Source organism: Euprymna scolopes, chromosome 15, assembly GCF_053919585.1.
Source record: "Euprymna scolopes isolate OS-2025 chromosome 15, ASM5391958v1, whole genome shotgun sequence".
In the NCBI taxonomy this organism is placed as follows: Eukaryota; Metazoa; Mollusca; class Cephalopoda; order Sepiida; family Sepiolidae; genus Euprymna; species Euprymna scolopes.
Window position 1 is genome coordinate 34,166,603 of NC_136496.1, and position 72,089 is coordinate 34,238,691.

The following is a 72,089-nucleotide window of genomic DNA, read 5'->3' on the forward strand; positions in this document are numbered from 1 at the left end:
GTTTATCAATATGGAATTAAAATCCATAATAATTTTTTGTATTAGAGAGGCTTAGGAACTTTTTGATGTAGGCAGCTACGTATAAACCCATGTGACTGGATAAAAGAGAAAGATTTAGAGAAAGTCATTCATTGCTACTTGCGTAAATAGAAATCCTTTGTAAGGTATTTATCCATTGGCATAAATTACCTTAGCATGCATATTTCCTGATAAATAATTTTTACATTAAGTTTATTTTTACATTGAGTTAAGAGGGCAGATGTTTCCCACTAAACTGATTTGATTTTTCTAACATACTGTATTTATAATGAAAATTGCAATGCTCCTGCACTTGTTTACAGTACCCATATGTGAGAAGGCAAAAATTAGTCCCTGTAGAATTTGTTGTATTATGTGGCCTGTATTAGTAAAGGGTTAGCGATAACATAGAGAGAAGAGAGAGACACATGTGTGAACGTAACAGAAGCTTTATTAATACTAAGAAGGAGTAGTAGTTTTTGCTACTACGATATACCACGTGATTGTGTGGTAGGAGGTTGCAGGCAATGGTGATGGTGGGAGTAATCCCAATCGAGGGGAGATAACTCGTGTTACTTGATGTATATAACAGAATTCATATGACTTTGGAACGAAGCATGCAGTGAACATTGTGCCATTTGTTTGCATGGGCGAAACAGTGTTCTTTTAGATGTAGCGTCTATTTAAAAACTTGAAATAATTTCAATTGAGTCATTTCCTTTTTGGACATATATAGTGAATCTGCTTGGACATCTCAAAATAAAAATGAGTTTAAGCCTCCCAAAATTCATACTAGAATTTTCCGCATAGCTAAACTACTTGGTAAAACCAAGACCATCTTAAAAGACAAGATGGCCGGTGGGCAAAAATAATTTAATCTGCTGACGCCATCACGGATAGTCCTTACCGGTGATACCGGTAGTCACCGGTAGGCACTCGTAACGTCTTGGAGTCAGTGTAATATTTCTTTTTTTATTAAAATGCCTTCACGGTGCATCGTTCCAAATTGCTGAGGAAATTATCATAAAGGACCAAAAAGTGACAGTATTTTCATTTCCGAAAGATAAAGAATTATAATGCAGTAAAAAAAAAAAAGATTTTACACCATCTCCATTCAGCAAAGTAAGTTTTAATGTGCTCCTCCCCCCTGTATTTAACACGATGTAACTATAATTCAATGTAACATGTTTATTCAGCTCGAAAAACATAGTGTTTACCGATGTATTCGAAAATTCAAGATGGTGTCTGATTCTCTCTTTAACATGGTAAGTTTGGGATAAGGTGTTATATATAAAAAACTATACAACATACTATTAAAAACCCGCCGAATATATGTCAACCTATGTCACGGTAACATATATTGAGCGAGTTTTTAACAGTATTTTATCCGGTTTTGTATTTATAACACCTTTTCCCAAACTTACCGTGTTAAAGAGAGAATCAGACGCCATCTGGAATTTTCGAATACATCGGTAAACACTGTTTTTCGAGCTGAATAAACATGTTACATTGAATAAAAACACGAAAAATATATCCAGTTTGGTAGAAAAGTAACTTATCTTGCCTTTGATAACATTTATTTGTTATATATTTGTTTTTTGACAACTTTTTCGAATCTATGTGTACAGTAATACAAACCCACGTATTTTAACAAACTGAAAATATGGATATAAAAAAATGATTTTGCATGTTATTTTTGTTATGTGGTGAAATAATCTTAAATAAGAAACATGATTTTTTCTTTAGGTTAATTATTTTTTTACTGTGCAATATTTCATGAATTTATTAAAAATATTGTTTTTGATTTTGAAAAAATATTGTGGTTCATTTTGATTAAAAAATATTCATTTTGATTAAAAAATATTCATTTTGATTAAAAAAAAATATTGTTCATTTTGATTAAAAAATATTCATTTTGATTAAAAAAAAAAGTTTAATTTTAATATTTGTTTATTGTCTTAACTCATATCAAATGTTTTGCTTGTGTTCTGCTTCAAATATTCATAATCTTACATGCATAATTTTCATTTAATTATATTAAATAAACTTCAAGTTTATTTCAAATCAAATCGTGTTCCTTCACTTTTTAAAATGTAATTTATAAGTAATTAAAGAACGCATTCTAATCTTTAAAATCTATAATACAACGAAATATTCAATTGCTTATAATACTTAAACAAATAACTTGTGTTTTTTTTAATTATTTTTTTATTATTAATATTAGATGAGTTTCAGTATAAATCATTGTGTTCTTTCTTTATTTCTTTATTTTAATCCAATTTTGAAGTTTTGTAACGCTGTCTGTAAAAATTACTGTTCATTATTGACAGTCTAAGAGTTCAACATATCTTGCTTGTTGGGACCTCGGCGATGACGTCATTTTTTCAGCTGGCCGGCCATCTTTATAACGAAGGCCACGGTAAAACTCAGTTGTAAGTTACACTCTTCTGGAGCTTGAAGGTTGACATATGTGTGAGAAAATTGATCAAGTTGTTTTTCTTTTGTATAGAAAATTATTTTTTTTATGAAACCATTACAAGGTTGATTTTGATCTTGGTAGTTTAAATTCAGTTGTCTCCCCTTATTTATTAAATATGGTGGATCTAGATACAATGTTATCGCTTACGTATAAAATTTGATTTTCTTAGTTAAAAAAAAATTACTTGATCACTGTACGTAATTTTTTGGAATATGACAGTACATTATAAAGATTTTTGGTTATTTCTTTTTTAGTAATTAGGTTGAACTCTCAACTTGCACCCAGTTTTGCATGAGCAGATGGTCAACCTAATTATAAATTTGAGATGGCCTTCATCACAATATGGGTATTTAGTTCTCTTCCACTGCAAGAACTGTATCACCAGGGTCGAAAGTGGGACTCAGAAGTCAGCACTCCTGACAAGGGGCACTCCGACCTACAAAAAGTGCTTGGGCAGCCCTGTCGGCGTTTACCGGTAAGGGCTCCCCAGGCGATTAACAATAAACTAACACCTTCTCAAATAGAGATGGAAAGCTCTGGGAGAGTGGACCTCCTAGAACTGCACAGAACCAGCATTGCACTGCAATCAACAGGAACCAGGACCATCACAATCTGCAAAATATTCAAATTTTACAATTTATTTTTTAAAGTCTTACTTATATACTACAAATGTCATGTATGTGCATTGTTTAGTCATACAATGGAAGGTAAAGCTTACAGTCATTTTAAAAAATAGGCATAAAGAAATCATCTTTCTAAAAAATAAATAAAAACTCAGCCTTTGAGAAACACCCGGAATATCCAAGGAATGAATCAGGATCACTATGAATTCCTATTCCCAGCTCTTGAACCCCCTCTCAAATTTTTCTTCTTTTGTTTTTTTTTTTTTTTTTTTTTTTAACAAATGAGTCACCAATTATCAAGATCAAAATCCACTTAGGAATAAAGATAAAAAAGAAGGATGGCTTGTCAGATCAAAAGTAGGTATTTGACTGCCGATGCAATCCTCTCTTTATATAAGAACCAAGTGCATCCTAAAATGGAGTACTGTTGCCACATCTGGGGAGGAACTGCTTGAGGTGCCCTACCCTGCGTTCAAAACTCGCTTTGAAACCTAGTAGGTGATCCCCTTTTCTCTTCCCTGCAATCTCTTTCCCACAGAAGAGACATTGCCAACCTGTCTCTGCTCTATTGTTATTTTTATAACAAGTGCTCGTCTGAGCTCCAATACATGGTTCCCTCTTGCCAATCTTTTATAAAAAAATACTCAACTAATTACAACCACTATTAATAATTTCCCCCACTCTCTGTGTCTAAATCTAAATGCAGATTCCATGAACAAAGCTTCTTCCCTAGAACTGCTTGCCTGTGGAACACTGTTTTTCATCCGACTACAATATGGCAACTTTCAAGTCTAATGTAAACAAGTTCTAATTGAGCTTTCTCCTTAAAATTTAATTTCTATATATTTAAAAATTTCAAAATAAAGTAAAATAAAACATTGTATCTCCTTTTATGGATGTCGAATAATGTTATGCTTATTTTGATCCAAATAAAATATTCTTATCCGAACACAGTGGGTAATGTAGTTTAAGAATGCCTATAGGGTCTGTCTCTAAAAGAACTAAGGAATTAGTAAACAATCAGACAGACAGGTACTATAACTTTATGGACAAACAGTAACTTTTTATAAATTTCAACGGTGAAAGTGCACTGGGGGACCACCCGAAGATTTACCTTTAAAAAGTTGATTACGAGGAGGTTGAAAATGAGAAAATGCCTTTCGGAATAAACACCCCCAACCTCCCCATGTTAAGAACGGCTTTCGGAATAAACACCCTTTGCAGATTGAACAACCGTGCATTGATCGTCTTCGGGTGGTCCCCCAGTGCACGTTCACCATTTCAACTTTATTCACGCAAGCTAAATAATCAAATAACTAAAAAAAATTGAAATAAATTTAAAAAAAAAAAAAAAAAAAAAAAAAAAAAATGTTAATAAATCATTATATTTAAAATGAATTTTCTTTTTTTTTTTTTTTTTAAATTTTTACTACGAAAATAACAAGTTAGAATTTACCTCCCCTGATGTAACTCTCCAGTTACAAAATTCAACACGATTATCCCCCTTTTCCGCCATAGCCCTTGGATAGAAAGCAAGGTAAGATATATGTCGGCTTACAAATCGTTGATCATCTACGATTTTTATCATTTTTTACTCATTAAATTTATTAATGTTATATTATTATCATTTCGTACGTATGTTTTATTGTATTTTGTTGCAAAGATTTGTTTTTTAATCTCTTATTTTTTTCATGATTTGTGTACATACTTGTCCTAGCATTTACCCATATCGACACGTGTTATTTTCTATCTTATACATCTTTTTTTTTTTTTTCAGTATTAAAAAAATATTTAACTGCATTTTTCTTCAATTTTTTTTTTTTTTTTTTTACTGTTATGATATAGAAATGAAAATAGGCTGTTCAAACATCGTTTCCACGATATTACTAAAATTAAAACCTATTATCCATATCGCCATTCTTTCCTGTACTTTTTCCTTTGTTATTTTTTTTTCAAAGTCGCTTAGTTAAGAATTGATAATATTAATTCCGACTGAATAACGTGGTAACGTAAATCTATGAAGTTATGTGTATTCAATATAAATGAAGCAAGGAGGAATTTCTCAAGTATTCGATATTATATATTTAAGTATCGATGATAGTATATTGACTATGCTGAAATAATAACGTTATTTAGAATAAAACCCGCTTTTTCCACGAGGGAGGGGACTTTAAAAATATTTAGTACTTTCACCTAACAATTTGGTAAAGAAAATAAGTAAAAATACTAAAAACTTTTCCAGATAGGTAGAAGAGTAACTTATCTTTCCTTTGATAACATTTATTGATTTTCGTATCTGTATTGTAAAACACAATGGGCTTTTTTTTTTTCTTTTTTGTTATAACTAAAAACTAGCAGAATGAATTTTCGTAAATTTTTATATATCAACATGACTATTCAGTAATGGGTACTTGTACGGTTAAGTCAAGACATTTAAAAAATATCGAAAAAAGTTTAAATTGTACGTATCTGTTATGGAATGAAGTTCTCAAAAATGTCGGTGCTAGTGCAGCGAGTGATCCGCGCTATTTTTTAAATTTAATTTCCAAGTTTAATTAAAGGTTTTAAAAAAAAAAAATTTTTTTTATTCAGTTGTAACGTTGAAGTATAGAATAGGTACAAAACACCCGCCCCTCCCCATGTTAAGAATGGCTTTTTGAATAATGTAATTCTTTACGTCCGGATCGCTCTCTGCACCAAAATTTCACTTAATTTCATCAAGTAGTTTTTATTTTACAGCGAAAAAACAATTCATAATACCGAGCAAAAGGTTCGCTTTTTAGGAAGAAAAGCTGGGTTTGTATTACTGTACACATAGATTCGAGAAAGTTGTCAAAAAACAAATATAACAAATAAATGTTATCAAAGGCAAGATAAATTACTTTTCTACCAAACTGGATATAATTTTCGTGTTTTTATTCAATGTAACATGTTTATTCAGCTCGAAAAGCATACAGTGTTTACCGATTGGAAAATTCAAAATGGCGGCCGACTCTAACACGGTAAGTGCGGAAAAAGGTGTAATAAATAATAAACTAGACAAAATACTATTAAAAAACCATCGAATATATGTCAAGTTATGTCACGGTAACATATTGAGCGAATTTCTAACAGTATTTTGTCTAGTTTATTAATTCACTGTCCGCCATGTTTGTACGCGCGTGCGATAAACAAATCTATTTTTCTGCGACCGACACTGTCCATCCTCAATTTTTAATACTTACGGTGGGTATGCCGAGTACGAATATCAGTTAAATTTGGGCAAATATCCTCCCCCCCAGTAGGTGCTTATTGTGAAAGCCGTTCTTAACATGGAGAGGTATTCTGAAAGCCGTTCTTAACATTACTCAAGAAAATGAAAAAAGTAATTTTGTTTTACACGCATGCACATGACTAATTTCTCGGTTGTGAAAAAAGAAAAAGTCGATTTGTTTCCGCTAGGTGGCAGTGTCGGTCGCAGAGAAGTAGATTTGTTTATCGCACGCGCTTACAAACATGGCGGCCAGCGAATTACTGTGCAAATACAGGTCTTTATATCTCGAACTGTTTGTCTGCAAAATTTAAATGAGATTTTCTTAGTCGTCATTTTAAAGAAAATTGTCTGGGTGGACCTAACGGAAACATCCTACCCGAGCATTTTTTTTTTTTTTTTTTAATATTAAGTTTTAAGTCATGTTCCCTAACTTACCGTGTTCAACAGTCTCTCACCATTTGCAATTTTCAAATACATCGGTAAACATTGTATGTTTTTTGAGTCAAAACAAACAAATTATCCAGTTAGGTAAAATAACTTATCTTGCCTTTGATAACATATTTTTTTTTGACAACTTTTTCGAATAAACCTGTTTTTATTACTAATATTCAATTGTTTTTAAATACAGAATAGTTAACGATCGATAAAAATCTCGCTTTCGTTTCACATAAACGAAACTGGTTCTTGGGCGCATTTTTATCCCCCCCCCCCCAAAAAAAAAATCTATATTGTGACGAACAGAAAATATTTATTTTTTTTTGCTTTGTTTTTCTTAAAGAAAACAATTTAGTGAAATTTTAGTTTTACCCATGCCCTCTACGCCTTTTCCCATCTCACTAGTTTGGAGTTATCCCCCTTTTTCTTCCAGACTGTTTTCAAAATGGCCTCGCGAGATCGTGGTTCCTAGTTTAGCTATAATTTATTTTTCTTTCGAAATGCTTGATGAGTTTATTTATTTATTTTTTTTGTGTACAATATTTTTCTCCTTCACGAAATGTGGGTGCTTGTTAAGCTATAGTCGACATATCGAATTTTTAAATATGCCGTTTTAAGCAAAAATATTATCTACCTTATTGTCATATCGAAAAAAGTAATATCCAAAAATTACGATAATTCATCAAAGGCAGTCTTGCAGTTAAGTCCCGGCAAAGTTCGACAACTCTAGAAGGATCACATCAGTATTTTACACCGTCAAATCACGAATATTACGAATTATTAGTTTTTAAATAAAAATAAGAATTAAATTTTATAATATAAAAATATCTAATGTGAAAACATATTTGGTGCTTGCGTACTTACTGATCCGCTAGCAGTATCAGAATTTTTGTAGGAATTTTTGACACCCCTAACACGAAACTGCGAATACAATATAAAAATCTCGTAATTTCTCTGTTAAAAGTGGGTTATTTATTTTCTTTATGGATTATACTTCCAAAATAAACTATTACAGTTGTTTTAAAAGTAATAAAAATATTTTTTTTTTAAAACAGTAATGAATTTTCCGAACTCAATATTTTTCAATTTTTAAACTCAATATTTTTAAATTTTAAAAATCTATCAAAATTTTTCTATTGATTCTATTTTTACGATATTTTCAGGGTCAATGTGAAATTTTATGTTCTTTCCAATAAACCGAATATAATATTTTAGACAAACGTTTTTTTTAAATTCACGCCCCCCCATTTTCACGCCCCCCCATTTTCACGCCCCCCCCCATTTTGAAATGTCTATTAAAAAGTAAATAATTAATTTATGTTTAATAGGTTTATATATCACAAATTGAAGAGAAAAGGTCAATAAATAATATATTCAAATTTAAAACAAAAAAAAAAAATCAGTTTTTTAGAAATTTACCTGTAAAGTCCGAAGTTTAAAACCTTATTTTATAAGAACACATTTTTTCTTTTTGTCTTTTTTTTTTTTTTTTTTAATGAAACCTTGGTCCTTGCTCCTTTAATTGAAAAAAAAATTAGGGCTTGAATTACATTTTTCGAGGAGTTATAAGCTTAGAAAGATAGGGGGTCGAATAATTTACGCCTCTCATTTTGAAATGTCTATTAAAAAGTAAATAATTAATTTATGTTTAATAGGTTTATATATCACAAATTGAAGAGAAAAGGTCAATAAATATATTCAAATTTAAAACAAAAAAAAAAATCAGTTTTTTAGAAATTTACCTGTAAAGTCCGAAGTTTAAAACCTTTTTAAAAAAAAAAAAACACATTGTTTTGTTTTGTTTTTTTTTTTAAATAAAACCTTGGTCCTTACTCCTTTAATTGAAAAAAAAAATTAGGGCTTGAATTACATTTTTCGAGGAGTTATAAGCTTGGAAAGATGGGGTGGAATTATTCACTATTTTCACGAAATTTCTGACACTGCTACTGATCCGCTAGCAGTGTCAGAAATTTCGTGAAAATAGTGAATAATTCCACCCCATCTTTCCAAGCTTATAACTCCTCGAAAAATGTAATTCAAGCCCTAATTTTTTTTTTCAATTAAAGGAGTAAGGACCAAGGTTTTATTTAAAAAAAAAAACAAAACAAAACAATGTGTTTTTTTTTTTTTTTAAAAAGGTTTTAAACTTCGGACTTTACAGGTAAATTTCTAAAAAACTGATTTTTTTTTTGTTTTAAATTTGAATATATTATTTATTGACCTTTTCTCTTCAATTTGTGATATATAAACCTATTAAACATAAATTAATTATTTACTTTTTAATAGACATTTCAAAATGAGAGGCGTAAATTATTCGACCCCCTATCTTTCTAAGCTTATAACTCCTCGAAAAATGTAATTCAAGCCCTAATTTTTTTTTCAATTAAAGGAGCAAGGACCAAGGTTTCATTAAAAAAAAAAAAAAAAAGACAAAAAGAAAAAATGTGTTCTTATAAAATAAGGTTTTAAACTTCGGACTTTACAGGTAAATTTCTAAAAAACTGATTTTTTTTTTTTGTTTTAAATTTGAATATATTATTTATTGACCTTTTCTCTTCAATTTGTGATATATAAACCTATTAAACATAAATTAATTATTTACTTTTTAATAGACATTTCAAAATGGGGGGGGGCGTGAAAATGGGGGGGCGTGAATTTAAAAAAAACGTTTGTCTAAAATATTATATTCGGTTTATTGGAAAGAACATAAAATTTCACATTGACCCTGAAAATATCGTAAAAATAGAATCAATAGAAAAATTTTGATAGATTTTTAAAATTTAAAAATTTAAAAATATTGAGTTTAAAAATTGAAAAATATTGAGTTCGGAAAATTCATTACTGTTTTAAAAAAAAAATAAAAATATTTTTATTACTTTTAAAACAACTGTAATAGTTTATTTTGGAAGTATAATCCATAAAGAAAATAAATAACCCACTTTTAACGGAGAAATTACGAGATTTTTATATTGTATTCGCAGTTTCGTGTTAGGGGTGTCAAAAATTCCTACAAAAATTCTGATACTGCTACTGATCCGCGCTATTAAATCGTATTTCCAAGTTTAATTAGTCTTATGTGGTCTTATTCGATTGTAAGGTTAAAGTATAGAATAGGTACAAAACAGTAAACACCCTCCCCATGTTAAAAATGGCTTTTTAAATAACGTTATTTCAGCACAGATCAATAAGTGCACTTGCACTGGTACCAAATATTTTAATATTGGATTAAACTAAGAAAATATACATTTTTATCTATTTATTTAAAAGAAAAATGAAACAATTTTTAGAAAGTGTATTGTCTTAACAGAAAAATGAACAAAACATCTGAAGGTAATGAACCACGTAACAAAATATAAATTTATATATACAAAATCAAACAATTTTTAATATTTAAACATTTCTTAAAGTGTATTGTCTTCTGCTTTTAATAATTCATGAAAATGCGCGTCCTTTCTCACGCCGTCTTCACAACTCTTCCATTTAGATGGGAATGGAACAAATTTTTATATTTTTTTTATTAATTATATATTTTATATTTATTTTATTTTAAAACTAATAATTCGTAATATTTGTGATGTGACTGTAAAATACTGACGTGACCCTCTAGTGTTGTCGAACTTTGCCGGGACTTAACTGCAAGACTGCCTCATGAAGTAGGTCAAATTTTTTTTTTATAAACATAAGTCCATTCTACAGTAATTGGGCGAGCGGCATATTTTTTGATTGCCGCCAGGTGGCGCGTTTCGGTCAAAGAACTCTAATATTGCTTTAATTCGAAAAATTAAAACTGTCCGAAAAAAAAAAAATTATTAAAATCGGTACTTGTGCACTTATTGAACCGTGCTGAAATAAACGTATTTCAAGAGCCATTCTTAACATGGGGAGAGAAGGGTGTTTTCTAACTATTCTATACTTTCAGTTCACAAATCAAAAAAGATATCGTAAAACTTTAATTTAACTTGGACGCTTGAATAATTGTGTTATTGAAATACTTGATTTTTATACAAAGTTTTGCTCCTTCCCCCCGCCAAATGTAAACACAGAATTTTCTGTGAAATGCTTAACAGTATTCGACTCGGTAAATGTCGGCGCGTTACTTACGGAAAAAGTTAATTAAACTGCAGAAAAAACAAAACAAAAAAGGTACTAGTGCACTTATTGATCCGTGCTGAAATAATGTTATTTAAAAAGCCATTCTTAACATGGGGGAGGGTGTTTTGTACCTATTCTGTACTTTTAACCTTACAATTCAGTAAAAAAAGAAAAAATACTTTAATTAAACTTGGAAATACGATTAAAAAAATAGCGCGGATCAGTACGTGCATTAGCATCAAACAAACAAACAAAAAAACCCGTTTTTGTAAACTGCTCATGAAACCTTGATTTTTTTTAAAAATCTTTTTTTGATCAATTAAAGATTTAAAAAAAAAACCACGTAACACAAATGTACCTTTTTTTTTTTTTTTTTTTTTAATACTCATTTCGCGTTTGTATTACTGTACAGATTCGAAAAAGTTGTCAAAAAGCAAAACAAATATATAACAAATGTTATCAAAGGCAAAATAAGCTACTTTTCTACCAAACTGGATATATTTTTTTGTGTTTTTATTCAATGTAACATGTTTATTCAGCTTGAAAAACGTGTTTACCGATGTATTGGAAAATTCAAAATGACACCCGACTCTCTTTAACACGGTAAGTTTGGGAAAAGGTGTAATAAATAATAAACTAGACAAAACACTATTAAAAAACCACCGAATATATGTCAAGTTATGTCACGGTAACATATATTGAGCGAATTTCTAACAGTATTTTGTCTAGTTTATTATTTATAACACTTTTTCCCAAACTTACCGTGTTAAAGAGAAAGTCGGGCGCCATTTTGAATTTTCCAATACATCGGTAAACACTGTATGCTTTTCAAGCTGAATAAACATGTTACATTGAATAAAAACACGAAAATTATATCCAGTTTGGTAGAAAAGTAACTTATCTTGCCTTTGATAACATTTATTTTTTATATATTTGTTTTTTTACGACTTTTTCGAATCTGTACAGTAATACAAACCTCTCATTTCAAATGTCTTTTAAAGATTCCTCCGCGATGTGATAAATCACTTTACTGCGCACGCACATCATATAAAAAAAAAACACTAACGTAGCGTTAACGAAGGCGGTGAAATAGTGCAAAATAGTCCCAGAGTCCAGGGTTTAATGGCATTTAAACGGTAAATTTGCGACGGGTATGAGTATCAGATTCGTTGTCAGCGACCTCGAATACTCCTACAAAAACAAAACAAAAAAAAAAATTAGAGTGGTCGGTGTTCTAGGTGTATCAGAATTTTTGTAGGAATTTTTGACACCCCTAACACGAAACTGCGAATAAAATATAAAAAAAAAACTCGTAATTTCTCTTTTAAAAGTGGGTTGTTTATTTTCTTTATATATAAACTATAAATAAACTATTAAAGTTGTTTTAAAAGTAATAGAAATATTTTTTTTATTTAAAAAAAACTAATGAATTTTACGAACTCAATATTTTTCAATTTTTAAACTTTAAAAATCTATCAATTTTTCTATTGATTCTATTTTTACGATATTTTCAGGGTCAATGTGAAATTTTATGCTCTTTCCAATAAACCGAATATAATATTTTTTTTTTTTTAATTCACCCCCCCCCATTTTCAAGTGTCTATTAAAAAGTAAATAATTAATTTACTCACCAAAGTCTTATATATCACAAATTGAAGAGAAAAGGTCAATAAATAATATATTCAAATTTACTACAAAAAAAATAGTGTTTTTTAGAAATTTACCTGTAAAGTTCGAAGTTTTAAACTTTTTTTTTTTTTTTTTTTAAACCATGTTATGTTTTTTCTTTTTTTTTATGAAACTTTGGTCCTTGCTCCTTTAATTGAAAAAAAAAAAAATTAGGGCTTGAATTACATTTTTCGAGTAGTTATAAGCTTGGAAAGACGGTGCGAATAATTCACGCCTCCCATTTTGAAATGTCTGTTAAAAAGTAAATAATTTACTCACCAAAGTCTTATATATCACAAATTGAACAGAAAAGGTCAATAAATAATATATTCAAATTTACTACAAAAAAAAGTAGTGTCTTTTAGAAATTTACTTGTAAAGTCCGAAGTTTAAAACCTTTTTAAAAAAAACAACTTTTTTTTTTTTTTTTTTTGTGAAACCTTAGTCCTTGCCCCTTTTAATTGGAGAAAAAAAAAATTAGGGCTTGAATTACGTTTTTCAAGGAATTATAAGCTTGGAAAGATGGAATGGAATTATTCACTATTTTTCACGAAATTTCTTACATACCTATCGGTGTTCTGTTGTAGCGTAAAGTAATATTTACTCAAAATAACACAATTCGAATTCTAAAAGTTTGTCTATAGTAATAACTGCTTGAAAAATTATTTGAACTGCTTTTCTTTAATTTTTTGAATTGCTTGTTTTTCGTATAACTTCCCTTTGGTAGCAACCTTGATTTCAGTAAAGCAACTTGCCCTGACGGCATTCCAATTGTAGTGTTGAAAAAGCTTCAACCAGAACTTTACAAAACTGTTTAAGCGTTGCAGTAAGGAGAAGTGCTTTCCAAGACCCTTGAAAACCTCATCAGTATTCCCTGTATTTAAGAATTAAGGTGATAAGTCCTCTCCCTCTCAGTACAGACCAATAAGTCTCCTGTGTGTCATGAGTAAGTTGCTGGAATCCATATTAAATAGACTAGTAGTCAACCACCTCAGCAGAAATAACCTTCTTAGTGACATGCAATGTGGTTTCCGTTCTGCTAGATGTACAGCAGATGTGCTAACGGTTATATCTCATAGGATTAGTGAATCTCTTGACAAAAGCTTTCTTTCCAGGACAATTGCTCTTGACATATCAAAGGCCTTCGATAAAGTATGGCATAAGGGCCTACTTCACAAGATTTCCAGCTACGATATAACTGGAAATGCTTCCTCAATTATTAAATCATTTCTCTCTGATAGGCTCATAAGAGTAGTGGTTGATGGGCAGAAATCAGAGGCCCACAGTATTAATGTTGGTGTCCCTCAAGGGTCCATCCTGGGCCCAACTCTCTTCCTGATCTACATCAATGATCTCCCAAAACACATACTTAAATCATTCGTTGACATCTATGCTGATGACCGGACTATTTATGACAACACATCAAAGGCCGTAAATGACAAAATTCTCTCTGATTCTCTCTCCTCTGATCTTGAGCGTGTGGTACAGTGAGGGGGGGGGGAAAGGTGACTGGTTACTTTTAATGCATCTAAAATGCAGCTCCTGTCTTTACATCAATGCTCTGATCCCCATCCTGCATCAATTGAAATGAATGGCTCTCGTCTAGAGGAGGCTCCATGTTTTGATAAGGGTTTGACCGTTACTCCTAATCTGAAATGGAACACGTACATCAAGTCTGTAGCCAAGATCGCTGAAAAAAATGGTAGGATCCTTCTACCGCTCCAGAAGATATCTCACTACTGATGCAATTCTCTATCTGTATAAATGCCAAGTATGTCCAAGGATGGAGTACTGTTGCCACATCTGGACAGGAGCTGCTAAAAACAGTCTATCCTGCCTTGACAGTACAAAATAGACTTTGTGGCTTAGTGGGGAATGCCCTTTTCTCTTCCTTGCAACCTCTTTTCCACAGAAGAGACGTTTCCATGGCAAGTGCTCGTCTGAGCTCCAATCTCTTGTCCCCCCTCACCAATCTTTCACGATAAACACCCGTCTAGCTGAAACCACTGTCATTAATTTTCCCCACTCTTTATCTGTGCCTAAATCAAAACATAGATTCCATGAACAAAGTTTCTTTCCTAGAAGTGCACGCCTGTGGAACTTTGTTCCGTTTGCCCGTTTCCCACCTGACTACAACTTGGATGTCTTCAAGTTCAACATAAACAAATTCCTGATGAACCGCCCCCTTAAGTAAGACATTTTATCAAATCTCCAATACTAACAATAACTATGATACTATCCTGTTGATTACTGTACACGTAATAACTCTTATCCCCGAGTGGCTTCTGGGCCTTGATAAGTGATGACCCCCATGTAAAAAAAAAAAAAAAAAAAAAAAAAAAAAAAGTGGTGAAAAAGGAGATAAGCCTGTCTCCTGTATTCGTAATCTTCAAGGTGTTCACATCTGGGGAAAATACAATTTCCCCATATATTCCATAAAAATTTCAACTATATATAATCTTCCACTCAATGAATTTTCATAATTTAGTAGATAGTATTTTCAGAAAAGTTCCTAGATTCCATCCGGCACTTTCCCAAACCTAAGAACATCACCGGTGCCAGGGCCTGGTTTGGATTGGTCAACCAAGCAGCGTATGCATTCTCCTTGGCCAAGCGGATGCAACCCTTCCGTCATCTGCTGAAGCCATCAAATAAGTTCCAGTGGACAACAGAACTCGATATCTTCGAAGAATCCAAAACCAAGATTGTTGAAGAGATCAAGGAAGGAGTCTGCCTCTTTCAACCATCCCGCCCTACCTGTCTTATCACTGATTGGTCTGTCACTGGCATCGGGTACTTGATGATGCAAAAGTACTGCGGCGGCACCTGTAGAACTCCACTATGCTGTAAGGAAGGGTGGAAGCTCTGCTTGGTAGGAAGCAGATTCACACATGCTGCAGAGTCACGTTATGCACCCATCGAGGGAGAGGCCCTTGCAGTTGTCCATGCTCTGCATCAAACTCGTTATTACATGCAGGGATGTCAGGATCTGACGGTGGCTACCGACCACAAGCCACTAGTTGGGCTCCTCAATGACCGTTCCCTCACTGAGATTAACAATCGCCGCCTGCTCAACCTAAAAGAGAAGACTCTTGCCTATAGGTTCAGATAATCCACATTTCTGGAAAACGTAACCTTGGTGCTGACGCGGCATCATGCTACCCACCCTGTAGCACCCCAATCACTAACTACAAACCAGAAGAGCCAGTGGATAACTGAGAAGATGCCTCCACTTTAGCATTAATGTCCAGCACACTGTACGCCGTAACTAATGTTGTCACATGGACCATGCTGCAGGAAGCTACATCCTCTGACCCGGACCTCCAGGAGCTACAGCAGTTCATCTGTGAAGGCTTTCCATCAGACTGCAGACAGATGAAAGCCGCATTGCGCCCTTACCATCGCATCTCTAGTAGCTTGTACAACATAGACAGTATGGTATTGACAGGCAACCATGTCATCGTTCCTACAGCACTGCGCTCACAGATTCTGGAGGCTTTGCATGCAGCCCACCAAGGAGTCGGTGTCATGTGCGCCCGGGCAACAGACTCCGTCTATTGGCCAAACATCAGCACTGACATCCAGCGCATCAGGGACCAGTGCGCTAGCTGCCATAGGATTGCAAAGTCGAATGCCATGCAGCCACCATCTGATTTGGTGCCCCCCGAGTATCCTTTCCAGAAGATCGCCTGCGACTATTTTGCACACAACAATCACGATTATGTAGTAGTCATTGACAGGTACTCCAATTGGCCAATGGCGTTTAGAGCAGAAAATGGTGCAGATGGTCTTGTCAGGCGCCTCAGGGAAGTGTTTGTGACTTTTGGAGTACCTGAAGAGTTAACCTCAGATGAAGGGCCCCAGTTCACAGCTGGAAAGACGCAGGAATTCCTTCGCTCATGGGGTGTACACCACCGTCTTACCTCAGTCGCCAACCCTCACGCCAACTGCAGAGCTGAGATAGGTGTAAAGACTGTCAAGCGCATGCTGATGGACAATACATCTGCAAGTGGGTCTATTGATGTAGACAAGTTCCAGCGCGCCATGCTCATCTATCGGAACTCAATCGACCCGGAGACTAAGGCATCTCCGGCGCTCATAGTCTTCGGAAGACCTATCCGTGACCCTATCCCCATCCCCATGGGTCGGTACTGCCCTCATCCGACATGGACAGAGACCCTTATCAACAGAGAAAAGGCTCTTGCAAAGCGACACTCCCGAGAGCATGAGAAATGGAGGGAACACACTCGATCCTTGCTTCCTCTTCGTATCGGGGATCATGTCTACTTACAGAACCTGATAGGCAATCATCCAAAGCGCTGGGAAAGGACAGGCACCATCGTAGAGGTCAGGCAGTTCCACCAATATGTCGTGAAGATAGATGGCTCTGGGAGACTAACTCTGCGAAACCGCCAGCATCTTCGTAAGTTCACCCCCTTTAAAGCAGCCTCACATGAAGATATCATTGAGTCCCTCAGCCCCATCATCAGGATGCGGTCATCCACTCAAACGGATTAGGAAAACCTACCATTAACGTTCCAGCAAGGAACCCTGAATCAGCATCAGGTGAGGAAGATAAGTGCCTTGGCGCGCCCGCAAGCCCTGGCCCATCGCCTGAGAGAGCCGTAGACACAGCCACACCGACAGCTAGAGACCCTGCACATACAGCAGAGTCAACACATATTGGTCTTCCCATGCAGAATGTAGACGCCACGCATACGGCCTTTCCACAGCTTCATATACCTGCCATACACACAACCCCCAAGAAGCCTCCCATGGCTTTACGCCGACTGGCATCGCACAATGCCCCCGGTATCGCTGAGACTCAACCAGGCAACAGGTTGCGCAGCCGGCGCTCCCAGCACTAGTAAAATTCACTGATACCTGTACAGTGTAAATAGTTGAAACAGATTTTCTTCAGAATTTTTTGTCATGCCCGCAAAAAACTCGCCGTGGATGAGGGAGATAGATAGTATTGTACTTGTACCCCTCATATTAATTACTCACACCCCTTTCTATTGTTCCAGAGTGTAACCAGCAGCGCATTCTTTTCCACGTCATTTTCCTAAATTTCATATGAACTTGGGGGGAGCGGGATATCTGTTGGACCAAATGAAGCTGTGGTCATCTTGTAAATATTCTACATAATAATACATATATTGGAATGGGACATACCATTTTGTTAAAGCTTAAGTGGAATCTAGTCATCAGTTAACATCAGAAATTTGGTCGTCGCTACTCATGTTGTGGAAAAGAAAGCAGCGCATTCTTAGGAGCCAGAAGGAATTGGTAACCTGAAGATCCTCTCAAGACTATTAGACCTACTGCTCAGTAGAGGCCCGCACCTTCACTTGCCTACTAGTTCCTTTCCCCTGTCTGCTCATAGGAAGGTGTGTCTACTCATCTAATATATTTCTATTTTCAACATGACAGTTAAATATTGTTTTTGCTTAAAACCACATCTTAAAAAAAAAAATCGAAGTGTCGACTAAGCACTGTACTTATTTGCTTACTCGTAACATTTTTTTCTTAGTTAAAAATAAATTGCTTGATTAATTTATGTGATTTTTGGAATATATTTTCATTTTGTCAGGGGTTACGTACATGATAGATTTTTAAAAAAATATATAGGGAATTCTAGGCAAGAATCAATATCTGTTCTTTCGGAGGACAAAGGATCGATTCTTTTTTACTTTCAATTTTTATTGTTATCACATCCACATTTTCCCGTTTTGGGAGGTGGATATTCCCCCACAGAAATCGACATTTTCTAACTTTGCCCTCGTTGAGAGAATCAAAGTAACTGCTGCTACACTAGTAAAAAAGTGGTCAAAATTAATTTGGGCCTACCAGAGTATTAAAAAAAAAAGAAAAAAAAACGTCAATGTTTAAATATTTGTTGGGGGTGCTCAGTTTCTAATGAAACGACCTAGTAAATTGAAGCAGTTCAGCTTTTTTAGATTTTAATATCAAAATTTTAAAAAAGGGGGGAGGGGGCGGAATTTTGCCTAAAAACATTGAGTGGTTCTAAAATGGGTGATTGATTTACTAATACATTGCAGTATAAACTGAGCAGTCTACAAATATTTAAATATGGACTTTTTTTTTTTTTAGACTGGTTTCTATTCGATGATAATCTGCTGAAAAATAAAAAAGAGGTGAACAAGATTCTTCAGGTCGGCCTTTAAATTTAGGATAATTACACAATCCTCCTCGCTTATTGATTTAAGGGAAACTTCCAATTGCAACACCGACTTGTTTGCCCTTTTACGTAACTCGTGTTTTTATTTTAAACTGCCGTATTTAGTATTTGTCTTGAATATAAATTAGCACCATTATCTAAAAAAAAAAAATCTGGCAAAAGTATTTTTACTTTAACACTAGAAATTTTAGATTTGGCGGCTATGATAGTGGGAATTTTAAGTGTTGTGTTTCACTAATGACAAACTTCAATAAATAGTTTGTCTGCATGTGCAAAGCTAATTGGCTAAAAAGCTGGGTTTTTTTTCTATGTGAGGTGGAGCGCAACAATTGTTTTAAGATTATTAGAAATCTTAAACTAAGGAAGCCGTTTTTATTTTTTTCCATCTGCATGGTTTTTTTTTTTATCAAGTTCACAATTAAATATTGGTTCTGTAATAATAAATCAAGTCTGCATGAATTAAAATATATTTAAACGTATTTTATGACTGGGCAAGGTGGAGTGCCTCCTGCTAGTGAAAAATAAATTCACATAGTATCAGAATTGATTTTATAAATTGAATGATTGAATCATGTTTAATAGCTTTTAGAAATGGATTTTCAAATTTATCTCTTAAGTATATTCTTATCACTTCCCTGATTTTCCATGGCCTTCCAAAGTCTGGCATTTGTAATTTTGAGATTTATCTATAGCAACTTCCATTAGGATAATGATGTTAAATTTTCAAAGTTTTTCATTAATTCTTGAACCATTTATCCTTTCTCTCATTATTGAGATGGGCATTTAAAACCTAATAACATGTAGATTGAATAAACATCTACCAAAACATTCTTATTTGAATAGTTTTACTGTGAGACATTTGGCAAAATTTTTCAAGTTCAGTGAATGTGATGATAAAACGACGATCGATTCTGATGGGTTTGGTGACTTTTGTTGCCGTTCCTTGTCTGAAGTCATTTGCAGCCTGATTCGCTGAAGCTTTGATTTTAAAATAATTTTCCCCAAGTTTATTTTCACCTTAAATTGTTTAGAACGTCATCTTTAAAACAATTTTTCACTTCCAGTTATCTCCCTTTCCATATTGAGTTTTGTTAAAAAATAAATTTTCCTTTCAATGACATCGACTTTGATGTAACTTATATTAACATGTAAAGATAGTTTTCACTATCTTAAGCTTAATGTTAGTCTTTATAACTGAAATTTCCCAAATTTTTGGATTTGAAACATTTATTCACCAAGTTAAAGTTTTAGATAAAACTAAGTTTCTCTGTAATTTTTAAGATGATCTGAAGGGTTCAAAAATCGACAGATTCAGCTTATTTATGTTAGATTGTTCTCTAATGCAATCAAAAGGTTTAGTGAACATGATGATAAAACGACGATCGATTCTGATGGGTTTGGCAGCTTTTGTTGCTTTTCCTGATCTGAAGTCATTTGCAGCCTGATTCACTAACAGAACTTTAATTATATTTTTAATGTTCTTAATATTGCATTCTTATCAATATTTGAATGCATTTCTATATATTTTGAGGAAATTATCATTTTGTATCTTGAAACCTACTCAAAGTTAGGATACTTATTTTTATAGTGCTTAAAAAAGCTAAGTGACAAACTATAGTTAAGGGTGACTTAAAAACTCCTTTTTCATTAATTGATACACTGAGATGTAGAAGAGGACACTTAGTAATTTCCAGAATTACTCCACTTGTTCTTGATCCTTTAGCAAAAGGAGCATCAAGTACCATTTTTCTTTTCTTTTTTTTGAGTCTTTGATATGACTCAACCAAGTATTAAACCCCGGTGTCCCGACCCATTAGTGAACACTTACCATTTGTATTCTTATTTGAATAGTTTTAAGTATTAAAGTTATTGATCCAAAGTTACTTGGATTTAATTATGAAATTTAAATCAGTTTATAAAAAAAAGTAAAAATTTGTTATAGTGGTCCCTCAATAAAAAAAAAAGTTTTATGATGACTTGATAGATGACTATGCATCTTTTAATCATATGCACAAATTGTCCCTTTTTTTTTTTTTTTTTTTTTTTTAAATGTCCACCTCCAACAAAAAAGCATATTGCCACTTGGGCGTTAGGCGTTATTATTTGAGACAGATGTGTGAGATGTCTATTCGCATTACATTTACACTTCGGCATGTTTGTACAGGGAGCGAATTCCAAGGTTTAGCAGTCTGAGGGAAGAAGCTATTAGAGTAAAAGGCTTTCTAGCATCTAGGGACCTCAAGGGGGAAATTCTGCTGTTAGACAGGTTTGTAGGGTATATTATATGTAGAGGGGGGAGTTTATACATGTGCAAGGTGTTTTTCGGCACATTCCAACAAAGTACTTGCAAAACAAGCACAGGGATGCAACATTATGGTGATATGACAGTGGTTGCTGTTTGGTTGATAGTACTGAACCTATTAGCTTGTTGATTTTTTTTTTTTTTTTTTTTTTTTTACCCTGTCTAAGAGGAAAAGACTACTGCATCAGCCAATGTAGCAATAATATTCTATGCATAGTCGAATGTTGGCTTTGTAGAGGTACAGGATACTCTTGGATGTAATTTTCTAGCACAGTATTAATGAAAAATATGTTCAACTTGTTAATATCTATATTATATTTATCTTAGTTTGTTCATTCTATTTTTCCTCAGAAACTACTGGGCCAATCTGACCAGAATTTTGTATGAACCTTTGTTATAAGGTGTACCATATTATGTATTATGGTATCTCGATGATCCACTGTTAGGATTAGTATTTAATGCAAAAATAAACTCCAATTTAACCATCAATTTGGCATAAAGCACCCATTCGTAAGTCTACTTTTGTCTATAACTTTTATGTGTTTTTTAATGGTCAAAAAGTCTAGTTTAAATATGTAATTTATATTTTTTGAAAAAATTTGTGATTAAAAATAATTTTTAATAGGTGCTTAAAAAGTTTGTATCAAATTAGTCATGAATTCAATGTCGGTTAAAATATTTAGAGATTTTGATATTTTTTTTATGTAATTTTATTTTTAAAACATTATCTCCTGCCACGGAATGTAGATGCATGCAATGTCTACATATCTGCCAGTTTTATTTAGGAGATGACATAAAACCCCATCCTGGACAGGAAGCATCAATGTTATTTATTGATGTTGGTGTGCCGTAAAACCCCAGGAACATCTTATATATTAAAATCATTCAGTATTTATGACTGAAATAATTAAGAATCTTTTTGATTTTATAACTTTGAATATCGTTTCTTTCAGTTAAATATTACATGTATGCCAACAGTTTTCATCCTAGGCAGGTTGAACCTGCTTCCCCTTGAGGAGGAAGTTTCATGGGAATATCAAGTTCACAATTAATGATCAACAATAATTAAAATTTTTACGAATACATCTATTAAATTAATTGTATATGGCCGTTTGTCAAATGTTTTTTGTTGATTTTGGTGTGTTGTAAAATCTTAGGAATATTTCATTTATTCATAATTTTTTTGGAGAAAATTGCTTGAATTAAATTTGCTTTCTCTCTTAGGTTAGTTTAACTGTCTTGGACAAAGTATATGTATTTTCTATAAATATCTAATATATCAAAACGTTCTTAGAGTTATGAAAAAAAATTGTTTTTAAATGAGTAAGACTATGAACTTGTGAACAATTTTTTGTGGAAATCTGAATTATGGGTTCATTTTTGGATAGGAATTAAAATTTCTATCAGAGATGATGGATGAAAAAAGTAGGATTATCTGAATTTTTTTTTTTTTTTTAAACATAGGTATTGATAATTTAAAGATTTACAGAATAGTTGATTTTTTGATGCAATTATTACATTTTTAAACAAATTTTATCTCCTGCCACGGAATGTAGATATATCCAATGTCTACATATCTGCCAGTTTGATTTAGGAGATGACATAAAACCCCATCCTGGACAGGAAGCATCAATGTTACTTATTGATATTGGTGTGCCGTAAAACCCCAGGAACAATTTTTTAATATGCGTAGCTGTTTAAAAAAAAAAAAAAAAAAATTTGTGAGAATTTAGAAAATGGTTTATTCCAAAATTTGTACTAGTCTACAAGTATTGAATTTAACTTTCATTTAAGAATATAAATTTTACTATCTTTGTGGATCAGTGTTGTGTAAATCTCTGAATTTCATCAAAGCATTTTGTCGTAAAAGTTTAAAAATTTCTAGAAATCATTTTTGATGGAAATTTATATCCTTGTATTTTAGATGCAATGTAAATATTTAGATTAAGGCTGTTTTTTGTATTTTATAATTAAGTCATGTATTCTGTAAACTATTTTTAAACAGATCTCCTGCCAGTTTAATTTAGAAGATACATACCGATCCTGGTCAGGAACCATCAATATTACTTATTGGTGTGCTGTAAAACCACAAACATTTTCTTTTTTTGTCTTGATATGAATTGAAGAAAATTGTTCTTCCTATACATTATGTGTAGGGAGTTGAGAGGCGAGATGTCTTTTTACATTATACTTAAATTTCTGCATGTCCAAATGATCTGAAAAACAAGTTAGAGAATTTCAATGCATGTAGTATGAGGGAGAGCTTTCTAAGTAAAAAGCTCTTCAATAATAGGGGACAACTACATTAAAGGGGTGATTTTCCTGCTTTGTCAATGTGGCACATTCCATTAAAGTATTTGTAGAACAAGCACAGATGTGATGTGACAGGTTAGAGCTTGGTTGACTGTGAGGAACATTAGATCGGAGAATTTTTTTTTTTTTTTTTTCTAACCTTGTCTAAGAGAGGGACTAGTGATAGACACACCAGCTCAGATGTAGCAACAATACTCCATACATAGCTGAACATTGTTTTTGTAGAGATATAGGAGATATATATATATATTTTTTTCCTTTAGATGCTTACTTAAATCTTAAACAAAGCTGTAGCATTTTCTTTTTTTTCAAGGGAATCTATTAACACCAATACATAGTTAAAGCAAAATTATTTTGGATTATTAAAATAGTTTTTGCTCCTACTGATGCTTATTCACTTTTTTAAATGCTTGTTTGAATTCATGCTTTGAAACATGGCTTACATCCTTAGATTAAGTTAATCTATCAAGTTGTGCCAAAGCGATAATTGTTCCAGTAATGTTTTAAAGCTTTATAAAGTGTAATTAGCTCAGTTGGTAGAATGCCAGACAGGCGATCTCCAGGTTTTTGCTTTCCAGTCTTTTAAGGTTCAGTTAAATCTATTTTGAAACGAGACAGACATCTACATAAGATTATAAAAAATTTCAATTATAAATGAAGTTTATCAAATTCCTTATAATTGACATTATGACAATAATTTGAGAAGCGTTTTTTTTTTTTTTTTTTTTTCTATAAACAAATCTTATCTCCTTCTCAACAGAATGTGGATCTTCTAATATCTATGTATCTGTCATTTAGGAGATGATATAAACCCTCTGTCCTGGTTACGTCACAGCAATTTTACAAGTATTTTTAACTGTAGTTAACAGAATAAAAAATAAATCAAAAGGCAAATTTGCAACAAATAAATATTACCAAAGGCAAAAGTTCTAACACTTTTACCTATTCGGATAAGTTTATTTGTGTTGTTTTTTTTATTCTGATAATTATAGTTTAAAAAATACTGAATCTTAATATTGCTGTACAGCACTCAGGAACATTTTCTTTATACGAATTGTTTTAATTAAAAAAAAATATTTTTGTTTTACTAAAAGTAGTTAAATTTAAACTTACCTGCATCTTAAAATGTGTCTTATAAAATTGGTAAGCGTTAACATAAAGGAATTTTTCATTGATTTTAGCTTAGCTTATCAATTTTTTCCATTTTCACCCCAAACAAGACACGGTGCAACTTTAATGTAGAGGGCTACTATCTGGGATGCAATTGTAGGGAGTTCAGCAGCAAAATGTATGTTTACATTACACTTGCATTTCTGCATGTCAGTACAGTCGAAAGCAGGAACCTGAAAGGGAATTTCAAAGTCTAGCAGTTCTGGGGCAAAAAACTGTTTTTCTTCTATAAACAAATCTTATCTCCTTCTCAACAGAATGTGGATCTTCTAATATCTATGTATCTGTCATTTAGGAGATGATATAAACCCTCTGTCCTGGTTACGTCACAGCAATTTTACAAGTATTTTAACTGTAGTTAACAGAATAAAAAATAAATCAAAAGGCAAATTTGCAACAAATAAATATTACCAAAGGCAAAAGTTCTAACACTTACCTATTTGGGTAACTTTATTTGTGTTGTTTTTTTTATTCTGATAATTATAGTTTAAAAAATACTGAATCTTAATATTGCTGTACAGCACTCAGGAACATTTTCTTTATATGAATTGTTTTAATTAAAAAAAATTATTTTTGTTTTACTAAAAGTAGTTAAATTTAAACTTACTTGCATCTTAAAATGTGTCTTATAAAATTGATAAGCGTTAACATAAAGGAATTTTTCATTGATTTTAGCTTAGCTTAGCTTTGCTTATCAATGTAACTGACATTTTTTACATTTTCACCCCAATCAAGGCATGGTGCCGCTTTAATGTAGAGGGCTACTATCTGGGATACAATTGTAGGGAGTTGAGCAGCAAAATGTCTGTTTACATTACACTTCTGCATGTCAGTACAGTCAAAAGCAGGAACCTGGAAGGGAATTCCAAAGTCTAGCAGTTCTGGGGAAAAAAACTGTTAGAGTAGAAAGCTTTCTCGCATCTGAAGAATTCTACTGTGTAGGGTTGGGGTTTTGCTGCTTCTTGGGGCTATTTATGTCGAGGGTACAAGGGCTAGTATGGTCAGAGCATCAACCATTTAAAATACTTGTAAAACAGGCTGAGGGATGCAACATTTCGTCGATAGGACAGAGGCTGAAGTCTAGTTGACAGTTGGAGACTCTTTTGAGTCCTGTCCAGGATTGAGACTAGTAGCAGACATACCAGCACTAATGTGACAGTACTTCATACAACGGTGAATGGTGGTCATTATAGAGATACAGGATACTTTCAAGTGTAAGTAACTTTCTAGCATGATAACGAGAGCCTACCTTTCATGCAGAAGCTGCAGCAATGTTCTCGATGTATATGTTCCCTGTGAACATTAAGCTGAGGAGTTTGAACTTTTAAAAACATACCTTTTGTATTTCAAGGACATATTTTTTATAAAAGTGAAAAGATGTTAACTAATTGATCATTAACATTACATTCTGGCATTAAATGACTAGTGACTATAGAGATGTGTGCAGAAACAGGAGTCTTTGTTGGTGTGATCACATTAAAAGAATGGGTGAACTTTTTTCTTTTTTTAATTGATATTGCTCCAGGCAAAGCATGAAGTCACTTAGGAGTTTAAAAAGGCTACTATTTGAAGGTCAAAAACTAGCCAACAATAAGTGTGGTTCTTCCCTTTTTGTCAGAAACAGTTTCTGGAATGTGAGGACTAAAGGATAAAGCAAGAGTTACAAGGTTGCCGAAAGTAAACTTCATAAGTAGTATGTATAATAAGGGTTAGTAGATATGTAATAGATGGGGGCTAAGGAAAACATGGAAATGATAGTGATAAATGAAGACCTGGCCAGAGATAGGTTAGTTTAAAAGTCGTTCTAATACATGCTGACATTAAACCAAATCTGATGGTGAAAATTTTAAAATATGACCCCCCCCCCCTTTATTTAATTTTTTTTTCTTGTACTCCAAATTTTTTATCTAACAATTTAATAAATAAAAAAATAGAATAAGTTGGATAGAAAAAGTTTTTATTTACAAACATACAATAATTTAATCCCTCCCTTCCCATTATGGTCATTCCCTTTGCATTCTAGTATTCACATTATAACAAATCTATTTTGTCTGCAGGCAAGTCTGTACTTGACAATTTTCTTAATTGATTGGAAAGTTTTGTCGTTTGTAAATGCAGAGTAGGTTTTAAAGAAATGGTTCCGATTTTGGTAATTTGGTGTACGCTCTCATTTTTACTTCCTTTTCTCCTAAAACAGACAATATTCTTGTATGCCTTGCTGAACTGTGTGTTCATCAAGCCGTAGATAACCGGATTGATTGCGCTGCTGAAATAGATGCACAATCTACAAAAAAGGTGATATGGTTTCGGCAATGGGTGATGCAGATCTATGAGTGCTGTTATCGTGCACGGGAAATAGGAAAGGACAAAGACGCAGATGATGGTCAGCATCATCTTGGTCATGTGGCGCTCATTTCGTACTCGTAAAGATTTAACAGAATCCCTCTTTCTGGAAATGGTCAGCCCCGGCTTTTTAAGAAGGCGTGACTGACTCGCTTTGGATGTCCGACAGATGCACATGTAATAATAGATGATAAGGAGGCTGGGGGTGAGGGTTCTTACAATTAGAAGAATATCCTTGAAGAATTGGTCATCTTCGTGCAGATTGCAAGTTGCCAGTTGCTCGACATAGCCAAACCTTCCCCACACTTCCAACAGTGGCGGCAGGAGACAAAGCATGGGCAGAATCCAGACGATTGTTAACATAATACAGACTCGATTCAAACTAAAGTATCTTCTGTATTCCTGGTAGTCTCCAATTAATCTGTATCGATTGTAGGCGATGAGGATGATTGTCATGATTGCTGTGCCTGTAAAAGATTAATAAGTTCGAATAATTAAGGTTGTTGTAAATATGGGTCAGTTGTAAAAAATTTTATCAACCGGTTGTGAAATATTTTAATTCATGCAGGTTTCATAATTATTACAGAGCCAATTTTCTATTGAATATTATATTGTACCTAATACGCATTTATAAAAAAAAAAAAAAAAATGGATGTCATGAGCTAGAATTGAAACCTAAACATTTAGTGCTCCAGCTGAGTTCCCTACCGACAAATAGATAAGATTTAAAAATAAAACCACTTCAAGCTACGAATGAACTTGTGCATGCGCCAAAGTAATAGAAATGTCGGCAAGTTGAAAATGAACGTTTCTCAGTATGCATTGTTCATCCAAACAAAGATTTTACTCATTATAAACCATCCTTGGTGTATGATTACTATTTCCTGTTCATTTGTGTGTTTTTGTGGTCAGTAGTTTAAAAGTTTATTGGTTAAATATTTTCACACATACATATACATCTGTTTTATTTATATAAATAGCTTCCTGTGTATGACTTGATCATATTCAGTGAAGCATAGACACTGTCGCTACAGCCAAATCGACTTTGACCTAAATATATAAACTAGCTTGTTTACAATTTTGCAAAATTAATCTACAAACCAGGTTTATACAATTTCACTATAATATAATTCAAAGATGGTTGGCATGCCATAAAACCCAACAACTAACCAAAACTTTCAGTCATGAGAATTTAAGAATTTGAAAGTCTATTTAAATGACTGGTGGACTGTTTTTGCAAATTTCTACAGGTCATACTTATTGCTCTTAATTCCTCTTGCTATTAAGATTAAAATGACTGTCTTGTTATACATATGAGAAATGATCACATGATTTTATTAATATAGAGGTGCAAATCTTAAAAATGTTAGCTAAATGGAATTAAAGCAGCAAGGTATGTGTGTATCTCTGCAGGTTTTAATGAAATCCAGTCTTGATTTGATTTTTACTGATGCACTAATAATCATAATATTCATTCCCAATGGATTCCCTTGCATTTATACAATTGGCTTCTACTAAATTGTTATTAGGCTTGTAGATTATCATTTGTTTCACTGGTGGTCTTAATTTTCAGTGTATTTTATTTGATAGAATATTACTGTTAGGAGTTAGGTTCTTATGTAGTAGCTGGAGTAGAATTTTGACCAGTCTTGCATCTAACCAAGTTTGGTACAGACCTGTTCAGTAGTTTTGGAACCTATACAGAAATGTTAAAATTAGATTACTTCATCTTGATTGCGTTGAATTAAAATTTAGTTGCAACCTTAGTTTTACTTCTATCTCTTTTGATAGATAAATCACTTGAAAAAAAATGCGCTATTAATTGGGTGGGTGTATGGGGAGGAGGTATCCGTTGAAACTTTCTGCACTCTCTGCTTATTGTATTCAGCATAGAATTTCTAAGAATTTCCTACCTGATCCAATTTCAATAAATACTTTTTTCCCCTTTATTAAGCCACTAGCGGGGGTACCCGGCGTTGCCCGGGTGTTTGGAGGTTTGTATGGAGGAGAGGGTGACCCTGTTTTAATATTATAAAAAAAACACGATGTTAAAAAAATTGGTGAAAACCAAGCAAAAAGGTGTAAAAGAGGGAAAAAGTTTAGGTAGGAAGCCAGGCTCGAACCCGAAGCATCGAGGCTAAGGCGGGAAAAAAAAGACTGGCACATTATCCCTACGCCAAAGAGACATACAATTGAGAACGGATAAAATTAAACCTTTAAAAACACTTGCAGGTGGTTTAAACTAACGTCAATGTTTTCTAGGTCACACATGGTGTCATTGTCGTCGTAGTAGCAGAAGGAGAGAAAATGAAGGAATGATTTTTTTTTTTTTTTTTTTTTTGGCACCCTCTCCTTGTAGAAAAGGGTCCAGTTTAGGGTGAAGGAATTAATGTTTTTGGCCTATTTTTCGATATTTGTCGTCCAAGAGGTCGGGCTTCAAAATGATACAAATCTGGTGAAAATCTGTACTCTATCGAAATTTTTGCGGGACATACAAACACACATACATACACACATTTTCGCTTTTATATATATAGACTAGCCTGGGTGCCCGGGTGTTTGGAGGTGTGTGTTGAGCAATAAAAAATGAAGTGGTAGTAGGCAGGCAGGCTCGAACCCGTACTGCGAAGGATGAAAAGAATGTGGAAAAAAGTGACGTGTTTGCTGTTGCGTCCATCGCCAAACCAGAAGTGACGTAGGTTTAAATTAAGGCTAGCCAATCGAAAAGAGGCGTTGCCTTTCAAAAATATCAATGAAAGAAGGGACCCTGCCCTGTAGAAAAGTCCCCTGTTGAGGGTGAAGGAATTAATTTTATTTTTAGCCAATTTTTCGATAGTTGTCGTCCGAAGGGTCGTGCTTCAAAACAATACCAATCTTGTGAAAATCTGTCGCCTCTATCGAAAGTTTTAGGCAGACATACATACATACATTTAAACAGGTGAGATTTATATTGTAGACTAGCGGGGTGTACCCGGTGTTGCCTTGGTGCTTGTAGGTGTGTGCGTTTGGGGGGGGGTAAAGAAGAATAAAAAGGAAACTTAACCCTGTTTAAATATAAAAAACACGATAAAAAAAAACAGCGATTTTAAAAATGGGAAAAATATGGGGGGGGGTGACAGGTCGGCTCTGACATGGAGCCTTGAGGCCCATATGCTGAGCCTGAACAACTGCGCTGCAGCGACAGTCAATGTAAGGGCGATTAAAAAGTGACTGTCAAACATTTGCAGTTTTTAATGAGGTCAAATCGTTTACAGCGGAATAGTTGACTGACGTTTACATCCGGTTCGAATCATACTGAAAAGTAAAAGTAACACGCAATGATCGAAAAATGTTGAATATTTCTGAAAGTCAGGCAAATTAAATAGACGGGTGAACCCCGTTAACTCGTACATATTATGATTTGGATGTGATATAAAGTTTTAAAAAGGTCGAAAAAAGCCTTTCACGGACATACAGAAAAAGCCAACATACATACATACACATGTTTTCGCTTTTATATTTATAGATCATAAAACCGTTAGCAATAAACAAAGGCTTCTAAACTAATTAGGGAATGCATAAAACAGGAACATCGCAATAGTTAGCCAATATAGAACCCTGAAAATGTGACCATTCATGCAATTCTGAGACAGCACGTTCAGGACTGCAAAACACAATGTGATACTTAGGAAGATAGTTTTTTTTTTTTTTTATCATTCAGATCCTTATACTTGTCTGACTTTTAGCCTTGATAAGTTTTGATGTATTTGAAAAAAAAAAAATCAATGAAGAAAATTTCTTTTTGCATAGTCATTATAATAGTTATTATATAAGTGTTATTCTAATTATCTTCTTTGTGTCCATTCAATCATTAAAATAAATGTAAAATTTGTCAGAATCCCCCTCCGCATATCTCTTAATAAATGTATTAAAAACTTAGTTTACATATTCAAAAAACAATTCTTGTGTTTGTGTATTACAGGTTTTGGCTATTCTAATTTCCAATTTTCTTCTGCCATTTGTAAAAGTTGGGAATCTTCCATTGATTTTCATTGGAATCTTACCAAGAAAACGTGCCTAGGAAGGCCAGCGAGTACATTGACTAAAATACTTTAGTGTTAAACTGATGTAAATGGCATAATCTCTGAAATAATGATGACTACGTTTAATTTTTTAAAAATTCTGTATCCACTTATGTCTATTTTAATTTTTTTGTGCTTAGTGGAGTAAAAACAAATCTTATCTCCTGCCACGGAATGTAGATATATTCAATGTCTACATATCTGCCAGTTTGATTTAGGAGATAACATAAAACCTCACATCCTGGACAGGAAGCATCAATGTTAATTGATATTGGTGTGCCGTAAAACCCCAGGAACATTTTCTCATGACTTGAAAAATAAAGATTATTAATTATTTAACTGTATTTGATTTTGTAACTTTGAATATTGTTTTGAATATTAGTCAGCAGCAATAATTAAAATTTTTAATAAATTTTAATCATTTCTGAAAGGAATTTTAATTGTGTATAGTTGTCTAATTTAATATTAATATTTTATTTTGTTGCAGGTTTTGCTCTTAAAAGTATATTTTGCTTGTTGCAGTTCAAACACTTACCATCTAAAATAATAAAAACCATTCTAAATGTGAAGGGATATAAATAGATATGACGGAGAGAGGCATGAGATAAATATAAAAATAACTGATAATTGAATAGTTTTTGAAAACAAATAGAAATATTTAAGTATAAAAGACTATGGTGCAAGTCCAGAGTTCAACCTAATTAAAATTAAAACTACTAAAAAAATCGTCATGATGTGCATACCCTGTCACGAAACAAATGTCATATTCCAAAAATCACATGAATTGATTGTAGTTATACATATAAATAAAATCCATTTATATAATTTTTAGTGAGTTATGTTACAAGGCTGATTTTCATCTCTTTATTGAGAAGTTATTGGGAGGTAAGCAGTAATGAATTTTAAAGATGGAATACTGACTCCTTTCCTCATAAAATTTGATTTTCTTAGTTAAAAAAAAAAACTACTTGATCAATTACGTGATTTTTGGAATATGACATTTTTGTTTCGTGATGAGTACTTGCAATAAAGATTTTTCTGTATTTTTGGCTTTTAATTAGGTTGAATACTGACAAGAATGACGCCAAAACATTTCAATTTATAAAAGCATATTTTCAGTATTCTCTTTTATTTATAAAACTGCCAGACAAAATCTTGTCTGTTTCTCGCCTATATCTAACTTTAATAAATACAAATTAAAAATTTTCTTGCCAATAAAAATTCATTACAAAAAGAAAAGCATTTAACATGATAGAAAAAATGAAATTTTGTAATTCCTTACCTGTGAGCGTGTAGTCCAGCAACCCGACGCTTTTGCACAAAGTTGGATTCAATCCAGACTGCTGATTAAGATTGGTATAAATATGGAATGGTAAAACGCCCAACGCAAAAAGTAGGTTCACTGTACTCAGGTTGACGATAAAAACATTAGATATTGTCTGTAATTTCTTGGATGTCTTCACTGCCAATAATACAAGTAGGTTTCCTACAAGAAAAGGTAGATTTTGAAATCAACATGTATTTGACCAAAATTGACACAGATTCTTTTATAATAAATTCTGGTAAATTTGTGATCTTAATTACCCTTGAGGCACACCTAGAAATCTGAGGAAAGTATATTCCTGCTCCAAACTGTTACTCTCAGAACAGTGCATTGTTTGTATAATACAGACCCCGTGATAAATACTTATCAAAAATCTCCTGTATGAATGTAGTTTCACAATATTCATGTCTATCTTGCAAAACCTATTTCTTTTTACATTTCTCAAATACAGTTTCAGTTGTGACCCCTCCTCCCTCACCTCTTCCGCAAATTTCTGAAGATAGCATTAGGTTTATTGGAAAATGCCAGATCTCAGAAACCATCATTTATTCATTGATCTCATTAAGGACTTCCTTCAGATGATTAAAATATTAGCACCAAGTACCTCCGATATTTCACATTGCGATTTTGTTCAACAATTGCTTTCAAACATTGTCGAGAGTTCATCGCCATCTTCTACCCTTATTCTTTCAAGACTAAGAAATTTCAGAAATCATCTTCAAACTGTCTGATTACCTGTTGATTCTCCATGTTTGTCTGAGCTTTAAAAAGCGTTATGACAGTAAAGTTTTGCAAGAAAAATATATTTCTTTTAATACTAGAGGGGATGGATTACTTGATTGTAAAATATGCTTAAATATATTTAACTTCATGCAGATTTCATATTTATTAACAGAGCCACATATATATATATATATATATATATATATATATACACACACACACACACACAGGGTGACCCGAAAAAAAAAACGGGCCCCAACTCTAATTAGGCCCCGTTTCTTAGTGGTTTGTCCGAATGAAATGAAACTTAGGTCATAACTAGTTTATTATATTCAAAGCATCACATAAAAACACTAGGGTCTTTGGCCTTTTTTTTTCTCCGTTGACTGTAAAATGCTCAGAAAAACAATTGAATGTCCTGTTTTTTTTTTTTGGGTGGGGTGGGGGGTCACCCATTATATATATATACATCAGACTTCCATTGTTAATCGTAAGAAAGTTTTGTACTCCTAAATTTTGTTTAAGGATGGAAAACATTTCTTTATTGTTAGAAAATGTTTGAAGCTCAAGCGAAATGCAAAATATTATTTCAACTTGACAACATATTTCTATTACTTTTGCACATACACAAATTCATTCATAACTTGAAGTGGTTTAATTTTAAGTCTTTTTTTTTTTTATCTAACTCTCGATAGCTCAAACAGTAGGGGAATGCAACTAGAGCGCCAAATTTTTGGTTCGAATTCTAGTTGACAGCACCCAAATCTAACTTTTGAAATCAGTACTATACACACACACACATATATATATATATATATATATATATGATGGCAGAAAACTCGTTCTCGAGTATTGCCATTACTTAATATAGTTAGAAAATTAAAGAATGAAGACAGCTCAATGGTGAGCCGCACGAAAGTGGCTTTTAAGCCCGGCCAAACTCAGGCATTGTTTTTTTTTTTTTTTTTTTTTCACAAATGATGCAGCACGTGCTGGACGGTCACTTCTATGAACCTTCTACAGTCTTGCACGTCTGCTGATGACTAGGTTCAGGCTGTAGTGTCCTGAATACCTGTTGGGCCAGACCCTGGAAGTTCCAGAGATTATATACACACACATCCACATACACGTGTGTTGTAATATGAGTGTATGCTTTGTCAACAAGTATTTGCATTTCATAAAAAAATATTTTTAAACTTAATTTTCGACCTTTCTAATTCTGATTTGTTTTTCTTTAATTTTACTGATTGAAACATTCTATATTAATATTAGTGTTAATACAGTTGAAACAAATTTCTTTTCAGTCATTTTTATGGTGGGTATACAATAGTTGTACAATGTTAAATAGTATACATCAGTTATCAAGCATGTAAAATTTTGTTGAAGGCGTTTTACTCCCAACTGACCAAGGCTTGTTTTATTTACTAGCAGGAAGATCAAGTATTTCTTGATATTAAATGTGCATAACTACTTTTTCACTTTGCTCCTACCATGTTATTTTTTTTTTTTCTTTTGGTTTTAACCCACCCCCAATTTCGACTCCTAATATGGGAGAAGTTAAAATGTTGTACAACTCTGGAGTAGTCTTGTATATAGGGTTTAAATTTCATTAAAATTGTACATATTTTAAGTTCTAAGAGGTTCTCTCTCCCCCAGAGGTTGAGGTTCTGGCTTCAAAATATTTCTTAAACTTTTAAGGGGTTGTGCAAAAAGATATTAAAGAACACTTAGATTGTCTTTCCTAGTAAATTAGGCATAAGAATACATTTTTAGATTTTAAAGATTGTCTTGAACACGCAAATATCATGCACATATTCAGTTTTCTATATATCGATTATATATACATGCACACACACTCGAACTCTGGTTGGTTGTCTGTTCATTGAATGTTTCTTTTAGGAGGAGGATGGATGGTGTAGAAGCCACATGACATATAAAAAAAGAAAAGTAATATGAGCAACAGAAAAATGGTTAGATATAGATATGATCTTGTGTGAAGAAATATATCAACAGATTGTTTAATCAAGTTGAACATCTGTTTTTTTTTTTGCTCACAACTTGCTTATATAAAAGTATTATTATAAAAGTATTATATTAAAGTACTTTGATATTTCTTTTTCTTAAAAATAAAAATAGTGATTATTATTTGTGTTGCTTATGTGTTCCTAACATTTTTGTCCCATTTGTCTATGGGAACTTGCATATATAAACAAAAAAAAAGTCATGAAATAATTTTCAAGAAAATGTTTTCAAATCTTAATACTAATGTTTTATTAATACAGGGTGGTTGCTAGGAAAGCTGGGGAATTTGAAGGTCAGCTTAGATCATGAATAAAATGCGTGATTGCTATTTTTTGATTGGTTTTCTTGATTGAGGCGCTGCAGTGAATTGCACAGACGACATTTTGAGTATCTATGAGTATAATATATATAACATTTTGTCTTTGAAAAATTTTGTAAAAATAAATCGTTGTTTGATAAATTTCTCGCTTTTCTAGTGACCACTCTGTAGTACCGGTCATCTTAACTGTTCTGAGTGTATAGCTTTAACTTAACCCCCCCCCCTCCTATGATGGTTCTAAAATAAACTGAAAATACTAGAGTTCACACATCCTATTGCTCATCATCCAGTTTATGAAATTTGTATGGTCATCCAACAACACTAGATCGAATGTAAGATATGTAGACATAATTTTTCTGTATTTTTAATCACATTGACATAACAGTTACTGTTAGATTAGTGAAATTCAGTACTAAATGGTTGACCGCTTGGGAATACCATGTGCTGTATGTGCTCTCCACTTTGCATTGTTTCCAGCCCCCCAAGCAATGTTGGTTCAGGGGGGTTGTGGTTATGGATTGCCCAACACTTGCTTCATAATTACACATGTAGGTACACTTACAGGAAGTGTCCATTGTCTCTCAGGAATAAACGAGTGCAATGTTTGGACGAAGAAATATATAATTAGAAGAATACTTGCTTCAGCATAAAATTTATTCTCTGAACAGAACAAGCACCACTTGTGAGTCTCCTTGTGGTGATTTATATAGAAATATAATCATACTAACCCTTATATCTAGAATCTGTATTCCAGTTTTGATTAAAATTCATAACATGATTTTTAATTCTAGAAAATGTCCAAACTTAAGCCTAAAATTTTTTAATTCGGTGATTCTGGATCTGAAATGTTTGAATTTTCAAATTGCAAATTCGTATTACACACTCTTCAAACTTAAAAATGCTCCAAAATGAATTTAGAATATTTATTAATTGATGTCTAATAGCTGCCCTGTATGTATTTATGTACAGCTGGTGTATATAATATGCTAAATCATTTCATGTTCGCACGTACATTATCATCTTTCACACACATTTAAAAAAAAGTGATTCTGTTACTAAAGATGGTGATTATTGATTAATCTGATGTTGCTAAGGTAAAACATCCAAATTTACCCATTTTAAAATTAATTGTTCAAAAATTATCTCCCTGTTGACCAGTCAAATTTTAAATACATTTAAAAAAAAAAAAATTATTTTATTGATATAAAATGCTTAGCTGAGCCAATTATTTATTTTTTTTTTCCATTAAGAAGACATTGACTATTTTTTAAGAAAGAATTAAATTGCTGCAATTTTAAATCTTTTTATTTAATTTAGCTGATGTAAATCTTTACATAAGGAGTCATTTTTTATTTTTTATTTTTTTTTTAAATAGTATTGACCCTGAAATTTTATTTCAAAAGGAATATTATTACTAACAGTGAATTATCTGAATTAATGGAGACAGCTCTGTGGAATTTCCATGGGTCTCTCTATTAATATTAATAATGAATACAAGATGATTGTCTTACCTGCTACTCCACTGATAATAATGAAAGAAATGGCACTTATTGATAAATAAGTGAAGAAAGACGTGTTATTTGATTCTGCTGTTCTATTTGTCATGCTGCTCTCTTTGGTCAGCAGATGCAATATAGACACATTAATTGGTATTGTCTCTTCATCACTCCAATCAGGAATGACAGATATCCTTTCGCTTCTGGGTAAAGACTCCAGCATCTTTTTTGATTATGCTTTTATGAATCAATTTCTTTTTGTCATTGAAATTAGAAGGGTTCACATGATTATACAATACATCAGCATCATATATACATAAAAGTTATAGGTTCAAGCCCTTGTAATGGTAGTAATCCTGTTCAGTGGTAAATATCTCCAGCCGAAATTCTGGTAATGCTTAAATCCACGTCATGTTTGGTAGATGCATTTATAGCATTTTGAGGTTAAATTAAGATTTTTTTTTTTCTTAAAAGAAATATTGTTTAAATTCTTGTCTTTAAATTAAACTTTAGTCTATATTGTATATCTTGGTAAATTTAAACATTGTTGAAAGAAATTTATGGCCTATAGCTGACATTTAAAACCTTTTTCAGGAATCTAATTTTCCTCAGTTATTGCATTCTGATGTAGAATTTAAAATGTTAAAAACAAAGACGGAACTTTATAAAGTTGTAACAGCTTAGTACTAGTACTTTTCTTAATTAATATTCCATAACTTTCAGAGAAATGAAAAATAAATAAACACCTACTTTATATAGAATTATCATAAAACTTGTATTTGTATACGTTTTAAAGCTTAAGCAAATTAAATTTTTAAAAACAATTCTGTTGCTTAAGATATATATATTTAAGTATTTCTAGTCAACATTCTCCTACTACTTCTAAAGAGGAAATGTATAATCCGAATTTCAGAACTCATGTGCCACTTGTATTTTTCTTTCTTGAAGTACTATGGAACATGGAATCCGTTCCAACTGCTGCTACAAGAGTTGCTGGTTGTTATATCTAAGAACAACCAGTGCCTGTGTGCATGCGTTTGGCCCAGCCCACTTACCTCCTACCATCCCTCTCACTCCTTTTCAAAAAAGGCAACTCTTATTCCCTGTGTATATGGAAGAAACGGGCTGGTCAGATTTTAAAACCCAACCCCCCTGCCTGTCTTGTGTGGGTGGAAGAGTAAGGCAAAAGGTTGAAGAATCCTCATTGTAGTCAACGTGCCGGCTTTATTAAACAAATTTCATTTTGCATGGCTTCAGATTGGCACTATCTTTCTTTTTCTCCTTTTTTGACACGTGAGCAAAGTAAGTTTTTTTTTTTTTTTTTTTTTTTCCCTCTCTCCCTCTTTAAACAAGAACACATTTTGGATTTTAGATTTCTTAATTTTTATTTTCACTTAAGCAACATTTTCTGATTTTAAAGATTGATTTTTTTTCTTTTTAATTAAAATTTAAAATGTGTTTATGCATCCTTACAAGAGTCAAGCACTAAAATTTGCAATATTTGCATTGGTAAATATCCATGTATCAAAGTTAAAAATAAAAATTATCTGAAATATTACCCATATTTATTCCTTGTAAAAATGATTATAGAATAAAATATTGTAAATTTGTTGTATTTGCTAATACAAATAAACTAACATGTAAAATAGGTAAAACCGTTTTGATAAGAAAAAAATATTGGAATGAAAAAATTTTGAGGGAAATACATTTAAAAAAAAAAAATCTCTAAAATTGCATTTATTCTAATCGTTTTGCAAGGTATAATTTGTCTCCTTTTCCTGAGTTGTGAAATAATGTAAGTAGACCTTAAAGCTTTTGTACTTGTCTTTAGGAATTATTAGAGATGAAACCATATCTGTTTATACTAGTCCAGTTAGAATTGGGTACTCAATTTCAGTCATGTCTGTAATGTGTTCGATTATCTCTCATGGGGATGAATGGAGACAAATTGAGTGTTGTAACAAATTTATTTTTTCTTTCTTCTAGACCATAAAAACATTGTTTAAATGTTTGACACTTCATGGCTTCAGATTGTATGCATTGTTCATTTCGGGTGCACTTGTAAAACTTATGTTTGATGAAATAAAGCAAAAATCAAGGGAGGAGATTGTCCATTTTTTTTCTTTTTTTTTTTATGAGATATTTAATCAGCTATGATGCAGACAAGTTATACCCGGACGCTTTTTGTTTTTTTTTTTAAATTCAATTTTTTTTTATTTCTCAAATGAGGTAGAATATCACAGAAACATAAGACAACTCTGAAAGGGACTATATTTAGAGAGAGGGGAATAAGTGAGTAGTTGGGCAGCCAGATCTTAAATCTTAAGCACATCGACTCAACTGAGAAAATCTTTAACTGGTGGTAAACAATTTTTACTGAACATTTCATGAAAGTTTTTGTTTGATTAAAAATATAAGTGTTTCATCTATACAATACTCTGCTTGTTCCTTTAGTTAGTCCGTACATTACACTTTGAAAAAGGCCAAGCACAACTTTTGAAAGCCAAACTATCAACCCTGGACAAGAATATGAGTGAGCTCCCTTTGATGTTGACTCTTTATTGAATATCATCTATGATCATTATTGTATTGGTGTTAGAAAAATTATAATTTTGACATGCAGCAGTTCTTCACCGAAGTCAACAAAACATGACTTAAAAAAAGGGGAAACATTTGAAAAGAAATGGGGCAAAAAAATACATTGTCTGCCAAGAGGTGCTTGGGTCAGTTCTTTATTTAAAACACAATGGAAATTTATTTCATAGAAATGTTAGCAAACTCATGTTTTCATGTTATTGGTTTTCTGTTCAAAAAGCTAATTTTTTGTGCTATCCAGAAAAACGTCAGTTTTATCGAAACATTTGTTGATTAAATATATTTCTCATTCTGTTGAATTTCTACAGCTCCAGCTAGTTTTACTTATTCTGATTAATATTCTAATTTATTTACATTCGAGTTTATGTAATTTTCAAGCGCATCTTTTTGAACTAAAAATTATACAGAATTTTGCAATAATTTGTATTAAAACAAAAGTTTATCCTCATTCCAAAAAATTTGAAACAATATAGAAGTATTTTATTTCAATTGTACATCTCGCATCTACCTACCTACATTCGAATTCAGTTTGCAAAATTTTATTACTGGTTCTACTCATCATTCAGTGTTTGAAATCGATTAATACCACCTTTTATATTTTTAGGATTGCTTATATAATCTGCAGGTTATATTGGCTTATATTTTGCATGGATTTTAGGTAAACTTTGAATGAGGTGATTGAAAAGTGAATAAACCTGGTCAACTAAAAATTTATCTGCTCTGAAAGAATCATCTTATTAAATTATTTGATGGGTTGATGTGTCACAAAACTTTTTTTTTTTTTTTTTTCAGCTTTTTATTTATTTAATGAAACTTTTTGTCTGATTTTTGCACGTAATGTATCTTATTAAAAAAAATATAATTTTAATATTTGAACTACTTTTGTTTTGCAGGCTAGAGAGCTGAACCTGCTTCTAAAATGGCTAAGTCAAAGAATCATACTAATCATAATCAAAGTAAGTATTTTGTAAAACTATTCTTTGGTGATTCCTTTATTATAAAGTCATTTTCTTGTAATAGTCCAATTTAGAAAATACTTATTTGCATGGATTTAAATCTTATTTTCAATTTTTTTCCATTCTTTCTCTGCCAAATCTTATCTCCTGCCACGGAATGTAGATATATCCAATGTCTACATATCTGCCAGTTTTATTTAGGAGATGACATAAAACCCCATCCTGGACAGGAAGCATCAATGTTACTTATTGATATTGGTGTGCCGTAAAACCCCAGGAACAATTTTTTATATATTAAATTTTTTTTTCTTTTACTTATGAACATGTCTCATTAAGAAAAAATTATATAAATCCATTTTTTTTATATTTTTTTTTTTAAATTTTTTTTTTTTATTTCATGGAAAATTTACTTGGTTAATTTTTTGCATATGAACTTTTAAATTTCTTATATTTGAGATCATAGGTTTAGAAAGTAGGCATGGCCAATTTTTTTTTTCTCTCAAAATATATAAAATAGTTGACCTTTGAAATTATAAATTTTTAAATAATTTATTTCGTGCTACGGAATGTAGATATATCCACTGTCTACATATCTGCCACTTTGATTTAGGAGATGACATAACCCCCCCCCCCCCTGGACAGGAAGCATCAATATGACTTATTGATGTGCTGTAAAACTTCAGGAACATACCATTTTTACCTTGGTGGTTTCTAAAGTTAAAAAAAAATCTTTCATCTGTTATTTGCTTTGTGAGCACCATTTTATATAATTTTTCTATATTACAGACCGCAAAGCGCACCGCAATGGTATCTACAGACCCAAGAAGCATAGATTTCCGTCTATGACAGGTGTAAGTAATTTTAAATATTTTTGTCTTCAAAGTTAATTCATTCCATATCTTTACTTCAATCCATCCCCAATCAATCAATATATCTGCCATTATGAGCTAATTGTTTTCTTTGATTAAATGGCTTTTAGCAAATTTTTATCAAAACCCCACTGAAGAATGGTATGCTAAATTTTTTTTTCCTTTTTTTTTTTTTTTTAAACTTCTATTTTAATTATAACAGCCTAATATGTTTTATGAAATGTTTTAAATGTCTCAAGTTATCTTCTATAAAAAAGGCAAAAAAATAAACTTAGCAGAAATGACAAAAGACAACTGAAGCATGAAAAGAAATAATACTGTATAATTTATATACCATCTTAATTTATCTAGTTTATTCTGTACACGTGTTTACATACAAGAAAAGTAAAATAAAAATTATGCATGTTTAAAGTTTCTGCTTTCTTTGTTGACAGCTAACACTTTGAGACACACAAAACTATAAGTTTGCAAATTTTTAGTTTTATATTGATGATTTTTGTGGTTTAGTTATAAATATATTTATCATATAGCACCATGTAAGACACCAGCTAACAAAGCTTTAGAATTCTTAGTTTCAGAGAAGACATTATGGGTCAATATGAAAGTTTGACTTAATCAGTATCCATTCGCTACAAGCTTTGGGATTCCATTTTTAACAAAATTATTGTCCACTTCATCAGCGAGTGAGATAAGCAATATTATCTTGTCTAGTTCCATCAGGACCCTATAATAGCAATCATCGTTATTAACGATAAGGCTACCTATTTACTTTTTTCATATATATATATGTATATATATATATTTCTCCAAAACCTCTGGCCTTGATGAAAGGGAGACTAAAACTTGCTGTTATGGTTTCAAATGATCTGAAATAACAGCAAGAGGAGACTTGATTCCAAATATTCTCATGTTATATCTCTCCTTTTTGGAAATAGGATACGATCTCCACTATACATTGGAGCTTCTGGTGCAGTTTGTCAATTTGTCGGCAGTACTTCTCTGCCATAATTGTTTTGCTTGGATTCAAGAAGCTGTGATGGTTGAGACCCGCCGCAGATCACCAAACAGTCACCATAACCTGTTTTTGGTACAATTTCGGCTTCAGTGTTATGGAGCTTCTACGGCATCCAATCACTTTCCTGAACGTTGCAGATTGTCGTAGAGGATTCACTTCTCATCACACGTAACAATCTGCTTGAGAAGTGGGTCAGTTTTGTTGCGCAGAAGGAGCGTAGAAAACACTGATTTTTTTTTTTTAATCATTCAATTGATGTGGCACCCATTTATCCAACTTTTTTGACTTCCCTATTTGCTTTAAATGGCGAACAACTGTTGAGTGGTTGACCTCGAGTTCACCAGCAACTTCTCGTGTGATTTAGCGAGGATTGGCTTCAATTAAGGCTTTGAAATGTTCATTATCAACCGCAGTCGGCTGGCCGCGACGATTTTCATCTTCAAAACTCATGTTACCATTGTGAAATTTTATGAACCACTGTTGTGCCACACATTTGTTAGTGGTTCCTGGGCCAAACACATCCTAGATTTGAATTTGTCCATGCTGCCGAAAAGCCTGAAAAAAAAAATAAGAGATTGAAAATGGTAACAAATAACATGATTCGATAGAGCAAAAAACGCACTTCAAAATGATATATATATATATATATATATATATATCAATGAATTAATTCAGAAATGTATGTATGTTCGCTTTTTGTGTATGTCTGTAAAAGACTTTTTTCGTTGGATTTCTCGGTCGGCTCATTCCTTAAAACTTTTTATATGCTGGCTAAATGATAATATCTAAGAGTTACGAACGGGGGTCGTGTATGTATTTAATTTGCTCGACTTTCTCGCGCTATTTTTTCTAGAATTTTAGATCGTCGTGTGTATCTTTCGCTTTTCAGTATAAAAAGGTGAAACTGGATTCGAATCGGCAGTTCTCTGTAAAGCAATGTAAACGTTTGGTCAATGTCGACTTTTTAGCGTCATATCAAACAATGTCTTCTAGACACTCCCCTAATAAACGGGGAGCTGGTTTTCCCCAAAGTTGGGTAAAAACAAACAGTTATTGACCTCATTAAAAACTGTCTCGCAGAAAATGTTAACTGCTGACTAGCTATTGTTTACGTTATCATAACACTTGCAGAAATTGTAACTCCACGATTTCCACTTGACCTCATTGAGTCATTAGGTGCAGGCACCTGTCAATTCTCTTCTTGAATAAATTCAAACGTCTTTCAGTAACTCTTGGCCAATTGGTTTACGTGTCATGTTTTGTTTTGTTTTGTTTTTTTTTTCACATTTTATTTTCCAACTTCACCTCAGGGTTTCGGGTTCGGTCCTACATTCATACCAAAACTTTACCCCCCCCCCCCCCCCCAAATCATCATGTTTATCGCCCGGGTAACGCCGGGTACCCCCGCTAGTCATATATAAAAGTAAGATGTGAGAAAATGATATTGTTTTTGCACCAACCTACTGTTTTTTTTAATACTTTTTTGTACTAATGTAAAACAAAACCATTTCTTATTTTTCTCATACCACTGTTTAAAAGTGTCTCCAATTTAGCAAGTAGTTGTTTGCATGTATTTAAATCTTATTTTCAAGATTTTATTTTCGTTATGCTTCGCATAAAAAATTTTTTTCCATTCTTAGTTTGCCAAATCTTATCTCCTGCCACGGAATGTAGATATATTCAATGTCTACATATCTGCCAGTTTGATTTAGGAGATGACATAAAACCCCATCCTGGACAGGAAGCATCAATGTTACTTATTGATATTGGTGTGCCGTAAAACCCCAGGAACATTTTAATTCATTTTTTTTTTAGTTATTATACATGATTGCTTAGATAATTAAGAAACATATTTTCTAGAATCGAAAATGGCGATAATAAATGAGCATTGTCCAAAAGTAACTTTTTATTTGTTGACAAATTTTAATTGGATTTAATTTGTGTATCTGCAATTAAAGAATAGATTTTACAGGTCTTTCATGAATGTATTGTAGGTGTTGTGTAAACGTTACATTAAGTACACGCGTGTAAACAGAATTTTATGTATAAATTCCCATCAACTCGATATTGTAAAATCTTTTTATGAAAACGTTTACTGCATAACTATTGTTACTTGTAAATTTAGAATGTGCTCTGTTTAATACAGAAAGCAGATACTTTTTTTTTTTTTTTTTTTTTTTTTTTTTTTATAAAATTGTTCATTTTATAGCAGTTCTGTGACATTTTTCTTGTGCAGCAGAGCATAGTGTAAACACTGTAAGTCGTTATGTGGTGACTGTCTGTAACATGAATAAAGTGTTTTTTTTTTTGTCCCCCCCCCCCCCCCCCCGTTTAATGAAATTTTCTATTCTGGGTTCATTTTTAATTCATTAAATTTGAAATGGAAATGTTTTAAAAACATTAAGCATTCCTGATTAATGTTTTTATATATATATATATATATATATATATATATATATATATATACACACATTTTTAGCTTGATTTAGTTGATTTTTGGGTACTTTTACAGTTTAATCAAGACATTAAAAAAATAAAAATATTGGAGGAAAAAAAGTTATATTGTACATATCCGTTTTGGACTGAAGATCCCCTAATTTCATTTATTTTGATCGAGTAGTTTTTTACAGCAGAAAAACACGTTCTCTAAGAGCGTGTTGAAGTCAGCCATTATGGAATTTGTGAAACACACTACAGTTAAAGTGCCGACACTCCCTCCCCATCTTTAATTCTAGCTTTTCTTCCTAAAAATCGAACCTTTTGCTTGGTATAATTGTTTTTTAACTGTAAAAAAATAAAATACTTGATGAAATTAGGTGAAATTTTTTTTCCGGAGAACTTCGTTCCATAACGGATACGTACAATATAACCTTTTTTTTTTCGATATTTTCATTTTTTAATGTCTTGATTAAACAGTACAAGTACCGATTTTTTGAACTAAAATTAAATAAAAGCATTATGCAAAATTTATCTTCTGCCACGGAATGTAGATATATCTAACATCTACATATCAGATGACATAAAACCCCATCCTGGATGGGAAGCATCGATCTTTACTTATTGATATTTGTGCCATAAAACCTCCAGAAACTTTTTTTTTTTTTTTTTTCGTCTCTTAGTAAAAAAAAATTGTTATTATAAATCAGGTCTGCGTAATGAGCCTGTTTCAAGTTGAATTTATTTAAACATTTGGTCAAATATTTCAAGTTTGATAAAGTTTCCTTTCTCTTTAATTAGTAGATCAATTCATAATTTTTCATAGTTATTAAAAGTTTTAATAGTTTTTTTTTTTTTCTTTTCTTCTCACTCTTGAACACTTACACCTGTAACTTTCACCATTTTCAACTTGATTTTAAAGACATTTGTTTATTTTTCTTTATCAAGTTTCTTCTACATTTTCAAAAAATCTAAAGAGTTTTTAAAACATTTTATCTCCTGCCACGGAATGTAGATGTATCCAATGTCTACATATCTGCCAGTTTGATTTAGGAGATGACATAAAACCCCATCCTGGACAGGAAGCATCAATGTTACTTATTGATATTGGTGTGCCGTAAAACCCCAGGAACATTTTAATTCATTTTTTTTTTAGTTATTATACATGATTGCTTAGATAATTAAGAAACATATTTTCTAGAATCGAAAATGGCGATAATAAATAAGCATTGTCCAAAAGTAACTTTTTATTTGTTGACAAATTTTAATTGGATTTAATTTGTATCTGCAATTAAAGAATAGATTTTACAGGTCTTTCATGAATGTATTGTATGTGTTGTGTAAACGTTACATTAAGTACACGCGTGTAAACAGAATTTTATGTATAAATTCCCATCAACTCGATATTGTAAAATCTTTTTATGAAAACGTTTACTGCATAACTATTGTTACTTGTAAATTTAGAATGTGCTCTGTTTAATACAGAAAACAGATACTTTTTTTTTTTTTTTTTTTTATAAAATTGTTCATTTTATAGCAGTTCTGTGACATTTTTCTTGTGCAGCAGAGCATAGTGTAAACACTGTAAGTCGTTATGTGGTGACTGTCTGTAACATGAATAAAGTGTTTTTTTTTTTTTGTTGTTGTCCCCCCCCCCCCCCCCGTTTAATGAAATTTTCTATTCTGGGTTCATTTTTAATTCATTAAATTTGAAATGGAAATGTTTTAAAAACATTAAGCATTCCTGATTAATGTTTTTATATATATATATATATATATATATATATACACATACACATTTTTAGCTTGATTTAGTTGATTTTTGGGTACTTTTACAGTTTAATCAAGACATTAAAAAAATAAAAATATTGGAGGAAAAAAAGTTATATTGTACATATCCGTTTTGGACTGAAGATCCCCTAATTTCATTTATTTTGATCGAGTAGTTTTTTACAGCAGAAAAACACATTCTCTAAGAGCGTGTTGAAGTCAGCCATTATGGAATTTGTGAAACACACTACAGTTAAAGTGCCGACACTCCCTCCCCATCTTTAATTCTAGCTTTTCTTCCTAAAAATCGAACCTTTTGCTTGGTATAATTGTTTTTTAACTGTAAAAAAATAAAATACTTGATGAAATTAGGTGAAATTTTTTTTCCGGAGAACTTCGTTCCATAACGGATACGTACAATATAACCTTTTTTTTTTTTTGATATTTTCATTTTTTAATGTCTTGATTAAACAGTACAAGTACCGATTTTTTGAACTAAAATTAAATAAAAGCATTATGCAAAATTTATCTTCTGCCACGGAATGTAGATATATCTAACATCTACATATCAGATGACATAAAACCCCATCCTGGATGGGAAGCATCGATCTTTACTTATTGATATTTGTGCCATAAAACCTCCAGAAACTTTTTTTTTTTTTTTTTCGTCTCTTAGTAAAAAAAAATTGTTATTATAAATCAGGTCTGCGTAATGAGCCTGTTTCAAGTTGAATTTATTTAAACATTTGGTCAAATATTTCAAGTTTGATAAAGTTTCCTTTCTCTTTAATTAGTAGATCAATTCATAATTTTTCATAGTTATTAAAAGTTTTAATAGTTTTTTTTTTTTTCTTTTCTTCTCACTCTTGAACACTTACACCTGTAACTTTCACCATTTTCAACTTGATTTTAAAGACATTTGTTTATTTTTCTTTATCAAGTTTCTTCTACATTTTCAAAAAATCTAAAGAGTTTTTAAAACATTTTATCTCCTGCCACGGAATGTAGATGTATCCAATGTCTACATATCTGCCAGTTTTATTTAGGAGATGACATAAAACCTCACATCCTGGACAGGAAGCATCAATGTTACTTATTCATATTGGTGTGCCGTAAATCTCCAGGAACATTTATTGTAGTAAATTCTTTTAGTTATCATACGTGATTGTTTTAATAATAAAAAATTTTTGTTGATAAAAATCTATATTCTTGACTGATTTCATTTACAATTAATTTTATCTTGGTATATCAGATCTATTAAGTATATGTAGTTTTTTATATAATCGAATGTTTGCTAAAGCATGCCCCCCACCCCTCCTGTTCCCATTTGCTTGAAAAAGTTTTATCTTATCTCTTTTTGTGGATATAAATAAGTTTTCATAAAATTCTTGCTAGAGTGAAGCTGTTTATTCAAAAGGTTAAGACTTATCATAAAATTGTATGAAATATAAAGAACATTTTCAGTTGCTTACAAATTTCTGTCAGTTTAAATTTTATAGAAACAAATTTATTTTTAGTGTGAGGTACTTGAAACTTATTTATTTTTAAACAAATCTCATCTCCTGCCACGGAATGTAGATGTATTCAATGTCTACATATCTGCCAGTTTTATTTAGGAGATGACATAAAACCCCATCCTGGACAGGAAGCATCAATGTTACTTATTGACATTGGTGTGCCGTAAAACCCCAGGAACATTAACTTCCCAGCTTTGAATTAATGTAACGCAAGATTTTTAGTGGAGGCTATCAAGAATATATTTGAACAACATTGTTGTAAAATAATGAAAACACAAAATTCATTTAAATGAATATATTAATAGCATTAAGAATATTAAAGAAAATATGGATTCATTACATACAAGATGTTATTTTTTTTTTTTTTCTCCTCCTCAATATAGTTCACTTGACTACTATGATTCATTACCGATTTTCTGTGATTAGTCTTACAAACTGATTTAAGTTTTATATGGTCTGCAGTTCACTTAAATCATCCCATAAGAAATTTTAAAGCCTCAACATTGAGATCAATCCCTATCCTGATTAAGGGGTACAATGCCATCATCAAAAACTCCTCTTCCCCCTTTTCTTAAGGCAGTTACATGAATTTAATCCTTAACTGTTTTTCATTCACCTGTGCAAATGTATTTTTTGTAACCTAATATTTTATTTCAAAGCTGGCCTAACTTTTTTACCAAGTTAGTGAAGCATTTTTTTTTTTTTTTTCAAGCATTTTATTTTAAATATGCCTTCATATTTGTCTAAAGCTTATTGTTTGAATTAATCTGGCCTATCTTTGCTTAGAAGATATGTTTTCAACTGCATTTTTCATCTGTATTGTATAGGATCTTAAATTTTTATCAACAAATGTATTAAAGCTTATTTTAGGTATTGTACTGTTACAGTTTGTGACCCATGTTTGAACATTTTATCAGCATCTTTCAGCTGTTAACGTAAACAATTGGAACACCTATTAAGGCAAGAAAAAAGTCACTATATATTAACATGAATATATACATTGGATGTCTTCAAGTCCAATGTTAACAAATTCCTAATGAACCGCCCCCTTAAGTAAACACTTCATCAAATCTCTACACTAATGTAATGTACTTGCAATAACCCTTATCCCTGAGTGGTTTCCGGGCCTTGATAAGTCGTGATCACTGTGTAAAAAAAAAAAAAAAAAAAAAAAAAATCGTTCTTTTTAATAAAGAACATATTGAGCTTTTTTGTTTTCTCTCCAGGAGACTGAATTGTCTAAAATTGTCTTAATGAATTTCACAATTCATTTAATTTGTGATTTCAAATTCTTGTCTGGTGTTATCTGATTGGCTAAATTCATCTACAGCTTTTATTTACATACAGTTTAAAGCTGTATCTACGTTTAAAGCAAAAATGGTCACCATATGTAAGCACGAAAAAAAATATTTTGATCAAGAGCCTACAAAATTTTTTTTTATACTGGTACGGCTTTTGGTAAAGTTTTTGAACGAGATTACGGTGACAAAAAAAACTTGAAATTCGTTATTACACTAATCAATTATGTTAATGAATTTTATTATTTACTCAATTTGCAGTTTAATCTGATTGGCTAAGCTCATTTACATCTGTTTATATGTAAACTGCCAGAAAACACTGAAAAGTTTCAGCATGGGTCACAAACTGATTTTGGTTCTCCTTAAATCATGAGACTACAGACATGTTTTAAAAGGTTTCTGATGAATTTGTAATTTGTCTTGCGATTGATATTGTTTAATGGAAATATGAAATTTTTTTCTTTACACTAATCCTATTTTCATCCACAGAATGTAGATATATATCTGCCTAGTTTAGATGACAAACTCTATCCTGGATAATTTTATTCGTCGATATTGGTGCTGTAAATCCTAGAAACACTTTTTCTCATCTTGCTACATGTCTCTTATAAGAAAATTATCCTTCAAGTCTGCATAATGAGCATTTCTCAAATTTAAGCTTGTATTTTTTTTTTATCCCCCCCCCCTTTTTTTTACTTGCAAGATGTGAACAATTTAGAAAAAAAAAATTCTTGCATGCACATGTCTCAGTTTCTTTTATTAATTAAAATATATTTTTGTGCATTTCACAACCGGGCAATGCTGGGTGGCCTGCTAGTATATAAAAAAAAACTTGAATAAAATTTTATCTTGTGAAATACTTTTGGTAAAAATGTAATTACAGTATTTTTTTAATTCCTTGTATTTGTAATGGAAATATTTTGAAAAAGCTAACGTCTGATTGAGGTTAGATATTAATATGAAAACAATGTTATTGTTTTATAAATTTAGATTCATTTTTCAAGTAAATTTCCTGAAAGCTGAACAGTTAAAAATATTCATTGTCACTTACTTACAAATTAGTCAATTTAAATTTTACAAAAACAAATTTATTTTTAGTGTGAGATGTTTAGAACTTTTATTTATTTTTTGAACAGATTTTATCTCCTGCCACGGAATGTAGATGCATGCAATGTCTACATATCTGCCAGTTTTATTTAGGAGATGACATAAAACCCCATCCTGGACAGGAAGCATCAATGTTACTTATTGATATTGGTGTGCCGTAAAACCCCAGGAACATTTTTTTTTTTTTTCTCTAGTCTTGGTATGCATGTTAATAGTTAAAGATTATCCCTTTGCATAATGAGCAGTTTTCAAATTAAATTTAACAATTTGCCAAATATTTCAAGTTTGATAGACAGTTTCCCTTCTCTTGAATTAGTGGATTAGTTTTTATATTGTAGTGCAACAATTAATAATTTTTCATTAAACTATGCTTTTATAGTTTATTTAATTTAACAATTGTACCTGTAACTTTAACAATTTAAGTTGCATTTTGAAAATGTTATCTATTTTAATGACTAAAAAGTAAATCAAATTTCTAAAAAAAATTTTTTTTTTTTTTTTTTTTTTTTTTAAATTTAAATCTGAAAGGCATTTTAAAACAAATTTTATCTCCTGCCACGGAATGTAGATGTATTCAATGTCTACATATCTGCCAGTTTGATTTAGGAGATAACATAAAACCTCACATCCTGGACAGGAAGCATCAATGTTACTTATTGATATTGGTGTGCCGTAAAACCCCAGGAACATTTCATTGTAGTAAATTTTTTTAATTATTATACATGGTTGATTTAATAAAAAAAATTTGTTAATAAAAATATTTATAATAAATATTTCTAGACTTTTCATTTGCATTTAGTCATAATTTTATCTTGGTGTATCAAATCAATTAAGTAGATGTAATTAGATCTTTTTTAAAGAATCTCCTCTCCTAGGTTCGTCTTATATATATATATATGTATATATATATGTTTTCATAAAATTCTCGCCAGAGTGAAGCTGTTTATTCAAAAAGTTAAGACTTATCATAAAATTGTATAAAATAAAAAGAGCATTTTCAGTTGCTTACAAATTACTGTCAGTTTAAATTTTATAGAAACAAATTTATTTTTAGTGTGAATATCTTAGAACTTTTTATTTTTGAACAAATTTTATTTCAAAAAGTCTAAACATGTAATGTATATTTTTTTTTAAAAATTTATAGGTGCTTAAAAAGTTTGTATCAAATTAGTCATGAATTCAATTTCAGTTAGAATAGTTAGGTTTTTATATTTTATGTAATTTTATTTTTAAAACATTTTATCTCCTGCCACGGAATGTAGATGCATGCAATGTCTACATATCTGCCAGTTTTATTTAGGAGATGACATAAAACCTCACATCCTGGACAGGAAGCATCAATGTTACTTATTGATATTGGTGTGCCGTAAAACCCCAGGAACATTTATTGTAGTAAATTCTTTTAGTTATGATTGTTTTAATAATAAAAAAAAAATTTTGATGAAAATCTATATATAATAAATATTTTTTTTTTATTTATTTATTTTTTTGTGGATATAAGTTTTCATAAAATTCTCGCCAGAGTGAAGCTGTTTATTCAAAAAGTTAACAGTAGACATATCAAAATTGTATGAAGTTAAAACACCATTTTTAGTTGCTTACAAATTACTGTTAGTTTACATTTTATAGAAACATAAATTTATTTTTAGTGTAAAATACTTCAAGCTTTTTTCTTTTTATTAATAAATTCTACTGCCATGAAATGTAGATATATCCAATGTCTACATATGTCAGTTTTATTTAGAACATAAAACCCTCGTGTACATACAATACTAATTAATAAAAGAAAAAAAAAGATGCAATTTCATCTTGGTTTTTAGTTTCAAATGAAAATATCAAGGCACTTTGTAATTTTCAATATTTTACAGTCGAGACATTTCTAATCTAATGGTATTATCTCAAAAAAGCAGAATTGCCACTAATTTGTAATTGGTTTCATGTTTATAAAGATTAGTTTACTAAAACAATTTTTTTTTTTTTTTTTTATAACTTTAGAAGAAACTTTAAGCTAATTGTACAATCATCTTTGCATGTTATGTTAGATGGAGGTGATAACATTTTGCCGAAATAAAAGCAAAAAAATGCTTAATTTGCAGAAATATTATTTTAAAAAACGCTCTTCTTAAACATGTTTCCTAAAAATGTAATCTTTTGACAAATGTCTGTTTCAATGACAGTTACTGTAACTGTTAAATTTATTCATATTTGGATTATTCAGACTACTCTCCTTGAGTGTTATGTTCACAATGTTTTGCAAGGATTTATGGTGTAGTGAATAAACTACTTAGTAAAATTCAGTTGTAAGTTACTTTTCTGGAGGTTGAAGATTGAAACACTAAAAAATACAATTGCAAATTACTTACGACTTTTATCCGGTCATGGCGGACGGAACAAGAGCCCGCTACCCCCTGTGGATTAAATAAAAAAAAAGTTAGTTCCATTTGAAATTCTGTGCAGGTGTTCGAATTTGTCAGAAAAGATTCCTGAGTTTGACAAGAACACTCAAAAATGGTAGTTTGAAGAATTTAAATAATACATATTATTAATCCTCATCTCAAATTCATGAAGTTAAATTCATTTATGATATAACTAAATTGTTTTGTTTCATGCTATTACACGTACTATAACATTTAACTTACTATATTGGCATTCCAAATATGTAAAACGTCTATCTGAATATTATGACTAATAAACTCTTTCTTTTTTTTTCATGCAGGTTGACCGTAAATATCTGCGTAACTTGCGGTTTGCTAAGAAACACAACAAAGTTGTTCCGAAAGGAATAAAGCGAATGGAGAAACAAGCTGAGCTTGATAGGCGTTCTGCTTGGTTAATCAAGCTGAAAGCCAACATCAGGGCTAATGTTATTGCTGCAGCCGCTAAGGCAGCAGCAGCTAAGGCGAAAATCCCCACAAAGAAATCTGCTCGTGCCAAGAAGATGGCTGCCAAAGCTGCCAAGAAGCCAGTCTCTGATATCAAGAAGGTTGCACCCCCAACAAAGAAAGTTGCAGTTCCAAAGGCAGCCAAACCAGTTCCGACAAAGGATGATGCCAAGAAAGTTGCTGCCAAGAAAGTTGCTGCCAAGAAAGTTGCTGCCAAGAAAGTTGCTGCCAAGAAAGTTGCTGCCAAGAAAGTTGCTCCCAAGAAAGTTGCTCCCAAGAAAGTTGCTCCCAAGAAAGATCTGAGCAAAAAGGTTCTTGTTGGTCAGAAGGCTATTGCTGCCAGAAAGGCAGCCAGTTTGAAGACCAAGAGGAAACCTCTTACTGTTGCCGAAAGGAGAGATTTACTTGCTACCAAGCGGGCAATTCTGAAGGCAATTGCCAAAGGCAAAATTTCACTTGATCCACGTAAGAAATCTGTGTGCAAAGGCAAGAAAAAAGCCCTCTTGAAGAAGATTGAGGCTAAAAAGCTTGAGGCCAAGAAGTCTGCCGCCGCAGCAAAAAAGAAGGCTCAGGCAACTAAGAAAACTGGCAATGGAGCTAAGAAACAAGAGGCCACCGGCCAGAAAGCAGATGCCTCTGGTAAGAAACCGGAGGCTGCTGCCAAGAAAGCTGCTGCATCAGCTGCCAAGAAGACAGATGCAACCAAGAAACCAGAGAAGGCTGCACCTGCTGCAAAGAAGGCTGCGCCAGCTGCCAAAACTGCTGCACCAGCCGCCAAAAAAGCAGGTGCCAAAAAGTAAGCTGGATCATCTCATCTTGGGGGAGCTACGTTCATAGTGGGGAAATAAACTGTAAAATAAATAAATTTAAAAAAAAAGTTCATTTTCTTTGTTTTCTATATTAAAAACTGATTATAGCCCCAAAAAAAAACAAAAAAAAAACACAATATTTTAAATATTGTGAAAAAAAAAAAAAGTCCTCATGACGAGTTCGGTTCTACGCATGCACAAACGACATAACCTGATTTAGTTTACAACATTTGAAAAATCGACAATTCCGTTGATGTCGCCTTAGCTCAGTTGCTTAGAGTGCAGCCTCATTATCTAAAGGTTTTGGGTTCGAATTGTGGTGTGAGTTTTTTTTTTTTTTTCCCCTTAATATTGAAGCAGGGTTATTTAAGCCATTTTTCACGTAACGTTCGTTTTTCTGTTTTGCATTTGCCTTACACTAGTTTTTTTTTTTTTTTTTTTTAATACTTCGCTTATTCTTAGGTTTTCACATGCTGGGGGGGGGGGTCAGATTTTTAAAAGAAGTTTTAAAGTTGGTTTTTCTGTTTTCTTTTTCCATCACATTTTCTTTTTGTTTTTCCGGTTTTTACATTTAACATTGTTCGTTTACCATACGTTCGTGTTTTTTTTTTTTTTTTAAGTTTTAATATTTACTTCGTTTATTCTAATGTTTTGACCCTCCCCCCCCATCGGCCCGAGCACACACCTCGAAACACCTGGGCAACGCCGGGTACTCCCCCGCTAGTGTATGTGTGTGTATATATATATATATGACAAAATGCACAAGATTTTGTATGTTCAAGAAGGGAAGTACTATCGCTTAGAACTTCTTATATACTCTTTAAATCATATGTACGTATTGTGAACACGTGTCGCAGCTAAGATTTATTTACATTTAAGTTTTACATGATTCTTATTATTTCGGCCCCTCTTGTGTTGATTCGGCTTTTTCGTATAAAAGCGAAACTGGTGAAACTAAGGCGCGGTTCTTGGAAAACCAAAAACGTTTACCACACAGTATTGCAGAAGTGCCTAATTTTCATGTCCCATTTTAAATGGAAAGAAAAAATTAGATACTGAATCAAACATAAAATGTAAAAAATCTGCAAGAAATTTAAAGAAAAAATAAAGATATTATCCAAGCCTCTAATATTAGCATTTTATGCTTCTGCTTGTCATAAAATACATTTAAATTTATGCAGATTTCATATTTATGAATATGAAGAAACGATTTCAAAAATTAAAAAAAAATAGTGAAAACCAAATTATTTAACATTGCAGCTGCATTCTTTACTGATGTTGTTATCGAGAAAATAAAGTCTTAATATTAAACCACTTGAAGAAATGAGTTCAATTTTAGCATGCACAGAAAGAAATTTAAAAAAAAAAAAAAAAAAAAACCTATCGGCCAGTTGAAATTTCACATTTCAGCTGGCCGATATATGTCTATGCTATTTATCCCAACAAAGATTTTAATCGTTATAAACTATCCTTGATGTATGATTACTATTTCCTGTTAATTTCAGTATTATGTGACCAGTTGATATCTATACACACACGCACACACGATATTATTTTTATATTTATAGTTTTATTTTTATGGATAAATAAAAATGTCCTCAAATAATGTACGCATCTTCCCTATATCGTTGGTGAGATATTTTTAGGCTCATTTGAATATGACATCGTTCAAATTTGAGGTGGTCACATTGTGACAAGCAAATTTAAATACATACATGGTGCCTTCAATAAATTTCCAGACTAACAACATATATGGCATGCGTAAGTTTCCATTTTTTCGTATGGGCACTTTTTATATAGTACATACATAAAACCCTAGTCTATTTCTAAGTAATCTCTGACTGCAATGCACTTGTACTGTTCCTACAACGTCCAGAAGGCCCCATAGAAGTCCTCTTGTCTGAGCATATCAAGGACCCTAGTCACACCCCCTTTCATCTCCTTAATTGTCTCATAATGACAGCGTCTAAGGTTTTCCTTGAGCTTAGGGTATGACCAAAATCACAGGGAGCAAGGTCTGAATAAAAGGGAGGATGAGGAAATGTCTTCATGCCTATCTTGATAGTCTATAATAAGGATGGAGTACCCTTGGGCAAAACTTTGCACAAAATTTACTGTATATCGTTCTTCTAAAGTGTCCTCACGTCTAGATTGCATTTGTGAAATTCACTAGTTGTTACAATCTGACTTTAGTAGGGTGTATTCTGTTCATAAAAATTGGTCAGTTATCTCATAAGATGTATAGCATACTAAATTTTTAAGAATTTATGACAATTTTAAATGCCTGGACAAAAAAAAGTCTCGAAACTTAGCACCACATCATATAATCTGTTGTGACGTACAGTGATAAGTAGTAAAAGCAAGAATATGTTTAATGCTCTTCAAATTCATATTAGAATTCACACCTGTGGTGTAATGAATAAAATGCAGTTAATTCTCTTCTGGAGGTTTGCAGACGATACTCAGAATAAAATTACAAATTACTTAGGATGCTACTCCAGTGGATTCCGTTCCGTTCAAAGTACTGTACAGATTCTAAAGTTGAACAAGATACACCTGAAGGAGATTGGAATTGGCCGAAACGTGAAAATAACACTCAAGATTGAAACAAGTCCAAATAATACGATCAACAGCCAAATTCTTTACGCTCAAAAGATAAGAATATGGTAAAATTCATATATCAATCATAAAATTACAATAACAAAAAACCCAAAACTCCATAAATCATGATTTGGTAAAAATGATTTTGAAAGAAAAATTACCATTAAAATACTAGCATTTCAGCCTGGCGTTGCCCAGTTGTTTGGATGTGTGTGTTGAGTAAAACCAAAAAGTTGTAGTAGGAAGGCAGGCTTGAATCCGTACTGCGAAGGAGGAAAAAACCTGATGTTTTCGCTGTTACAACCACCACCAAATCAGAAGTGACGTAGGTTTAAATTAAAGCTAGACAATCAAAAGGTGAGGATGACTTTCAAAAATATCGAAATACCTGTAGAAAAATGCCCAGTTGAAGGTGAAGATAATGTATTTAGCCAATTTTTCGATATTTGTCGTCTGAAAGGTCAAAATTCAGAACGATGCTGATCTTAGTAAAATCCCTCGCCTCTGTCGAAAATTTTAGGCAGACATGCAAACATACATTTACATATTGGTAACCAAACCAATGCAAAAGCTTGCCATATCTGAATACCCTTTATGTCAAAATTCAAATGTTTAGACCAGAAATTGTCTGAGTAATTTGGTAGACCGCAGAGGTCAAAATTTTAATAACTTTGACCTCTATTATGACCCCTTAAAATTTATTGTTTTGGGCTCAAGTTAAGTTAGATCCATGTCCAAGGAACCTATATCTAAAATTCCAATGGTTTATACCCCAAGTTTGCAGAGGAGTTTGATAGAGTTCTCAAAGGTCAAATCATTGGACTTTGACCCCTTAACAGCCAAATTTCTGTCCGAAAATGAATTACAAAGATTTTTCCAAATCTCAATAACCTGTATATCAAATTTTGAGTCTGTAGACTTTAAAGTGACAGTTATTGCATAGGGAAATTTACAGACACGTTCACTTTTATAGATGTATAAAATAGAAAAGAAATATTTGTAAAGCTTTTTATATATATCTACAAAATACACACACGGATACACTAGCAAAGTTCCGTCGTTAACTTTTGGCCTTGAAAAATATTGTGCACCATCCCGAGGTCACAGACCATCATCATATCAGGTTTGGTCATGACCGGTACAACGGGGTGAGCTGTAGGAGAATATATACATAAGCTATGACCTTGACCTTGAAAAATAGTGCAGATCATCCTAAGGTGAGAGACCATCATCATGCCAAGTTTGTTCATGTTTGGTCCAGTGGTGTAGGCAAGTTGTACGCACAGACACACTCACACAAACGCTACTTATATATATGTACTAATACTTAATATAGGTAGAGCTTAATAATTGAACACTGATTAATTTCAACTAGCAGAGAGACTCGACATTAGCCAGGATTGAATGAGGATCAACGGATATCCACATTTCCAATACTTTTTTGTGATTGAAATCTGAAATCGATCATTTTTCAATGAAATCGATTGATTGCCTGCTCTATTCAGGAACCCACTACAGTGCACTGGGAGGAAGTTCTCATGCCTCCCTGCAGTTATTGCATCTACAATAGAAATTACATTGCATCGTAGAGAACACATCGTTGATTTTATAAAATTATCTTTTTACATAAACATTGAATTAAAGTTTAAAATACAAAAGTCAAGTATCATAGTTCAATTGTGCTCTTATCAGAAATATTGTAAACATGCCCTGTCTTATCAAAGAACCTGCTATTGATTTTATATGTCGGGTGCTTCTACTTCTGCGATGATAAAACTTCTCAAATGCACTTGCGATGTTAGGCTATATAAGGATGTTAACTTCAGACTGTTCCTTCTTGAATTGGATTTTTTTGGTTTTCAATAGTTATCGGAGACATTCCAATACAAAATCTAAGAACATTCAAAGACATATCAAGTACATTTCTGTGAAATTAAAAAAAAAAAATAAAATAGGCAGAGCCGTTTCAGAATCCATAGGGAATGAACTCACACAGAGACAAAGTGCCTTTTATATATAAGTAGCGATCTAATGAGTATTTTTATGCTTAACAAAAAAAAAAGAAAAGCTGACTTCTGTGACTTGTTGTGAGTTGTTCTTGTGTTTACAAGTTTGCATATTTGCGTGTACTAACATACATGTATATGTGTAGCTGAGTTGTATACACATGTTTCCGGTAGGCTATGTTCCTATATATTTGAATTCCACAAAATTACATATTTCTTGGTTTTGGAATTGAGTTATGTTTGAAAAAAAAAAAACTTCCATTGTTCTAATTAGATATAATTTGCAGTTTACTTGCTAAGTAATCCATCCATTATTAATTGTGTCTCTTATTTTCGGTTTATGTTGCTTGACCCTCTTTCTCTGTGTGTGAATGTGTATCAACAAAGGTAGTTAAAAAAAAAAAAAAAAATTGTAAATAATCCAATATAAACAATTGAGAATGTAATTATTAATAAAATACAGGTAGGTGACAATAGTCTAATGGTTAACGACACGGACTGACAACCTAGGGGTCCCAAATTCAAATCTAGTTCGTTCCACAAAAATAGGATGTTGGCAACCTTTCCCTAAGTACCCAATGCCTTTCTAGAAAGAATGCTAATTAGAAAAAAAAACATCAGGAAACCCAATGCTAACAACAGAATCTTAGTATTCATACTGTAACGTTACATATTTACACACGCATTACCATGTAGACATTCGGGACCCACACTTTGTAGACTCAGTCACAAAGGAGGCAAAGAATAAGGAAAAACTTCAACTCTTGTTTCAGGTTTAAAGAAAAGACCTTTATTCCTCATTCTCCTGCCATGCGTGACTTCTTGTTACAGCTGTGACGTCACTCACGTCTCTTGTTGAATAGTATTCTGGGCAACACCGGAATTATTGCTGGTTGTGCACACACGCATATGGAGCTGGATGCACACGTAAATATTGTGGAAATCTTCAAACCAACAAATGACATCAAAAGTCATAACAATTGCTTTTTGCAAAACTTCGAAATCAACATTCTTTAATTGACAAGTTTTGAAAACAGTCATATTGAAATTTGGCCTTGGACGAACGTAAGGGCCAGTGGAATGCGGCACGGAAAAATGAAATTCCTATCTAAAGTTTTTGTAAATAAAAACAAATGTCAGCCAAGGAAACGACCAGTTGCTATTTTGTGTCACCCACAACACTCCCCCCCTCTCCCTCTCTCTCTCTCTCTCTCTCTCTCTAGCACATTGAAAAAGAATTGAACAGAAAATAAATTGTCATTCCTAATGTGATGCTTCTATCCTTTTGAACGTCATCCACGTTCTCTTTATAGTATTTTTCTTTTTCCCTACCGTGACCTCACTTCGCCCAAGTCTCCTTATTTGCATATAACCACCGTACGAATCTCCGAGCTCCGTTACAATACGATATGATGATGAATAAAATGCAAGTATTAATTAATGCTGCATAGCTGAGGAGATATAGTAAACAGTTTGATTAATTTTTTTCTTTTTGTAAATTTAAATGGCTATTTAAGCTCACTTTTTCCTGATTTAAATGATATAACTAGAGCTTAATCGTTGACATTTTTTAATAAGTATATATCTTTCTGGAGGTGTGGTAAAATCACTCGGATATGTCCTTTTCAGCTTTCTTAAAGGCAGGCTTCTCGAAGGAAAACTGATATAACATCTGTTGCTTTCAATTATGTTGATTTGCTATATTTGAGTCAGAATGGATGTTGCTTGGAGAGTGGGTTGAGTTCTGTGCAAAGCTTTTCCTTAATTAAGCTTCATGCATGGGCATTGCTTGAAAAAAGTTTTGTGATTAAAAGCAAAAGTAATACTCAAACGCAAGTTGGCAGCCATCTTGTTATTAATGTTATATGATACGGGTGTTATTAATGTGAATTATTTCAATTATGCAATCAGGAATCTTTTTTTAATTATCGTATGCGGTTTAACTTCTGTTTACATGCCGGCACGGCTTTCAAAAATTGACTTCCAAACTAACCTATCACTAGGCAAGCTTTTATTGCTATTTTGAGACGTTGGCAAATCAAGTCCATCCTTCCATGCTTTATTTGGCCTTTCCCTGCCAACCGACCCTTCTATTGGCCCTTTGGCCAAGATGTGAAAGAAGATACTAGCTGGGAGAAACTTTTGACTTTGTTTAGTTCTGGAGTGACAAGGATGACCAACGACCCCCAAAATTCCCCCCTTTTGAGTTGGCCATGTGCCTAAGTTTTTTGTTCCACGTTAATTTTGAATGTATTTTTTAACATGAATAAAAGATTTAATATCTCAAAGTGTAGTATCTGTTCCGGCAGATACTGCAAGCAAAGACCATATGTGGTGTAAACCCCACATATAAGACCTTGGTCAATGTAGGGGCAACCCTTCATACCAATTGTCACTATCCAGCTCTCCTACTCCCCGGGGAGTTTGTCCCCATTTCCCCTTAACTCCTCACATTAAAAATCGGCCTTGTGCCTAATTTGCTCGGTGGGGGAGCAAATAAATACCATCTGTTCCGGCAGATACTGCAAGCAAAGACCATATGTGGGGGAAACCCCACATATAAGACCTTGGTCAATGTAGGGGCAACCCTTCATACCAATTGTCACTATCCAGCTCCCCTACTTCCCGGGGAGTTGGTCCCCATTTCCCCTTCACTCCTCACTTTAAAAATCGGTCTTGTGCCTAATTTATTCAGTGGGGGAGCAAATAAATACCTCAAAGTGTAGTATCTGTTCTTCAGATGCGGCACTTCCATTTCTTGTTCTCTTTCAGTGGAGGAGAAATCCTTTACGACTGAGACAATTTTTAGGTTTGTACCTTTTCTCCACGTTAAAAAACGACCCTGGTGTCTAACTCTGTCCCGTGGGAAGGCATTGTAAATAGGTGCACCTACTAATCCTAGAACTTGAACAAAACCAATGAACTCGCCGTTTCTGCACGCATCTCTTTATACTAATTGTCTGTATTTTTGAAATGAGGTGTTTTCATTGATTGAGATTGTCGGACTTCCTCATCTTGGTTGTTATAGTCACAACGTTTCGGCAAAGGTGCTGAGTTCAATCCTGAACGAAGGCAGTGAAAAGTAACATTCAAAACAGAGAATCAGCAACTATGTCCCAGAGCCTAGCTGGAGTCCGAACACGGTACACCCGTAATAATAATAAAGGGTTGGGTTCGAGACTCCTAACAAACGGTTCCCCAGTTCGATACAAAACGCCTGATGAAGGCCAAAAGCCAAAACGGTCGAAACATTGTGACTATAACAACCAAGATGAGGAAGTCAGTCCGACAATCTGAATCAATCTCTTTATACTGTTTAGATTTAATCCTGCTCTGAAATAAAATTAACAGCATCGATATACAACGTGATATGACAAACGGAATTATTTGCATTGGAATTAATGCATATTTTATGAAATTAGGTTATACTCAAAAAGAACTTTTGCAGTTTGCAAACACACACACACACACACACACACACATCTACATAGTAACTGGACTCCCCACGTTGCTTGCTCGTACAATACATTTAAACATGATATTTTAATTTATGCAGATGGCGTATGTATTATAGAATCATTCCTATAGTGAATTTTATATATTACAAGAATAATTTGCCCGGTGGACTAATTCGAAAATAAAAAGCAAAAATAAAGCAAAACAATAATGATAATATAGTTCATCAAATTCCGTCTGTGTTTGTTTACAATATCACGTCAGCTGATGATAAATGCCCTGGAAACTCACTTTTGCTTAATGTTTAGTCTTAAAACATGCAAAAAAGAAATGATTTGCGATGGTTTTAAATGGGACCTCTTCTTTTATTGTAAACTGAACTCATTAATAAGAAAAAAATTAAAATAAAATGGTGAGGTACACCCAGGATTATTCAATCTGTAGTAAGATGCTCTACCACTGAGCTATGTTTCCAGATGTTAACAAATCTGTATTTTTTTTCTAACAAATTATTTGTTGAGATTTTATTATCTCCCTTGCCTGTGCAATTTTAAATAACTCTGTAAAAATTCTTTTTCATCAATAAGAAAGAAAGACTATTTTTAGGATTGGGTTTTTCCGATTTTTGATACTTATCGGAGGAATTTCTGTACAAAACATATCTAAGAATACTGGCAGACATATAAATTATCTTTTGTGTGAAATTTGCAAAAGATAGGCCAAGCCGTTTCGGAACCTATAAAAAAGAAACTCACACACACAAAGTGACCTTTATATAATAGTAGCGATATATATAACTTTTTTTATCATTTTGTTCTAGTTGGAGATGGGGCATCCTAATACATTCACCCACTATCTCATGCATTTCAGCTGAGAGACCATTTAAGATTCTAAGCGTCTCTTTATGTGCAATTGTTTGGATCTCTCTTACACTTGGTTCACTGGGTATGTTTGTTAGGTAGTTTTTGAAATTCTATTTCATGTGTCCGTTTGCTTCTATGATTACTGGAATGATGGAGATCTTCCTAAGATTCCAGTTTCTTTTCGTGTTGTACATAAGACCTTGGTATCTCGGTATATAAGCAGTTTTATGTAAAGTGAGATTTTCCACTTTTTCATTGACTAGAATAGAAAAATGAGGGTTACATTAAAAAACAATAATTTTTCAACCGTCATTTTTTTTCACTCGAATTCTTCAGATACAAAAAAATTATAATATTCAACCACATGAATCGGTTTAACTATTTCATCCGCATTGATATTTCAGTTTTTTTCCCCTGTGTTTGACAGTTTTTTTTTTAATGATCCCTCCACCCAACAATAGTCACATCACCTGACGTGAACTTTGGTTTGTGTGATTCCATTGGACAGGTTGTGATTGTCTGCTCATTATCTCTGTCTGGATTCAGTGCTTAATTAAAAAATATGTGACGTCACTAATGTGGTCTTGATCAATACTGTCACAAGAGTATTTTTCTTCAAAACATTTTAAACTCTGAATCTTAAAACAAGTGACGTGACTGTCCCAGGGAATCAGAGAATGGTTAAGCTCCCCATGGGGAAGAGGGGGGGGCGGTCAAGACTCCCGAAATACTGGAGAAGCCGGGCAGATATGATTTTTTTTCAATTTTTAATTATTATTGGTGTGCCCGGGTAACGGCAAAAGACCCTGCTGAGAGAAAGATTGGATTTGTGATTTTCATTGTTATGAAAATCGGCAACAATATCATTTTTTTTTTTTTTGTAAATTATACTCCGAAAATGGAATGACTCGGCGTTCAAGACTAAGGATGTTTATAATTCGAGTATGATGCGCGCGACCCAAAGGGGAGCGGGGAATGACCTTTTGGGGCATGAGAATGCTTGCAGATCCACAGGTGCACTCAAGGAGGAGAGAATCTCCCCTGGGGTGACATAACTGGATACGATTGGTCCAGGAACCAACCCCGGTTTCACCCCTCCCCTGAGTATATTAATGGGGCACAGAGACGAACCCGGCAGTTGGAGTTGGAGCTGAAATTGGAGTCCGAGTTGTTGAGAGTCTGAGACCGTATCTCAACTTGTAAAGAGTCGCCACACCCTCTCCACTCGCATCATCCCCACGCAATACCAAGAGAAATCTACTTATCGACTCAGCAGAGTCTGTCAAAATCAACATTGAACTCTGGATAATTGCATGTAACTATATATTTGTATATCTCATCTTGAATTTAATCAGTAGAATAGAGCACCGAGTTGTTTTTTTTTTTTTGTGTGCATGAAATTGCTTTCCTTCTAGCTGACAGATCGACGAAGCGGCGGCATATCAACCCGGTTACGAAATTAAGATTGACCAAATCGATTGATGAGACCTGCCACACTAAGACACATTGCTAACCTGCGAAGGACGGGGTCAGTGTTTCAGTTTGAGAGATTAAACTAATAATTTGTTTCTCTATGAAGCAGAACAATCACTTCTAACCGAATAAAAAATAAATCTTAGGTTTCCGAATTTTTGAGATGAAGATTTGCTATTTGTATTATTTGGACTACGTTTCTCATATTACATCAGCTGGAATGTGAAAATAACACTGCAGATGAGAACGGTAGTCAGATTAATCCAAATAATACAAATACAAACAGTTCGTCAATTTAGAGCTAAAAACCAATCTGTTCTTGAGAGCGGCAGTAAACTAAAAAAAAATATTCTTGTTTTGCTTGATATATAGATATCACTGTCATTCAGGAAATGCCACACAGCAAGTCTACTTGATATTGATCGGCTCATCTAAATTCTAAATAATAAATTGACTGACCAGGGACTCTATTAAATGAAGTGGACATAACTTCTCTGTGATCTCAAGTGGGTCATATACTCAGGATGAAACCTTGTTTTTAAGAGGCGATTACTTTTTTGTTCAAAAAACGGCATCACATTTTCTGGGTGGTCGAGTCCAAAGCCAAATATTTTTCTAATTACCTCCCTTCGGATTAGAACAGATCGCATATAAATGAGAGTAAATCTATTATTTGTAAAATATGTGCATTGCAGTCAGAGACGAACAGTATGTCAGGTTTTGACAAGACCTACTGTCTAATCTATTTGACTAATAAGACGATTTGACTATAACACCTTAACTTATTTGAGTATAGCCAAAACATGGTGTTATGCGAAGGTAATTCCATACATAAAGCCTCTTATTTTTTAGTCAAAAAGTTGAAGAGCTTCGAAGAAGGTTATAGCACCATTAAAATGAGCGACCTTTTGTGTTACAGAATTTATTTTTTCGACATAGTAACTACCATTCTCAGTGCACTTTTGTCAGGAATTCAATGATGCATTTTTCTTCTGACGCATGTCAATAATAGGGTTGCTTTCCTAGAGTCTCACACCATCAATATCTGCAAAAAAGATTAAACTTTCAGGTCATGAATGCATAAGTACAGTCACAATAACAATGCAATTTGCAATTCTCTCTGATCTATTTGGGTAGAATAAAAAAATAGGAGGTATTACTTTTGGAACGCCCCTCCTATATTCGATCAGCTTTTTTTTTTCTTATTTTTTTTTTACATAGGCGTCACCACTTATCAAGGCCGATAGGCCACTCAAGGATAAGGGTTAAAGAGTGTAGAGTAGTCAAAAGGACAATATAGTAATCAATAGTAATGGAAGTTCGGTAAATTTGTTAACTTAAGTGGAACGGCTCATCAGAAACTTGTTCACGTTGGACTTGAAGACAACCATATTATAGACAGCTGGAAAGCAGGAAAACGGAAGACAATTCCACAGGCGTGCAGTTCTAAGAAAGAAGCTTTGATCATGGAATCTATGCTTAGGTTTAGGCACAGATAAAGAGTGGGGAAAATTATTGATAATGTTTTCAGCTAGTCTAGTGTTTCTTGTGAAAGTTTGGCGAGGGGGGACCATAGATTGAAGCTCAGTTGAACACTTTCCATGAAAATAACGATAAAGCAGAGACAAACTCGCAACATCTCTTCTGTGAGATAGAGGTTGCAGCGAAGAGAAAAGGACATCTCCCACTAGGCCACGAAGTCTATTTTGAACCCTATCAAGGCAGGACAAGTCTTTTCTAGCAGCTCCTGCCCATATGTGGCAACAGTATTCCATCCTTGGACGTATCTGGCTCTTATATAGATAGAGAATTGCATCAGCAGTGAGATATCTACTGGATCTATAGAAGGATCCGACCATTTTTCCAGCGGCCTTAGCAACAGATTTGATGTACGTATTCCATTTAAGATCAGGAGTAAATGGTCAAGCCAAGAAGCTTGTCAAAACTTGAGGCCTCCCCAAGACGAGAGCCATTCATTTCAATTGATGCGTGATGGGGAGCAGAACGTTGATGATGTAAAGATAGAAGCTTGGTTTTAGATGCATTAAAAGTAACCAGCCACTCCTTTCCCCATTGTACAACGTGATCAAGATCAGAGGAGAGAGAATCGGAGAGAACTTGGTCGTTTACTGTCTTAGATGTGCTACCATAAATGGTAGTGTCATCAGCAAAAATGTCTACGAATGATGTAAGGATGTGATTTGGAAGATCATTAATGTAGATCAGGAAAAGAGTTGGGCCCAGGATGGACCCCTGAGGGACTACAGCATTTATACTGTGAACTTCTGATTTTTGCCCATCAATTATTACTCTTATGAACCTATCAGAGAGAAATGATTTAATAATTGAGAAGACATTTCCAGCTATACCATAGCTGGAGATCTTGTGAACCTTTATGCGATACCCTATCAAAGGCCTTAGATATGTCAAGAGCAATTGCCCTAGAAAGGTTGCCTCTGTCGAGAGATTCTTTTTTTTCCTTTTTTTTTTCAGCTTTCGCTTTGTTGCTATTGCAGTTCTTGGTTGGAAAATGTAAATGGCACTAACCCTGTGCGGGTTTAACAGGCTTCCTTCAAAGGAGGAAGTTCCATAGGAGTATGAAATTCCCAAGCGGTCCCCAGCTTCCGTTAGGGGAGATGACGACGTTAGGGTTTTGCAACTCTTGCAGGAAGGTGTCGACGTCCTCTTACATTCAGTGCCTGGAATTTCTAAAATTGATCACCCATCTGATACTGACCAGTCTCAACGTTGCTTAACTTCGATGATCTAACGAGAACCGTTGTGTCAACGTGAATTATGCCGTACATAGTTCTTGGTTAGTTGTCGTTAGTTCACATAAGACACAAAATAGAAAACATGTACAAAAATTGCTTTGTTTACGTGAGATACACAGAATATAAGGTAGTTATCAGTTCATTGATGCCTTAGGCGAAAGACTGCTATGAATATGCACTTGTGACAAGAGAATATTCCTTTCATTATTTTGACTCTCGAGTATATATCAGTTAATATCTTATATATATATTTTTAGATAGAGTGATGTGGTTCTCGATCGATTAACTGTTCCTAACCGTGTCGGATATATGCTCGAGAGTCAAAACAATGATAAGAATATTATATAAGAATATATATATATATATATATATATATATATATATATATATATATATATATATATATATATATATATATATATATATATATATATATATATATCAGTTTAGCGAAGCTTGTACGTGTTTATATAAGTAAATATCAACCTAAATGACGCTATTAATTATTAACCACTATTATTTAATCCCGGTGCATATTCTCTTGATTTTTATCCTACGTACGAATAACATATATAACTCTGTTAACTATAACAGAAGAATGTAATTTAAAACTGAATTTTACTTAGTACTTGATACAGCTTCTTAATGAAAACATGTTTATTAACTTAGCTTTACTATAATAGATAGACTGAGAGATAGATGGATAGATAAAGAGTTGATAGATAGATAGATAGAGAGAGAGAGAGAGAGAGAAACCCATCTTAAATGACTGAGAATGAATCGGTAGCAATTAAAAGATTATTCCAAATCCCCCCCTTCGTCCGGCCCAAGAATCTCGAGTATGTACTGGCAAAGTCATCATAAGATTGTTCATGAATGCATCTTTATCAGTGGTTGTCAGCATCTTCATCCATCTTCTTTTCATGGCAGTGTAAATGCGCATGCACTTCAGTGAAATGGCAGCAAAAGCAGTACGCCCGCTGCTGCTGTTGCAGGCAAACGGCAAAAATGGCGCCCATTAAAAAATGCTAATAATTTTAAATATCAATAAATATTTCAATCGACTCTTCAAATTCAATTTTACAAAAGTTTCATGACTACTTTTTTTTAATCACTTTTCGGTCTTGAGAAACAATGGATAACTTCTGTAAGTAAAGCAGTGGTTGCATAATTCAAGAAGCCAACACAACTCAACTTGTCATAGCCCTAGTTATATATATATATATATATATATATATATATATATATATATATATATATATATATATATATATATTGTGTGTGTGTGTGCGTGCGTGTATATATATATATATATATACTCAGATTATTTTTTTTAAATAAACACTCATCTATTTCAAAATTTAGTATTTATGCAAAGAAGGTGTCATGTTGCAATAATAACGTCATTATTTAGAAACCCATTCTTAACATGGGGAAAGGAAGGTGTTTTGTAACTATTTTATACTTTCACCTAACAATTTAATAAACAAAAGATACCATAAAACTCGAATTTAATTTGAAAAAAAAAACACGGTACATTCTCTGCATTAGTACTAAAATTTAAAAGCAACTTAGTTTCGACGATATACGTCTTCGTCAACCATCGAAACAGTTTGTGTTTTTTATTTTTTATTTTCCTTCTATGTGGCATTGCGTCACTAGAAAAGCAAAGTCCGTGTTGTTTTGAACGGCGACACTTTTTTTTCTTCAAATGTTCCAATCAAGAGTATCGCATGTGGTTTGCGTGAAATCAATTAGAGATTTGTGTTCCTCTCTGTAAGCGTTGTGTAAATTTGAATTGGAATTTGTGAATTAAGTAACGCTTATTTACAAGAAAAAATAGCTAATAATCTGAACATATTTGATAAGTAAACGGTGAGTGGTGTAGAGGACTAGAATATAAATACCCTAATTCGCTACAAGAAAAAATAATGAAACGAATTAAATGAAGGAAACAAAGAACTCAAATGCTGGAATAAAATAAACATGTCGTTTATTTTCTGTTGAAAAATGAAAGTCTTGGGTGTACACGTGTTCATTCCGCCGTTGACGACTACGCGCGTGGAAGGAAAGGGGAATGCAATAGAGAAACGCGAAGTGGCAAGCCGGTCTGTAGAAAGAAAGGGTTAAGCTCATTAGAGCGTCGCGCACATGTCTGTTTTGATGGACCCAAGCGAAAGGGGAGATAGAGTGAGAAAGAATGAGAATGTCAATCCAGGTTATGGAGATAGAAAGCGTATAAAGTGTACGTACTGTTTCTTAGCTCGTGCCCCATACATAGTCGCAGGGGGCGAATGGTCCAACGACCGCTCAGCTCGAGAGTTAAGTCGAAAAGGAAGATGCTGCTTATTGCTCTTTCTTTTATAGGTATTTCCAGTAGTCGTTTGCGCATGTGTGGATTTGTTTTGAAAGGGGAAGTGGCGTTGTCCATGCATGCTTACGTGTGCGCGTGTGTGAGTATACACGTGAATGTGAGTGTATATACGCGAACGTGAATATATGGGCGCGTATGTTTGTGTGCGCGTATGTATATGACAAGTAATATAGCTTAAAATGTGAACGCGTGTTTTTGTGTGAGACTAGAAAAGGCTTGCGCAGTGGTTTTATAGCTTGTGTTGCTACATATGTTGAATAGTATTCTGGGAAACACCGGAATTTTATTGCTGGTTGTGCACCCACGCATATTGAGCTGGGTGCATACGCGTAAATATTGTTGACAAGTCTTCAAACAAAGAAATGTCATCAAAAATCATAACAATTGGGAAGAATGTACAAAAACTTGGAATTCAACATTCTTGAGTTGACCAAGTTTTCGAAAATGTAAATAATCATTTGGAATGTGATTTGATTGACAATTGGGAGATGTGTTGGTAAACAAATGGAATTTGGAAAAAATCATAGAAGAAAAAAGACAGCGGAGGATGCTGACATGTGTCATCAGTCGTCAACAAGCCACTTGCCACTGAACATCGTTCTCTCTCGCGCGCATGCTCTCTCTCTCTCTCTCTCTCTCTCTCTCTCTCTCTCTCCCTCATCCCATAGCATACTGTGGAAATATTATTGAGAGAATAAAATTGTCACTTTTTTATATACCCAAAATTGACAGTGTTTGTTATATACATTTGCCGAGCATTTTGGCACGCGATTTATGAATAAATAGACGACACGGTTAAAAGCAATAGAACTGCAGCATAATGTAACATAGTAAGGACCCTACGCCAGTCAGTAACGATTAAGTTAACTAGTGTGAATTTTGATAAGGGTCACCTTTAATCCATGTCACGATAACCAACCTATAAATAGAATTGTACCCAGAGACGGGTGAGATAATAAGGCGAAGGACAACAGGTCTGACTTCCTATACGAAACATAGTCGACCGATATGAGAATACAATGACATCACCTTTTCTGAATAAGAGATAACAAAGTGTTTCATTTCAGTTTTCTCCGGGAAGCCCTACGAACAAGACATAACTGGACAATGTAGAAACTGATAATCTCAATTGAATGTTACCGAGATATTTGTCAGTCTGTGCCCCTCAATTCTCATATTAGATAACTAAGTTGAAAAGTAAATAATTATAAGTTATTAATCTTTGTCTTTCTCAACCAGTAAATTCTCTCCAATAAAACCTTGAAAGACTCAGAAAAGTCTCTTTGCATCTTTTATCATGAGAAGTTTATCTTATAATAATTTTCTGGAAATATTTGTGTTAAATTTTATCTGGAAAATATTTTTTTTCTTGAACTGGAATTTATTTTTTACTACTTAACTCCACACCCCCGTACACAGTTCAAACTGAACGAAAACTTAGGCACCACAAGGCCAGTTCAAAAGGGGGGAAACACTGTGATCTTGGCCCAAAGGCCAAAAACAATAGAAAAAAAAGCAAGCCTTTTTTCTATTTATTTAAAAAGAATCTACAACTTTACTATATATCGGTCGTGGAATTGCATACATCTGCAAAAGATCTAGCTAATTTGCATATTCGTTTAAACATTTATTTAAATAAAATTCTCTATTAGTTTTTTTTAATTTTCTTATGGGATAATCGTCTTTAGTTAACTATTACGTGTAATTATATTCATGCAGATATTCTACATGATTTATACTTGCGTAATATTTGCGTAAAAAGGTTATAGTAAACACAAATCTCTTTGAAAATGTGTGTGCGTGTGTGCGTGTGTGCGTGTGTGTGTGTGTGTGTGTGTGTGTGTGTGTGTGCGTGTGCGTGTGTGTGTCTGTGTACATTTCCCTACCAAATAATTCTGTCAATTTTTCGGTATACAGACTCGAGATTTGACATAAGGATTACTTAGATTTTTAATCGGTTTTCAGTCAGAAATTTGTCTGTCAAGGGGTCAAAGTTCAACGATTTGACCTTTGAAATCTCTACCAAACTCCTCCGCCAATTTTGGGTCTAAACACTTGAAATTTTAGATGTAGATTACTTGGACATGGATCAAACATTTTAACTTGATTTTGAGCCCAAAACAATAAATGTTAAGGAGTCAAATTGAGGTCACAATTAAAAAACTCTGACATCTACGGTCTCTACCAAATTACTCAGCCAATTTCTAGTCTAAACATTTGAAATTTTACACGAAGGATATTCAGAGATAGGGCAAGCTGCTTTTTAATCGGTTTGGGTAAAAAATTTGAGCTACCAAGGGGTCAGGTCAAAGTTAAAAAGATTTGACCTTTGTGGTGTCTAGCAAGCTACTCAGCCAATTTTAGGTCTAAACATTTAAAATTTATACATAACAGGTATTCAGACATGCGCCAAGCATTTTAATCAGTTTTGAGGCGAAAATGTTG

At 32.9% G+C, this 72,089-nt stretch overlaps 3 protein-coding genes across 5 annotated transcripts; 2 read left to right on the plus strand and 1 right to left on the minus strand.

Moving 5' to 3' along the window:
* Positions 1–4,567: 4,567 nt before the first annotated feature.
* LOC145293772 (uncharacterized) lies at positions 4,568–54,165 on the plus strand. 3 transcript variants are annotated; one of them, XM_080140284.1, is made up of 5 exons: positions 4,613–4,657; positions 21,424–21,582; positions 40,332–40,394; positions 41,181–41,245; positions 53,123–54,165. In XM_080140284.1, exons 3-5 carry the CDS (start codon positions 40,358–40,360, stop codon positions 54,086–54,088), a joined length of 1,068 nt encoding a protein of 355 aa, XP_079996410.1. In that variant the 5' UTR covers positions 4,613–4,657; positions 21,424–21,582; positions 40,332–40,357; the 3' UTR covers positions 54,089–54,165. The 3 variants fall into 3 exon arrangements, with proteins under 3 accessions (XP_079996409.1, XP_079996410.1, XP_079996411.1); XM_080140283.1 differs by lacking the exon at positions 21,424–21,582 and having other exon boundaries at positions 4,568–4,657; XM_080140285.1 differs by lacking the exons at positions 4,613–4,657; positions 21,424–21,582 and adding an exon at positions 37,921–38,145.
* LOC145294159 (uncharacterized) lies at positions 15,812–17,086 on the plus strand. Its single transcript, XM_080141266.1, has one exon. The coding sequence runs from the start codon at positions 15,812–15,814 to the stop codon at positions 17,084–17,086; it is 1,275 nt and encodes a 424-aa protein (XP_079997392.1).
* LOC145293771 (G-protein coupled receptor moody-like) lies at positions 26,496–37,872 on the minus strand. Its single transcript, XM_080140282.1, has 3 exons — positions 36,859–37,872; positions 32,242–32,445; positions 26,496–27,365 (listed from the first exon to the last, which is right to left on the minus strand). The coding sequence occupies exons 1-3, from the start codon at positions 37,064–37,066 to the stop codon at positions 26,587–26,589; spliced, it is 1,191 nt and encodes a 396-aa protein (XP_079996408.1). The 5' UTR covers positions 37,067–37,872; the 3' UTR covers positions 26,496–26,586.
* Positions 54,166–72,089: the final 17,924 nt, after the last annotated feature.

Coding starts and splice junctions, on each gene's coding strand:
- LOC145294159 (XM_080141266.1), top strand. CDS start 15,812: ATGTCCAGCACACTGTACGCCGTAACTAATGTTGTCACATGGACCATG.
- LOC145293771 (XM_080140282.1), bottom strand. CDS start 37,066: ATGCTGGAGTCTTTACCCAGAAGCGAAAGGATATCTGTCATTCCTGAT. Junction 32,446..36,858: donor TATTATCAGTGGAGTAGCAG/GTAAGACAATCA, acceptor CTTTTCTTGTAG/GAAACCTACTTGTATTATTG. Junction 27,366..32,241: donor GCTGGACTACACGCTCACAG/GTAAGGAATTAC, acceptor AATCTTTTACAG/GCACAGCAATCATGACAATC.
- LOC145293772 (XM_080140283.1), top strand. CDS start 40,358: ATGGCTAAGTCAAAGAATCATACTAATCATAATCAAA. Junction 40,395..41,180: donor TCATACTAATCATAATCAAA/GTAAGTATTTTG, acceptor TCTATATTACAG/ACCGCAAAGCGCACCGCAAT. Junction 41,246..53,122: donor GATTTCCGTCTATGACAGGT/GTAAGTAATTTT, acceptor TTTTTCATGCAG/GTTGACCGTAAATATCTGCG.